The 72,089-nt window shown below is 40.9% G+C and overlaps 1 protein-coding gene across 1 annotated transcript; it reads left to right on the plus strand.

The window, feature by feature from the left end:
• Window positions 1-4,691: 4,691 nt before the first annotated feature.
• On the plus strand, window positions 4,692-60,495 carry cep126 (centrosomal protein 126). The gene is made up of 11 exons (XM_034168838.1): window positions 4,692-4,785; window positions 23,651-23,770; window positions 26,689-26,834; window positions 26,942-27,029; window positions 36,217-36,370; window positions 41,685-43,596; window positions 45,019-45,134; window positions 52,699-52,756; window positions 52,899-53,087; window positions 59,970-60,025; window positions 60,116-60,495. The coding sequence occupies exons 2-11, from the start codon at window positions 23,661-23,663 to the stop codon at window positions 60,197-60,199; spliced, it is 2,913 nt and encodes a 970-aa protein (XP_034024729.1). The 5' UTR covers window positions 4,692-4,785; window positions 23,651-23,660; the 3' UTR covers window positions 60,200-60,495.
• The last annotated feature ends 11,594 nt before the right edge of the window (window positions 60,496-72,089 follow it).

Raw genomic sequence — 72,089 nt, forward strand, 5'->3', positions numbered from 1 at the left:
TCATGACAGCTGTGCTGGAATAGTGTTCGCATTCTGCCTCCTAGTGTTCACTTTTTGAAAAACGTGTGCTATGACTGAAATGTTTGTTCAAATGAGCAAAAAATGTGTGCAGTCTTTTTCTAATAGTGTGCAACAGTTTTGGGAGCAGTGTGTAAGCCATGAAATGTGTCCAAAGGGGTGGTGGCCAAGTGGTTAATGCTCTTGGTTTCAGTTCAGAAGGTTCCGAGTTCAAATCCCACCCCTCCCACATTTCTCTATGTAATGTGAAGTTGCGTCAGGAAGGGCATCCGGCGTAAAACCTGTGCCAATTCAACATGCAGATCCACCTTGGATTTGCTGTGGCGACCCCGAGTGCAAACAAGGGAGCAGCCGAAGGGACTTACTTACAGAGTTCTGTTTTTTGAGAAATGTGTGCAGTCAGTTGGAGAGTGCATGTAGTTAATGGAATTTAGTGTCTTATAAATTGAGGAAAACTAATATAAGCGAGCTTGCTCTATGGTAGACGAAGGCACAAACCAGAAATGGCACAAAACAATCTGCCCAGTGGAGAAAAAGCCACAAACCGGACAACATTGTCGTAAAAAAACATAAAAAGCTGAAGAGATTTATATGTTCTCTTCAGGCAGTCATCTTTATAAATCTCATTGGAACGGCACCAAACAAAAGTTCCAGCATCATCACCTTGCCCAATGCAGATTCGAGATTCATCACTGAATATGACTTTCATCCAGTCATCCACAGTCCACAATTGCTTTTCCTTAGCCCATTGTAACCTTGTTTTTTTCTGTTTAGGTGTTAATGATGCCTTTCGTTTAGCTTTTCTGTATGTAAATCCCATTTCCTTTAGGCAGTTTCTTACAGTTTGGTCACAGACGTTGACTCCAGTTTCCTCCCATTCGTTCCTCATTTGTTTTGTTTTGGCGATTTTTGAGACATATTGCTTTAAATTTTCTGTCTTGACGCTTTGTCTTCCTTGGTCTACCAGTATGTTTGCCTTTAACAACCTTCCCATGTTGTTTGTATTTGGTCCAGAGTTTAGACAAAGCTGACTGTGAACAACCAACATCTTTTGCAACATTGCATGATGATTTACTCTCTTTTAAGAGTTTGATAATCCTCTCCTGTGTTCAATTGACATCTCTCATGTTGGAGCCGTGATTCATGTCAGTCCACTTGGTGCAACAGCTCTCCAAGTTGTGTTCACTCCTTTTTAGATGCAGACTAACGAGCAGATCTGATATGATGCAGGTGTTAGTTTTGGGGATGAAATTTACAGGGTGATTCCATAATTTTTTTCCTCAGAATTGAGTGATTCCATATTTTTTCCTCTGCTTGGTCTAAAAAAGTAACCGTTACTGACTGCCACAATCTTTTTTTCTTGATTTCTTATAGTGTTTCTTAAAGCCAGAAAGTTGCCATTTGAAATGACTTTAGTTTTGTGTCATGTCTGTGATCTGCTTTTTTTCTACAAAATTAAACAGCTGAATGAACATCCTCCGAGGCCGGTGATTCCATAATTTTTGCCAGGGGTTGTATTACAGTTTTTCTCAATTGCTAAAACACTAAACCCTATTGTCTGAACCAAATGCTCAGTTGCTTGAACCCACTGATTGAATCAGTCACTCTTTTGGCAAAACCATAAGCACTTTTCACCTGTTTAGACACAACTTCCAACACATTTTCAGTGTGATGCACCTGCGCTGCATAATGGTGAGCACAGGTGGCAAAGGTCAAACACAGTTAAAACACTGGTGTCAACGGTTGAACACAACAACTTAAAATTGGTCACACTTGTGGCCAATGATGTGAGGGAACATATATAAATCAGTTCAGAGAGCACTGGTTTGTGAGGCATGACAATGGATAGAAATCTGAGAGGAGGAGTTGGTGTGAGAGGTGGTCGAAGTGGTCAGCGAAGACAAAGAACAGTAATTTTGATGAACTGACCATGTTCTTGTCCACAGTATGAGCATGAGGGAGGCCGGACAAAGGGTCCAACCAAACATCCACCAGAATCCAAAGATTTAGAGAAAACAACAGATAGTTTTCTGACATTATAGTATGTAAATGTTGACAGGAATTGCTGTATGACTATACTATATACTGTACCACAGTATACTGTAAGTAAATACATGTTTCAGTACATCATTGTACCAATGTACTGTAATACTGTAATGGAGGGTTAGTCTAACTGTTTGTAGGCCAAGTATTCGATGCATATTTTTGTACTTTATTTTTACATAGGCTTACTGTATACACATGCTAAATACACATGATTTCTGTTAGTTCTTGTACTATGCAAGTGTTACGTGTAAATGCACAGGATTTCTGTTATTTGTACTTTTTTTTTTTTTTACTATGTACAAGTGTAAATGCACAGGTTTTTTTTTTCCAACATGCATTTAGCTACAGTGAACAATAACATTTATTTCTACAGCTTCATCCTGAACATTGTATTTTCTATTTTTCTATGTAGTGTTTCGAGACTGCTCATGAGTCTTTTTAATTTTGATTGACTCTGGACACGATTTGACAACATTGTTCAGTTTTGAGCACAGAGTGAACTGTTCTGAGGTGAAAGTTTGGTTTTGCAAGAAGAGTCTGGGGTTTTGTGAATGTGGCTTGAAAATTGGGTTTTGTGTTCACAGTTTAGCGAAAAGGAGAGCAGCTTTCTAGAAATTTGTCTTAGCAACTGAGAAAAACTATTTCTGGAAAACAAACTCAACAATGTGGTTTCTATTTACCCCACTCACACAAAGACGCATATGTGACTCTTCCGCCATCTGCTGGACAATATGGATACCGCCGCAAATGTCTGTCCCGTTGTCATGGAGTCGCGTCCTTGGTTACTGTCATGCCTGCAAGCTGAGTCATGATGTGTATTGTGAGGTCTGGATAGAACATTAATGAAGTAATGAAGTCCTGAATCAGCCATCTTGCCACTCAACTTGTCCAACGGAAGTGGTGTGGGAGTTAAATATCTGTAAAATAAAATGTTATACGAATGTTATTTTCACCTTCGAAAAACATTTAATACTTAACTGTCTGAGTAAACCCTGCTCTTAAATAACTACAATCTTTACAAATAATAGGTTGTACCAAGGACTTTAGAAGCTCAACCTTGCCAGGACACAAATATTACCCTAAAATGCACATTTCATTATTATTTCTCCAGGAACAAACACATTATAAACACATCCATTTTACAAACATATTTATTTTAAATCACATGACAGATGAAGTTTACAAATTCTGCCACATGAGCTTTTGTATGTATTTTATCTTTTTGTACTTTGACAAAACTTCACATTAATGTCAGTTACAGTCTATAAAGACGTGTGCTGTCGTACTATGTTGTGTATGGATCATGTATAATTTACTTGTACATGAGCAGGTTATAGATTCTGATCAAATTATATGAAGCGACTAATGTATAATATATCACAATCAGATTAAATAAATTTGAATTACATGAAACAATGTAAAATCTTGTCATAATTGAACAAGTACAGTCAAAAGCTTTTGTTAATGCAACTAAATTAGTCACAACAGAAATACAACATTCCTTAGTTATATCTACGCTATAGGCATTTGTAGATGTTAAAAGAATTGATGAACAGGACTGTCCTGGCCTAAGACACATTAAATAAACCTTTAGTGAGGCAAATCAAGTCAAATCACAGTCAGCTTTTTAATGCAACAAAATTATTTACATCAGGAATTTTTATGCATTTGAGGTTCCCTAGCTTTAATAAAGCAGTGATTTGCTTGATTTTAAAATTACACAAATAATGTAAAAAGCTGTGCATAATTTTCAAAATATTCAAAAGTTGTTAAACTAAGAGATAATTGATATGACATGAAGATTGTGTAAAATAATGTACAAAAAACCAACCATGACCAAATTCAGTTGTGTTTCACTGAGTTAATATGGAAGGAATAATAGATTGTTGAAATGAATATATGTGGAAAAATATTCAAAGATGATGTAATTATAAAATCTAAATTTGGTCTAGACCAAGCTTTTAGATGAATATTATATGAAAAAAGCAAGTTATTACTGCTGTGTCTGTATTTACAGCAAGTGAGTTTGAAAAGTTCAGTTTAAAGTTTATTCTTTTATTTTTAAGGAACTGATGCAAAAATGATGATGCTCAACCTGAGAGTTAACCTTTCAGTTAAGAATGGCAATATTTAATTTAAACACAACTACTGATGATGTTCTGGGATGTTTTGACATATGCATTGCAGAATGCAATGCTGTTTTAAAGTTATCAAAAGTAAAAATAAGATAAACTAACTAAAAATAAAGAACAACAATGATGATAATATCAATGAAATGTTTGTCTTAATAAAATGTAGCTTCTGTTTACTGTAAACCCAAGTACATTTGAATATTTAATGTTGAACTTGTTGGATCAAAGTCAACAGCCTAACATAAAATAACTATATCCGAAGCTCACTGACGTCCTTTATTTAATAAAAATCAGTAAAGATGACGCTTTCTACCGTCGAGATCAAGGGAGTGGCAACATGGCAGCCGGCGGCTTCACTTTCTGACCGATCCAGTCTTAGTAATATACAGATCAGTGACACAGACGTTGGCGACGAAGCTGCCGTTTAACGTCCCATTTGGCCAAAAGTGTTATTTCTGACCGCAAAATTTGCTGCGCTGGCTGTGGATTAACCTGTTTTATTTCATTTTCGCCCTTATTAAGGTTTGCTGTAACACGTAGGACGTGTGCGTGAGGAGCTGCAGTTTGTGTTACTTCTCCAGGACAACTCGTATCCTTCACCGTTTGTGTGGCAAAAACTTGTTAAAGAAACACCTGGTGATAGAGCTTATGTAAAGTGGCTGGGTGAGGTTCTGTGCTGGGAACAAAGGTGCAGAGTTGTGTAATAATGTTATTTGGAGAGGTACTTTATCCTTCTGCTGCACTATTCATTAGAGACAGGGCTCAAATTCACACGATATCAAACACTGCTGGGACACACAATCTGTGGCACAAAGACACTTTATTGTTGTTCATAAGGGTGACAAATAGCCCCCAGTGTCAATGCCCACACTCAGACTTACACTTTCTTTATTGTCACTCAGCAAAATTTCCTCACAACTGACCTAAAAATAAAAATACTGCAAACAGCAGTTCTATATACACATAAAACAATAATAAATAAAAGACAAATAAATTAATAAATAAAGTTAAATTTTAAAAAATTGCATATTGAGGGTATATTACACATCAATAGTTTATATTATATAACGGCTGAGTGGACCCTTGTCATTTGATTGGTGGCTTGTATGTCATTTGACATGGATTATTCATCCTATTTGCCATTGTGTCTTATTTACCATGCAATAGTGCTTTTTAGCGTGCAATTTTGATGCTATGCTAAATGTGCTATTGCACGCCCCGACCACCGTGCATGCTCACACTACCGGGGGTGGTGTTTAGCTAAACATGGCGGAGTTTGTTTTTCTGGTGAAAGACGATTTGAAGAAGCTAATTGACGCTGCTAACTCTTCTAACACACACACACACACACACAACCCCAATCCATCACGCTGTAAGCCATCTAGAGACATAAAGAGCTGTTAGGATGAAGAGGATGTAGTTAGGATGAAAAGCCAGCCAAATTTCTGACGTGACTTTTTGCTGGAATGAAGAAAGCAAATGGCAGTCGGTAGACAAAGTCAGTGGACGGCATCACTGATAACAGAACAATTTTGGACTCCTATTTAAAGTTTGTGATGGACTGCAGTTTGGTGGGGGATGGGGGGGACATGTCCCCCCCACCTTTTCCACCAGGGGGACAGAATATGGTATGTCCCCCCCCACCTTCTGACATATATGTGTGTACTTGAAACATGCTATGTCAGTCTTATGTGCAAACCATGTCAGAATAGTATCTTTGTTTCTGCAAGTTTGTATTTTTAGCAGCATTGACTTGTTTACAACACCTGTTTCTTGTTTGTCACATTCGGAATGTTCTGGGACTGCATTTGCACAGATTTGAAACCAAAAATAGTTGTGTCTAGGGACTAGTGTCTACATATAAGTATCAATGGACCATATGCTAATTTACTAAATTCTGAAAGTTAGAAAAGGAAATCAGAAAAGCTATCTGGGACCTCAGAAAGCCCATCTGCAATTACTGCTTGATCTCCAAAATCAGGTCTATGCAAGTGAAATTATGTTCAGTATGAGTGTTGTCATTAGTACCACTTCGAAAATTAAATTCATGATAAGTAATTTATCCTAAACTTATGATCTGTTGTTTTTTAAACTTATGCAAAAACAAATCTTGAGAAAAAAATACAGTATACGATAGTCAGTAATCATTATTAAGAGCCTGTTCTTTCATATTTATGAATACATTTACCACATTGCAGTTGTTTTTGAATGAATACTGAACCTATCATTCTTTTGAGTTCTACACGTGGTGATACCTTATTTACACCAGGATGTTATAAAATCAATGCTGGGCTATTCTAAGAATAAAGTACTTCCACAGTTTCAAATTGTATAAGTCAAATGGTGTCCACTTTATGGTCTTCTGAAAACATTAAAATTACTGTTCTGGATGCTCAGAATGCATCTGAGCTTATCTAGAAACCGTTGGCTTCTGGGGGCCTAAAGCAGCCCCCAGACCCCCGGCCTATGGGCTTCAGCCCTACGGGCCTTGCACTTTGTCCCCCCCAATTTCTAGTTCTAAATTGTGCCCTTGCAGCAACAAACACCAAAATGTAAGTCTCTTTTCTGTTGTTTATAATTAATAAAATATCAAATGACAAGCATCTATTTTCTCTGTTATGTAAAACAAATAATGAATGTTTTTCCATTCTTTCAATGGTACAATATTTCATGAGGTGAAAGCTGGAACGTACCATTCAACGAGGCGTACGTTCCAGCTTTCACCTCATGATGCTTTTCAGGTTTCAAATCCCGCAAAACCTCGGAGAGGTCGCTGCGCTGCGAGATCTCAGTAACATTGAGAACTGCATTGATACGCTCTGATCATGCTTCACTTTAAACCCGCTGCACACAGACAACACAATTAACATCGCAACATAAAACTATTTTTATATTGTACCTAAAACTCGTGAATATATTCTCTGGGTTTTTAGACGTTGTTATTGCATTTATTTTATGTAAACATGCGAGAATCACAGGGTGTCTCTCCGTTATTTTCAATGGGAGCTGCTGTGAGATACGCTCACTTCGTGATCATGTCGTTCTGGGGGAAAGTGAAGTTTGCTCTTTAACGTCTTGATTACTGTTCTTTGCAACACTGTTTGTCCTCTTTGTTCCAGACTAATATATATAATATGTCTGAAATTCAGTTTGCGCTTATTAAATTCCACGCAGATTAAACGTAGCAGACACGGATTTTTTGTTATAATTGTTTTAGCAAGTTTTCAGGGTATCATGCAGCAGTCTCTTATTAACGTGATGAAAAGCATAAAAAATGACATTTGTAGTATAATATTCATTTACAGTTGTCATTGTGTGGATTCTCTATGTTGTTTGACTGCAGCGACTCTCTGGCACGCAAGGGATTATGGGATACGTGAAAATCCGAATGAAATATTTGTACCACTGAACTCAAACATTCATTATTTGTATATTATATAACGCCCTGAATAGATCCTGGTCATTTCATTGGTGGTTTGTATGTCATGTGACATGGATTATTCATACCATTTGCCATCGTGTTCCATTTACTGTACAGTTTTGGTGCTATGTAGTGTGCAATTTTGGTACTATACATTTTCTGCTATTGCACACCACTCACACTAGCATGCTCACGCTAGCGGTGACAGTGCTAGCTTAAAAAACAAACATGGCAGGGATGTTTTGGTGACAAATTGCAAATTTAATGAGCTTATTATTATATTATTATCAATATGCTGTAAACTGTCTGGAGGCATTTGTGGTATTTTCTGGTACAATCTGTAGCTGAAGTACAAGTGTTGTCAGATGAAAAGCTCGACATATTCTGATGTAATTTTTTGTTGGACTGAGGAAAGCAGAAGGTAGTCTGCACACGAAGTAGTCAGTGCACGGTGTCAGATATGAGCTACATCGTCAGGGTTGTTTTTTGAACTATCTCAAAGTTGAATTTTGGACTGGATTTTAAAATGTTGTTTGGACTCTTTGGAACCTGCTAACCTCAAAGTACCACCGACACACGCCAAAATGTAAGTCCCTTTGCTCTTGTTTATAAATTAATAAAATATCAAATGACAAGAATCTGTTTTAGGTGTTATATAAAACAAATAATGAATGTGTTTTTTTTTTCATTTGTGTAATGGAAAGAATATTCTTACCATTGCACTTGTAAACATTCATTATTTGTATAGTACGTGTACACTAGTGTGTTAAGACCCGTGTAGAATGTTTGTGTGTGTACAGTGGGGAAAATAAGTATTTGATCCCGTCAGTTTTGCAGGTTTTCCCACCTACAAAGAATGGAGAGGTCTGTAATTTTAATTGTAGGTACACTTCAACTGTGAGAGAACAATCAAAAAAAAAAAAAAAATCCAGAAAATCACATTGTATTTTTTTTTAAAATAATTAATTAGCATTTTATTGCATAAAATAAGTATTTGACCCCCTACCAACCAGCAAGAATTCTGGCTCTCACAGACCTGTTAATTTTTCATTAAGAAGCCCTCTTATTCTGCACTCTTTACCTGTATTAATTGCACCTGTTTGAACTTGTTACCTGTATAAAAGACACCTGTTCACACACTCAATCAATCACACTCCAACCTGTCTACCATAGCCAAGACCAAAGAGCTGTCTAAGGACACCAGGGATAAAACTGTAGACCTGCACAAGGCTGGGATGGACTACAGGGCAACAGGCAAGCAGCTTGGTAGAAGACAAGAACTGTTATGATTATTTATTAGAAAGTGGAAGAAACACAAGATGACTGTCAATCTCCCTCGGTCTGGGATTCCATGCAAGATCTCACTTTGTCGGGCAAGGATGATTCTGAGAAAGCTCAGAACTACACAGGAGGACCTGGTCAATGACCTGAAGAGAGCTGGGACCACAGTCACAAAGATTACATTCGTAATACATGATGCTGTCATGGTTTAAAATCCTGCAAGGCAGCAAGGTCCCCCTGCTCAAGCCAGCACATGTCTAGGCCCGTTTGAAGTTCACGAGTGACCATCTGGATGATCCAGAGGAGGCATGGGAGAAGGTCATGTGGTCAGATGAGACCAGAATAGAGCTTTTTGGAATCAACTCCACTTACCATGTTTAGAGGATGAGAACAACCCCAAGAAAACCATCCTAACCGTGAAGCATGGGGGTGGAAACATCATACTCTGGGGGTGCTCTTCTGCAACGGGGACAGGATGACTGCACCGTATTGAAGGGAGGATGGATGGGGTCATGTATTGTGAGATTTTGGCAAACAACCTCCTTCCCTCAGTAAGAGCATTGAAGATGGGTTGTGGCTGGGTCTTCCAGCATGACCAATGACCCAAACACACAGCCAGGGCAACTAAGGAGGGCTCCATAAGAAGCATTTTAAGGACCTGGAGTGGCCTGACCAGTCTCCAGACCTGAACTCAGTAGAAAATCTTTGGAGGGAACTGAAACTCTAAACCTGAAAGATTTGGAGAAGATCTGTATGGAGGAGTGGACCAAAATCGCTGTTGCAATGTGTGAAAACTTGGTCAAGAACTACAGGAAAACATCTGACCTCTGTAATGGCAGGGCAAATGTTTCTGTACCAATTGTTAAGCTCTGTTTTTCTAGGGGGTCAAATACTTATTTTCTGCAATAAAATGCAAATTAATTATTTAAAAATCATACAATGTGATTTACTAGATTTTTTTTTTTTTTTTTTTTTAGATTCTGTCTCTCACAGTTGACGTGTACCTACGATAAAATTACAGACCTCTCCATTCTTTGTAGGTGGGAAAACCTGCAAAACCTTTTTTTTGCCAGCTTGCACTCAGCCGAGACGGACGCACTTTTCTCTTCTCCCTCCCTCCTTACCTTTCCTGCTTCTGTGGCGTGTTGTCTGTGAGGCTGCAGCTTTGCTCTTCTGGAAAATGACAAAAATGGATCTGTTAAAGTGGTCTCTGAATGCAATTGACACTATTTTTTCTACAAGACATTCGGGGGCGGAGGACCCAACCTGTCCTGCCGGGACGCATTTGATGGGTTACGTGATGGAATCGTGGAGGAGATGGCAGGTCATGTGCCTTTACATGCTTTCTGTGGAGGACGTCGAAGATGTGTACATATTCGGCTTGGTGGTGACCGGCTTTCTGATGTGTGGAGCGGGCACTATGCTGGTTTACCGGAAAATCAAGAAAGTGGAAGCAGCTTTGATTGGTCCTTCCAGGCTGCCCTACATGATTGATTCGATTGGGAAGGCAGTGGCTGCGCAGTGTTGGAAATCATCTCGAATAGAATTGCAGCCCTGGAAACCCACTCTGACCGTCTGTGAAGACCACATTCTACATTCAGATGCATTGAGAGCCACTCTGTTCTCAGAACTGTGGAATCTTTCAGGCGTCTGCTAATCTGGCTATTCATTTGGCTTCCCCAAATACAGCTGCACTTCAAGGTTGCTGTGATAGAACCTCCTCAGAAGATCAACACTTAAGCCTCGCTCCCTGGTCTTCCCCCCTCCCCTCAGCATCTCCAGCTCTGACGTTGACTGTGAGGACTGCTTAGGACTGCTCAGACTGCTCAGGGCTGCCCTCTCTCCCCTCCAGGATTGTCGGACAAGGCCGTTGACGGCGCCAAACAGGCTGCCTCCGGAGTGTTCTGATAAACTGGACCTTTTCAAATCTCGGTTGTCGTCCTGTGTCCTTGTTTTTGTCTGTGTGATTATTGTTTTTCTGTGCTGATGGGGATTTTTTTCCTCATTGCCATTGTGTAATGCAGCGGCTATGAGGTTTTTTTTTTCTCCTTTTCCCTCGTGTTTTGCTTTCATATATATGTTTTATGTACCGGGCCGGCCTATGTGTTGTGTGTTGTGTGTGTGTTGTTTGTTATGGGTCGGTGTTGGTTTGCTCAGCCCTGCTGTTGACCAAGACAGGGATGTACATCTGGAGCTGGTCCCCGGGCGCCTAATGGCGACTTCTGCTCCTACTGGCAGTTAGGATGGGTTAAATGCAGTAGACACATTTCATTGTGCAGGGAACATGTTCTGTGCATATGACAATAAAATTTCTTTGAATCCTTGAATCCTTGAAAACTGACAGGGATCAAATACTTATTTTCCGCACTGTATATGTAGATGGGGAGGGGGACTGCTGGGAGTTCAGCAGCCTGATGGTTTGGGGGAAGAAGCTGTTGCACACTCTGGTTGTTCTGCTTCAGGTATTGCGAAACAGTTTTCTAGAGGCAGTAGGTGGAACAGACCATGGTGATGGGTGAGTGGAGTCTCTGATGATGTTGTGTGCTCTGTCCAAGCAGTGTTTCTGAGCAATATCTCTGATTGACAGAAGTGGAGTCCCAATTATCTTCTCTGCTGTCCTTGCCACTCTCTGTATGGCTTTCCAGTCTGAGGCATTACAGGCACCTGACAAGAGGTGCAGCTGGTCATTATGCACTCTGTAGTGTCTCTGTAGAAGGTGGTGAGGATGGGAGGGAGCAGGTGTGCTCTCCTCAGCCTGTGCAGAGAGTGCTGAGCTCTCTTAGCGAGAGCCTCGATGTGAAGAGACCAGGACAGTGTTATGTGCATCCCCAGGAAGCAGGTGCTGCTGACGACCTCCAATGTGGAGATGTTGATGGCGAGTTGTGTGTGTGACTTGGCCGGCTCCTCCTCAAGCCAAAGATGATCTCCTTTGTTTTACTGACCTTCAGGGTCAGGTTGTTTGTGTTGCACCTGTCCACCAGTTGTTTCATCTCTCCTCTCTGTAGGCTAGGTCGTTGTTGTCACGGATGAGATCTAGTACTGTTGTATGATCCGCATACTTCACAGTGTGTTTAGTTGTGTCCTTGGTGCAGCAGTCGTGGGTCATCAAAGAAAACAGCAACACACTCAGGACGTGGCCTTGAGGGGAGCTGGTGCTCATGGAGATGACACACTCGGACAATTTGAAGTCTGTTCATGAGGACTTCAAGCAGCCAGTTACACAGAGGGGGTGTTGAAATATAGAGGGCCCAGTTTGCTTCCCAATTATGCTGTGGTATGATGGTATTAAAAGCTGAGTTAAAATCAGTTAACAGCATCTGCACATGGGTATTCTTCTCCTTTAGATACACTCAACAAAAATATAAACGCAACACTTTTGGTTTTGCTCCCATTTTGTATGAGATGAACTCAAAGATCTAAAACTTTTTCCACATACACAATATCACCATTTCCCTCAAATATTGTTCACAAACCAGTCTAAATCTGTGATAGTGAGCACTTCTCCTTTGCTGAGATAATCCATCCCACCTCACAGGTGTGCCATATCAAGATGCTGATTAGACACCATGATTAGTGCACAGGTGTGCCTTAGACTGCCCACAATAAAAGGCCACTCTGAAAGGTGCAGTTTTGTTTTATTGGGGGGGGGATACCAGTCAGTATCTGGTGTGACCACCATTTGCCTCATGCAGTGCAACACATCTCCCTCGCATAGAGTTGATCAGGTTGTCAATTGTGGCCTGTGGAATGTTGGTCCACTCTTCTTCAATGGCTGTGCGAAGTTGCTGGATATTGGCAGGAACTGGTACACGCTGTCGTATACGCCGGTCCAGAGCATCCCAAACATGCTCAATGGGTGACATGTCTGGTGAGTATGCCGGCCATGCAAGAACTGGGACATTTTCAGCTTCCAAGAATTGTGTACAGATCCTTGCAACATGGGGCCGTGCATTATCCTGCTGCAACATGAGGTGATGTTCTTGGATGTATGGCACAACAATGGGCCTCAGGATCTTGTCACGGTATCTCTGTGCATTCAAAATGCCATCAATAAAATGCACCTGTGTTCTTCGTCCATAACAGACGCCTGCCCATACCATAACCTCACCGCCACCATGGGCCACTCGATCCACAACATTGACATCAGAAAACCGCTCACCCACATGACGCCACACACGCTGTCTGCCATCTGCCCTGAACAGTGTGAACCGGGATTCATCCGTGAAGAGAACACCTCTCCAACGTGCCAAACGCCAGCGAATGTGAGCATTTGCCCACTCAAGTCGGTCACAATGACGAACTGGAGTCAGGTCGAGACCCCGATGAGGACGACGAGCATGCAGATGAGCTTCCTTGAGACGGTTTCTGACAGTTTGTGCAGAAATTCTTTGGTTATGCAAATCGATTGTTTCAGCAGCTGTCCGAGTGGCTGGTCTCAGACAATCTTGGAGGTGAACATGCTGGATGTGGAGGTCCTGGGCTGGTGTGGTTACACGTGGTCTGTGGTTGTGAGGCTGGTTGGATGTACTGCCAAATTCTCTGAAACGCCTTTGGAGACGGCCTATGGTAGAGAAATGAACATTCAATACACAAGCAACAGCTCTGGTTGACATTCCTGCTGTTAGCATGCCAATTGCACACTCCCTCAAATCTTGCGACATCTGTGGCATTGTGCTGTGTGATAAAACTGCACCCTTCAGAGTGGCCTTTTATTGTGGGCAGTCTAAGGCACACCTGTGCACTAATCATGGTGTCTAATCAGCATCTTGATATGGCACACCTGTGAGGTGGGATGGATTATCTCAGCAAAGGAGAAGTGCTCACTATCACAGATTAGACTGGTTTTTGAACAATATTTGAGGGAAATGGTGATATTGTGTATGTGGAAAAAGTTTTAGATCTTTGAGTTCATCTCATACAAAATGGGAGCAAAACCAAAAGTGTTGTGTTTATATTTTTGTTGAGTGTAGTTTGGGTGGTAGGCAAACTGGAATGGACCAAATGCAGTGGGCAGTTTGGAGACAATGTGGTCCTTTACTAGCCTTTCGAAGCACTTCGCCATGATAGGAGTGAGCGCTACATTCCTGTAATCATTAAGACTTGTGATTTGCTCATTTTTTTGGCACTGGTATGATGGAAGCAGACTTGAAACAGGATGGTACAGCCCAGCTCAGTGAGGTGTTCAAGATGTCAGCTGGTCAGAGCACTTCCTGAGGACCCATCCTGGTATGTTGTCAGGACCTGCTGCTTTCTGAATGTTCACTCTTCTCAGCGTCCTCCGGACATCACCTGTGTCAAGACTGAGACTCAGATTTTGAGGTGTTTCTTGCTGCACTGATGATTGCTTAGAATGGTCCATGTACTAAATTTAACAGTGGGACCATTGGCCCATTGATTATATATTGGTTATATACTCTTAAAACTAAGGTACTTCTAGTAGACATTTGAAAAAGAATAGAAGGGGATATTTTCTTAGAATTTGCAACTGAAGTTTATAATTGGTTACAACATTTTTGTGGTGGATTTCAGAAGACAGGTTTCAACACAGAGAGCTAGACAAGACCCTTAAAATGACACCAGAACCAACTCTCTAGGAGCTATAGTTTCTGAGTTATAGCTATTTGAATTCACGACTACACGCTAAATAGTCAAAAGTTTGTTAGCGCCTATCTCACTAATTAGGAGTCCGTTTGCAAAAATATTTGAGTTCTGGCTGTTTTTCATATGTCCCAATTACTCCACCAAGTTTCATGAAAATCCAAGATGTGTCGGCAGATTCTCTGTTGAATTGACACGGAATGACCCCATTGCAGGTCCTGCAGCGAGCAACGGGGGCCTGATTTGAACATTCAGAGTGTTTGGTTCCATCAAATATGGCAAGCATAAATATACCTAAATAAATACACACCTAAATAGATCCTTGTCATTTAATTGTTGGATTATTATATGTCACGTGCCATAGATTATTTGTCTTATTGTATAGAAAAATAGTCCATTGTATAATTGACATAATTTTTTGTGCAATTTGGCTTCATTTGCTGTTCATTGCGGTTCTATACGTTTCCCTCTATTGAATGAATCCAGTATCTTTTTGTAAAAAAAATGCGTGTGATACGAGGAAGCTATCTGTAGCACATGGACTTTGCCTTGACTATGATTCATTTAAGTGTCATATAAATCTACAATGGGTTATTCCATATGAACTCACCCAAACTGTCACTGACTTAGATTTGGCTTAAAAACTCGGTGGCTCTACATGTATAATGAACATGTGCAAAGTTTTAGGTGGAAAATCTTAAAGGGCATATGGCACTCCAATTAACACTATCTTAAAAAAAAAAAAAAAAAAAAAAAAATATATATATATATATATATATATATATATATATATATATATATATATATATATATATATATATATATATATATATACTAGGACTGCCATGACTAGTTGACAAGCCACGATTATGTCGACTGTTGAAACTGTCGACAACTAATTTAATAGCCGACGGTTGCTTTTAACCTTGAACCATTGAAGCAGTGCTTTCGATCCGCTGCTTTGTTGGGTCTTTGCTTCACTCTTCTTTAGAAGTGGCAACTCCGCTACTTAACCCCTCTTAAAGCCATTAAAATATGTCAATCGTGAGTCACTTTTGTGCAGATTAAAGTGACTAACTGGGACTCCTGTCTTGTTAGGAGAAAGAAACGTGAATTGTCCTCCGTTCTGTTGCTCCAAACGCTGTGCCACTGAGTCAAGTTAGAAGGATAAAGTCCACTCAGAATTTATAACTTCTAAACGAGTTGCGTTTAAATCAAATCACACCTCTTTCCAAACATTGTAATGCAAACAATAAACTGCAATTGATCAAAATGCTTTTTTTTCCTCCCAAAATGAGACGTACTGGCTGACGTGCAGCAGCCCAAGACTGTATGGCTGCAGACTTGCAGACTCCAGCAGCCAGGTGAGCTCAGCTCAGATGTATTGAGAGACAGACTTTTTTCAATCTTTGTCCAGAGATCAAGGATCCACCATGTAAAGTTTATTTACTGTATGTCCAGAGATCAAGGATCCACCATGTAGTTTGTTTATGTCCAGAGATCAAGGATCCACTGAGCAATTTCATAGTTTTTTACTTTAACTCAATAAAATGTTGTTGACATAGAAATGACCTGCAATTTATGGAGGAAATTGTGCACCTTACCTTTGTTTTGGAGGTTGACGATTGTATAAAGAAACTTGTTGAGGGACAGATTAATCCAAAAAAAGCCACTGTTCTGGTGGCAAATTGCATCAAATACATTTGGCAGACAAGTCTGTACATATGACCAACTTCACAACAAGGAGTCTCAAAACTACAAAGACACTCAAATGACCTGCAATTCATGAAGGGAAATTGTACGTACCATACCATTGGTTTGGAGGTTGATGATTGTCTAAAGAAAAATGGAGCTCATAGAGGGACAAATTAATCCAGAAAAAGCCATTGTTCCTGTGGCCAACTGCATTAAGACACCCACCAACATGACAGAGAACTTTAAATAGGTCATGCATACGTCAGTATCATTGCATGGCCACAGAGTTACGGCGTTGTAGAAGCATGAATCAGGCTTTAGGATTTTAAGGTACCCCTCCACAGCGAACTTAGAAAAACAGAGTTACTCGACCAAATGTAATCTTTTAATGCACATAATGTCCGGTGCTTAAAGCAGGCTTTTATTTTTTTCAGACAAAGTTTTGACTCAGCCATTAAATGAGGCAGGCCCTTTTTCAAGGTCAGGCATTTAATCAAGGACATACGTAAGCCTAATTGTTGCTGGGGATTCCCCATTGATCGTCCGGTGCCTCCTGACTAACTAACTAACTAACTAACTAATTTGTTACATTCATAACAGATTTTCTCCATTTTATACATATAGTGTATTTTGTCTGTTTTCTACATATCTTCTTCTTCTTCTGTGTCTTTCGGCTGTTCCCGTTAGGGGTCGCCACAGCAGATCAATCGTTTCCATCTCACCCTGTCCTCTGTATCTTCCTCTGTCACACCAACCTCCTGCATGTCCTCTCTCAGCACATCCATGAACCTCCTCTTTGGTCTCCCTCTTCTCCTCCTGCCTGGTGGCTCCATCCTCAGCATCCTTCTCCCTATATACCCTGGGTCCCTCTGCACATGTCCAAACCATCTCAATCTCGCCTCTCTGACTTTGTCTCCAAACCATCCCACCTGAGCTGTCCCTCTGATGTGTTCATTCCTAATCTTGTCCATTCTTGTCACTCCCAAAGAGAATCTCAACATCTTCAGCTCTGCCACCTCGAGCTCTGCCTCCTGTCTTTTTGTTAGTGCCACTGTCTCTAAACCATACAGCATAGCTGGTCTCACTACTGTTTTGTAAACTTTCCCCTTCACTTGCTGATATTCTTCGGTCACAAATCACTCCTGCCACCTTTCTCCACCCACTCCACCCTGCCTGCACTCTCTTCTTCACCTCTCTACCACACTCTCCATTACTTTGAACAGTTGACCCCAAATATTTAAACTCATCTACTTTCACCACTTCTACTCCTTGTAACTGCACTATTCCACTAGGCTCCCTCTCATTCACACACTTCTCCAGACTAGACTCAACTTGCTCTCTACTCTCACTACAGATCACAATGTCATCTGCAAACATCATAGTCCATGGGGACTCCTGTCTGAGCTCATCTGTCAACCTGTCCATCACCACTGCAAACAAGAAAGGACTCAGAGCTGATCCTTGGTGTAATCCCACCTCCACTTTGAATGAGTCTGTCATTCCGACTGCGCATCTCACCGCTGTCACACTATTCTTGTACATGTCCTGCACTACCCTAACATACTTCTCTGCCACTCCAGCCTTCCTCTTACAATGCCACAACTCTTCTCTTGGCACCCTATCATAAGCTTTTTCTAAGTCCACAAACACACAATGTAACTCTTTCTGGCCTTCTCTGTACTTTTCCAACAGTATTCTCAGAGCAAACATTGCATCTGTAGTGCTCTTTCTCGGCATGAAACCATATTGCTGCTCACAGATCTTCACCTGTTTCCTAAGCCTAGCTTCTACTACTCGTTCCCATAACTTCATGCTGTGGCTGATCAGCTTTATGCCTCTGTAGTTACTGCAGCTCTGCACATCACCCTTGTTCTTGAAAATAGGAACCAGCACACTTCGTCTCCACTCCTCAGGCATCCTCTCACTTTCCAAGATTTTATTAAACAATCTGGTTAGAAACTCTACTGCCATCTCTCCTAGACATTTCCATGCCTCCATTGGAATGTTATCTGGACCAACTGCCTTTCCACTCTTCATCCTCTTCATAGCAGCCCTCACTTCTTCCTTGCTAATCTCTTTTACTTCCTGATTTACTCTCACCACATCATCCAGCCTTTTCTCTCGCTCATTTTCTTTATTCATCAACTCTTCAAAATATTCCCTCCACCTTCTCAGCACACACTCCTCACTTGTCAGCACATTACCATGTGCATCTTTTACCACCCTAACCTGCTGCACATCCTTTCCAGCTCTGTACCTTTGTCTGGCCAATCGGTACAAGTCCTTTTCTCCTTCCTTACTATTCAACTTCTTGTACAGCTTGCAATATGCCTTTTCCTTGCTTTTGCCACTTCGCTTCTTGCCTTACGCCGCATCTCCTTGTACTCCTGTCTACTTTCTTCATCTCTCCGACTATCCCAAAACTTTTTTGCCAACCTCTTTCTCCTTATGCTTTCCTGGACCTCTTCATTCCACCACCAAGTCTCCTTGTCTTCCTTCCACTGTCCAGATGTCATACCCAGTACTGCCCTAGCTGTCTCCCTCACCACATCTGCAGTACTTTTCCAGTTGTCCAAAATTGCTTCCCCTCCAACTAGTGCTTCTCTCACCTGCTCGCTAAATTTCACACAACAGTCCTTCCTCCTTCAGCTTCCACCATCTGATCCTTTGTTGAGCTCTCACTCTCTTCTTCTTCTTTACCTCTAAAGTCATCCTACAAACAACCATCCTATGCTGTCTAGTGACACTCTCTCCTGCTACCACCTTACAGTCTGTGATTTCTTTTAGCTTGCATCTCCTATAAAGAATGTAGTCCACCTGTGTGCACCTTCCTCCACTCTTATATGTTACCCTGTGCTCCTCCCTTTTCTTAAAGTAGGTATTCACCACAGCCATTTCCATCCTTTTTGCAAAATCAACTACCATCTGTCCTTCCCCATTCCTATCCTTGATACCATATCTACCCATTACTTCCTCATCACCTCTGTTCCCTTCACCAACATGCCCATTGAAGTCTGCTCCTATCACCACTCTTTCATGCTTGGGCACACTCTCCACCACCTCATCTAACACACTCCAGAAATCTTCTTTCTCCTTCATCTCACAACCTACCTGTGGGGCATATGCACTGGTGATATTCATCATCACCCCTTCAATTTCCAGCTTCACACTCATCACCCTTTCAGACACTCGCTTAACCTCCAACACACCTTTAACATACTCTTCCTTTAAAATGACCCCAACACCATTTCTCTTCCTGTCCTCACCATGGTACAACAACTTGTACCCACCGCCGATGCTCCTGCTCTTACTTCCCTTCCACTTGGTCTCTTGCACACACAATATGTCTACCTTTCTCCTCTCCATCACATCAGCCAGCTCTCTCCCTTTACCAGTCATGCAACCAACATTCAAAGTCCCCACTCTCATTTCCACCCTTCTAGTTTTCTTCTTCTCCCGCTGTTCGTGGCAACGTTTTCCTCCTCTTCTTCGTCGTCTTCGCCCAGCAGTAGCCCAATTTCCACCGGCACCCTGTTGGGCAATAGCACCGGTGGCGGATGTTGTTAACCCGGGCCGCGACGGATCCAGTATGGGAATTTGATTCCGAGTCTGCATAGTTGGGTTGGCTTGTTTTACGCCGGATGCCCTTCCTGACGCAACCCTCCTCATTTATCCGGGCTTGGGACCAGCACTCAGAATGTACTGGCTGCACACCCCACGTGGCTGAGTCTGTTTTCTACATATAACAGATTTTTATTATAACGGACAAAATTCGCTGTTCCACCTAAATCCATTATATCTGTACATTCAGTTAAAGGCAAATTCAACAGTGAAACTGGGTCATATGAATGAAGCAGTTTAGATTTATTCATGATAAATATGTAGATTTGGTTGTTCTATATTTTAAACACATTGAGTTCATTAGTACCCTAATGTTATCAAAAGTCACCTACATTTGTACTTGTTTTATTTAAGCTTGACATATAAGCCTCACATTAGGTTTATTTGTTTGTTTACATGAGAAATATAATATGCAATTAAAATGCTTAAATCTTAATAATTGGCATTTTGAGTGTGGGTTTTGAACCTTTGATTTCATTCATTTTCTTTCATTTTTTTTCCTTTCTCACAAGCAAGGCATTTGAGGGTCTGAGTGCCTGTTTTGACCATGTCCTTGGCTCTTCCCTTGTAGAGTGGACGAGAACGAATTATCAAGTCATTAATTTGCTCTTTTTTTTTCAAAACACCATCAATAAACAAAATCAAAATATTGATTGATGAACAGTGTTTGTAATATTGGTATTGCCTACATTCTTCTGATTTCATGTTTTTTTTTTTTTTTTTTAACATTTTTAATCCTTGATAGTGTTTCTTTCTGAATTTAGGCATCCAGTGTATCACGTGTTGTTCAGTATTTTAGTTATGGCAGTTCTTTACCTTTGTTTTTTTTTTACATTTCTGGGTTTCCCCAGGTAACCCTGTGTTGAACATCACAATGCTATGAACTGTGGGCAGTATGCTTTGGCAAATTCTGGAGAAATGCTAACTAACTGAAGATCATAAAACCCTATATTTGGACTGACTTTGGGAAAAGTTCCAGTGACTGCAGGGAAAATACTCCTGATAGCTGGGAAATACTGCATGCCAGGATCCGTTCAGGAGCACAAAAGACCAACAGGCCAATTATTAGCTTGGACAGTGTCTGGGGTGGTAGCTTTTTAGCTTTCATAGGTTTGTTTCCCAGTAGCAATGTTCCTTGTTGACTTAGTGTGGAGTGTCCTGTGTGCCTGCATCCTTAGTAACACATTAGGGTCCCAAAGGGTTATGCTGGGCTGCTGAAGTTAGTGGGCGAGCTGAGATGGTTCTACTCTGGGTCCTGGTGCACTGCCAGTTGTTTTTAAAGATTACCTTTTTTACATTTCTGAGTTTCCCCAGGTAACCGCTCACTTAAAGTCACAGTGTTAGATGTGTGGGTAATTCCCTTGGGCAAATCCAGAAATCCCAATTTATGGAAAGTGGGCATAAAGTGTTCAAAACGTCTGCTTCATTGTACTTCATGATTTGAGAGTGGGACAGCCCTAAACCCTCAGACACTTATCGGGAACACGTTTAAAAGTCTGAGAGTCCATGAGGGTGAACATTGGGATTGGGCAATTAAGCCCTTTATGCTCACTTTCCAGAAGTTGGCATTTTTGCAGACTTTGTGAAAGGGAATTACCCATAGTTCACAGCATTGAGATGCAGGAAAAACCAAGAGTTTAAAATAGGTAAACTACCACTATAACAGGAAATGCAGATAGAAGACCTGTAACATAGGGCCTGACACTGGGTTGGAGAAAGTTTTGCGGGTGATTTACTCATCATTATCATCTTCATCCTCTTTGGCTGGGAGTAGGAGGCATGGTTCCTTGAAAGAGCCACTCCTTAGAGCAGGGGTGTCCAAAGCTCTATACTTATACATTGTGGGATGGGTCTTCAGGTATTTAAATTAAAGCCATATTACATTTGGAGATAATAAACAACCCTGTGTGTACTGGAATAAGTCATGAAGTGGGCTGTAGCTGAAGACAGGCAGAGGGACCTTCAAGCAGCACCTGAGGTTACATCATTTTTATGGCTAAAAATAGCTCTGCTGTGTTTTAACCAGCATAGGAGGGCTTTCCTCTTTTTAAAAGGATGTCACGTTATTTAAAATCCCAGTTAGCAACACAAAGTGGAAATAATGTTTCAAATGGTTATAAATTTTAAAATTTTATGAGGAGAGGATGCCCCCGGACCAGCCTGCAACATTTGTTGTGCGACTATGCCCCGCTAAGTTCCCCTATGCTGTGAAAAAATCCTGGTGAAAACCCTGGTAATGATTCATAATCTTATATATAATTTTTTAAAAGATAGTGTTGATTGGAGATAGATATGCCCTTTAAAAGACCAATCCAAACAATGCTGCAAATTCACAATTCTCTCCTACCTGACAATGATACGTTCCATGTACTTAATATATTATCCCAATATTTTTATTTACATAAAGGGACAGGACATGCAGCCCATCCTCCTATCACCCATCCTCATATGATACCACTACTGTGGAAAAGGTGAACTTAATATCAAAGATATTAGTATTTATTTATTTTTTTTTTTTTGAGTATAGCAAAACTAATCCTTTGTTGGGGGGAGGGTGGGTTCATACAGAAATTTGTAATATAATGTAATGATATGAACCACATAAGCAATGGTTGAATTGGGCTCATTGAGGATAAATACCATATTTTCTGGAGCATAAGTCATGGTTTTCGTTTCCTAGTTTGGGAGGATCTGCGACTTCAACTTTGGAAAACCATATTTTCCAGAGTACATGTTGCACTAATGTTTTTGGGAATCCTGTCATTATGCTAAATGCTCTTCTTTGCAAGCTAGATAATGGTAGATTAATTCTGTTGTGGATTGGAAACAATCTCAAAGTGCTGTGAGGCAGGAGTTAAGGGAAAACGGTTTCTGATAATAATAATGCCGGACAAAAATGTAATACTGCAAGTGATGGAGACCAGGAGGTGAAGACACTGGAGGATGGGCTGCAGGTTCAGGAAACCAGGTGGGCCAGTGGAACAGTGGTGGCTGTAGACTGTGTAAAAACAAACACAAAATTAAAATTCATTCATAAGCTAGAAAAACTACAGGTGAAGAACTTTTCAAGCATTATCACCGGAGGTTAGTATTACCACACTAGGGAACAGAATAATGTGGTGGTGTCCTTCTGTTCAGCGAAGCTTAAGTAGGCGCTGGTGATTTGATTCGGGCATGCCGCAGCCACAGGTGTTGGTGATGATTAGCTCCACTGGCAGGGATACACAGGAAGGAGAGGAGAAAAGCAAAGAGGAGCCAGACCAGTTCTCCAGACCACAACAAATCCAGCACTCTATTTCAGTGATTGTTCAGTGTAATGAGGTCGCTCTCATGTGTATGTTATGAAATTGATCCTAAATATATGTGATGCCTGCTTCATTACATCCACTGGTAGATAATGGGAGGTAATCAATTTTAAACAGCTACTGGAGTAATTAGATGTGTTTGTGAATGCTTCAATCAGCATAATGGTGACAAAGATGAAGAATCTTGCAAAAAACAGGACTATATTGTCAGCATAGAGGGTTATTTTATGAGAATAAGTGGATGTCTTTACTCCTGTATTATTATTGTTTTCATCAACATTGTCACTACAGACACGACCAGATATATAAGGCAGTACCTTGTACCTCAATGCTCAAAGGAGGCTGCCAAAATGCTGGGATCCATGGCTACAGCTATGGTATACCTGACTTAAGATACTGGGATTTTATTAAATTACATTGCATGTTAAACAAAGGTTGTAAATTGTGATACCTTGAAATTTTTTGTGTTCACACAAACTACATAGCTGCTCAGTGCCTTTGAAAACAGACGTCCTTAGCTTGTTCACTTCCAGAAATTTGAAAATGGGACCAGATGAACGCTTTGTCAATGAACGACAGCTTCTGGTCGAAACCCAGAGGATTGGGAGAGCCCGAGCTCGCAAGTTATTCCTGGAAAACAAGCAACGCAGAAAGTCAGTTTTACCATTAACAGGGCCGGTGCTGCGTCACTGTCCATGTACTTGTTAATATAACTGAAACTTTGAAGCAGTGTTCAACATCTTTTTGTTTGTTTGTGCATGCCACATGTCCATATTTAGGGGATGGGATTCTCATGTGTGCATGTATAGTGCATCTGAATCCCACCCTATGAAACTGTTGCACCTCCTTGCATTTATTAAGGGCCCCTTCACACATAACACGAAAGACGCAGAAACCGGAAGAAAATCTGCGAACCAAACATGAAATGGGGAACCACGAACCATTGTGCTCATGCACAAACACAAGTGCGATCAGCTGGAACGTGTTACACCACATTGCACCGCTGATGTGGAAAAAAATAAAATATAAACCAGCTGTATGATTAGTGAATATCACTTGGTTGATATAAATAATAAATAAAAGGGGATGCAAGACAGAGATTCAGGATTCGAACCTGCAATTTACAAAAGCTCTGATTAACAGACGGAAACTTTACCACTGTGCTACAATGTGCTAAAAAATACAGTGATATTGTATATGGCTTCACGGTAAGGTATATTAACACTTGTAAAAACAGTTTGAAAATGTTCCAATAAAGATGAGTTACTGTTAAAATAGTGAAATTGTGTATAGGCTCATGGTATAGCTGTACAATTCACAATGTAACCCTGTTGCTTTTTAAGTGAAATACTATCCATTCCACAGCATTTATTGTCCTATTTTATGGTCAGTTTCTGTTAAAACAACAACACAATTCTTTATGCCTTGACGGTATGACTGTTCAATTCACAGTATAAACCCTTTGCTTTTAAGGTGAATTTCTATCCATTCCACATAATTTATTACCCTATTTTATGGTTTATTCCTGCTAAAAACAACAGCACAATTGTGTGGCTCATCAGTATGACTGTTTAATTCACAGTTTATAACTGTTGCTTTTAAGGGGAATTCCCATCCATTTCACATCATTTATTACCTAATTTTAGGGTCAAGTCCTGTTAAAATCTGAAATAAGATTTACAATGAATTACCAGCACCTGTGGATGCCAGAATATCACTAGAATGCAGGCAAAAACATTACACTCATTACCAATATTAAACACAGTAGTCAGCGATTCAAGCGCTGAGCATAACTTTATGTGGTGTGGTCGTTTTAGACTATGAAATTGATAATTACAACTGTACTGATGTCATTCCCTTAATTCGCCCGTGCTGCAATCAGGTTTTGTCGTCTCCATTCGTTTGTCACAATACAATAAATGAAGAGGTACATTTTAAAAATAAAGAAATCTGACAAATTAGGCGTGTCTTATTAATTGAGCGAGCAAATATCCACATGTCAAGAATTATTGACATGTGAAAAGAGAATACAGTGGTCCCTTGCTATAACGCGGCCTCGCAGTCCCGCGAGTATTTAGTCCAATTTTGCATGCTATTAATTTTTTTTTACAGTGTTCTGTGTTCTGCGTGTCTGTTTATAAGAATCCTCTCGCCCAGACGAAGAAAGAGTGCCAACAACTAGGCCTACTCATAACTGTGTTTCTCACACGGAAACAGCACCTGCTGCAGCGAGATGTGAGTGGAAAAGGCGCAGCGTCAGGACACAGAGGCCCGATCTGTGACATACTGGTCAGTCACTATTAATAATTTCTTATGTGTCCAACCTCGTTCGTTGATCGTTATAATTAAATTTGTTAGTTCTAAATGCCATCATAATTATTTATAGGAAAACGTTCTATTTTTATTTCTCAAACAAATGTTTGGGCTTGAAAACAGTTTGGTTTTATTTTCCTACTAAGGTTTGAACTTTGAGAGTGTTTACACACGAGAGAAAAGTGAGAAAATGTTCATGCCTGATTGTGAAAGTGTATAATGTGGGTTCACAGGGGTTTTGCAGCTTTGAAACGTCTATAATAATTGTAAAAAATAACGCTGACTACGTTGCAGTTTCGCGTATTACGGGCTATTTTTTAGAACGTAACTCCCGCGATAAACGAGGGACCACTGTAACACTTTATTGATTATATATATATATATATATAATATACTTTTTCATTGCCGTCTTCCTGGCTTCCATGTCGTAAAACGAGGGTGTGTCTGAAGCGGAGTCTGAATATTTATGGGCGTGTTTATTATAATTACGGTCGTTTCCACCCGCCGCATTTATCAAGATCACGTCAGGCATACGCCAGAAATGGGCAGGTGCACACTGCTTGATACATGTCACGGCAACTTTGGTGTATTTCAAGTTTACGCCGTAAATTTACGCCACATGTGCGCAACATTGATACATGAGGCCCATTGTCTCTATTGACACCTGACAGTCCTCATCCATAAAAGTACGAATTTTCTCCACTAACTCCGGTGTTCTGACTTCCCTCCCCCTCCCACACATTTCATCGTCTCTCACAGACTCTTTGCCACCCTTAAACTTTTTGTGCCAACGAAACACCGATGCTCTGCCCATGCAATTTAATCCATAAGCAGTCTGAAGCAGTTCATAAGTCTGCGTAGCGTTCTTTCCGAGCTTAACACAAAATTTTATAGCGTATCGCTCTTCCAAAGTGTCCTCCCGTCCCTACTGCATTTTGCAAAAACGTCAGCTGTGACGAGCGTGATTTAATAGGGTCCGCTTAACGTCCACATACAGCCGTCTCTTTCAACCTGGAATACCAAAAATTGGTAGATTATCTCCTTAGACATATGGTAATGACATATCAAAATTACAAGAGTGTGGGATGATTATAACTGCCCCTACGAAAAAAGTCTCAAAACTTATTGAAGGCACCTCGTAAATCTACTTTTGGGTGCTGCATGTTTCATTCTCTTGCCTGGCCTTGGTTCAGTCAGTTACAGTAAGCTTTTGCCATACCATCATGGCTTTTTACAACTTTTTTATTTTGTGGATCAGGGCTCTGGAGGAAAGGCAAAAGCGATGGGATCTGATGGAGAAACAGCTGAGAGAGAACATACTGCAGCAACGCAGACAGCAAATAAAGGATGCCACCAATCGTTTCCAAAGAGCACATCTGCCTCCTTCTGAGAGGGAACAGCAAAGTCAGTAATGTATTTTTTGCTTGTCTAAGTTGAAAAACATTACAAAATAGTATCAGCATATTTCCTTTAAGTCTATGATCATAATGTTGTCATTCATCATGTTTTAGCTTTTAGAAGGAATGTCCCAAATATTGAAGATGCACTTATCCAAATACAAGGCATCACAAGCTCACACAAACAGGAGTTCTCCAGCAGGTAAAAACTATTTATGCAACTTTCATATACCCCAATCAGACTGTGACTCCACTGTGACCACTGACCTAATATGTCTTAACAGTAATATTTTTGCCATTTAAACAGCTGTGGCAAATCTAGGCATGGACTCCTCTGGACCTCTGAAGGTGTGCTGTGGTTTCTGGAACTACAACCCCAATTCCAATGAAAAACAGAATACAATGATTTGCAAATCATCTTCAACCTATATTCAATTGAATACACCACAAAGACAAGATATTTAATGTTCAAACAGATAAACTTTATTGTTTTTGTGCAAATATTTGGTCATTTTGAAATGGATACCTGCAACACATTTCAAAAAAGCTGGGACAGTAGTATGTTTACCACTGTGTTAGATCACTTTTCCTTCCAACAACACTCAATAAGCATATGAGAACTGAGGACACTAATTGTGCCATGATTGGGTATAAAAGGAGCATCCCCAAAAGGCTCAGCCATTCACAAGCAAAGATGGGGCGAGTATCATCAGTTTGTGAAAAACTGCATGAAAAAATAGTCCAGTAGTTTAAGAACAATGTTTCTCAATGTTAAATTGCATGGAATTTAGGGATTCCATCAACTACAGTCCATAATATAATCAGAAGATTCAGAGAATCTGCAGAACTTTCTACACATAAGCAGCAAGGCTGAAAACCAACATTGAATACCCGTGACCTTTGATCCCTCAGGCGGCACTTCATTAAAAACCAACATCATTGTGTAAAGGATCTTACCGTGTGGGCTCAGGAACACTTCAGAAAACCACTGTCAGTTAACACAGTTCATTGCTACATCTACAAGTGCAAGTTAAAACTCTACCATGCAAAGCAAAAGCCATACATCAACAACATCTAGAAACACCGCCGCCTTCTCTGGGCCTGAGCTCATTTGAAATGGACAGATGCAAAGTGGAAACATGTGCTATGGTGTGATGAGTCCACATTTCAAATTGTTTTTTTTTTTTTGGAAATCGTGAAGGTCGTGTCCTCCGGAAAAAAGAGGGAAAAGACCATCCAGATTGTTACCAGCACAAAGTTCAAAAGCCAGCATCTGTGATGGTATGGGGGTGTGTTAGTGCCCATGGCATGGGCTACTTACACGTCTGTGATGGCACCATCAATGCTGAAAGGTACATCCAGGTTTTGAAGCAACACATGCTGCCATCCAAGCAATGTCTTTTTCAGGGACGTCCCTGCTTATTTCAACAAGACAATGCCAAGAAACATTCTGCACATGTTACAACAGCGTGGCTTCGTAGTAAAAGAGTGTGGGTACTAGACTGGCCTGCCTGCAGTCTAGACCTGTCACCCATTGAAAATGTGTGGTGCATTATGAAGCGCAAAATACGACAACAGAGACCCCGGACTGTTGAACAACTGAAGTCATACATCTAGCAAGAATGGGAAAGAATTCCACCTACAAAGCTCCAAAAATTAGTGTCCTCAGTTCCCAAACGCTTATTGAGTGTTGTTAGAAGGAAAGGTGATGTAACACAGACATACCACTGTCCCAGCTTTTTTGAAACGTGTTGCAGGCATCCATTTCAAAATGAGCAAATATTTACACAAAAACAAAAACATTTATCAGTTTGAACATTAAATATCTTGTCTTTGTGGTGTATTCAATTGAATATAGGTTGAAGAGGATTTGCAAATCATTGTATTCTGTTTTTATTTACATTTTACACAATGTCCCAACTTCATTAGAATTGGGGTTGTAAGATCTCAGTAGCAGATCCTTTAATTCTTTTAAGCTGCAAGGTGGGGCTTCCATGAATTGGACTTGTTTGTCCTGCATATCTCACAGATGCTCTGGACCACTTGTCTAGCCATCACAATTTGGTCCTTGTCAAGTTACTTAAATCTTTATTTTCCTGATTGCAATATATCAACTTTGAGAACTAAATGTTAACTTGCTGTCTCACCCACTGACAGGTGCCATTGTAACAAGATAATACATTCACCTCACCTGTCAGTGGTCACAGTGTAATGGCTGATCAATGTATAACTTTTTTAGTTTAATATGTTGAATCAACAGAAAATTAATTTTGAATGAATGAGTTACTGGAAGTCAGTTGTCAAGCAAATACAAACATGAAATGTTTCATCTCATCACAGCTACTCAGCTGTGATGATTTGGGACTTTAAACATATTTACTGTAACTAAAACTTTTGAAAATAATGAAAACACTTCTAAGCATCTTATATTTACATTCAAGCATAACAGCAGATATGTATGTTTTGAGTTATGCTTCAAAATATTCAACAGAATCCAACCGTCTGATGTCAGCAGGTAGTTTTTGTCAAAAGAGGGAGGCATTATGTGCAAATTATCTCCAGTCTGTAGACTTCTTCAACTTACAAACATGGACACAGCATTCTGAGACTCCAGGGTATGTGTTGTATGTAAATTTCAAATTTCTCAAAATGGATACAATTTAGTTTTGACCGAAATCCAAGCATTATAATGTAGGTTTATTTTTATAACATGTTGCATTATTACAACTCATTTTAATGAAGAAAGCATATTTATGAGGGGACTTTCACAGCAAATATTGTCTTTTCCTTCTAACTGCAGGAGGAAGTGTGTGTGCGCATGCATGAGGTTTTGACATTACCTATGACCTGACCCATTTGCTTGATGGGTGTTTCCTGGGCATGCATGCTAATATCACGTCAGAGGCATTACTTGGTTTCAAAAACAGCATTTTTTTTAGTTTTAGAAGTATTTATTTCTTGCTAACTTTTACAACATATATGAGAAACACATTATATTTTTATAGAAATAAGCTCTTTCAGTGGTTTCCCCCCATCTTGGTTTATTTTGTTCGAGCACAGAAGCCAGCTGATATCACGCTGTCTTTCTGATTGGCAGTCGCCGTGTCCTTCCCAGCATCTTTTGGGCAAATTGGGGGAGGGCCCCACATGATCTATGACGTTGCTACCAAATGTAGGTCATGGCATCTGATTGCTTGAATTTCTCCCCTTCAGGGGTTGAAATTCTAAATTGTTTCCAGACAGCACAAATTTTGATTCCATTGGCAATATCGTATTATCAATCCCTTATTTAAATGTACATAAATTCAATAATAGTGGTACTAAAGAATTTTTTTATGACTTAACTCTTAAAAACCCAAAGGCCATACAGCTTTAATTAATACTGTAAGATGTGCAGACATATGCCCATTCAATGTTTGTCATCAATAAAATCGTAAAATCTACTCTCCCAATCACAGGGAGCAAGTGAAGACCAAGATGAGGTTATGTGATCAAATTTCCAAGTTTTAGTTAAATCTCTAGCAGCCATATTCTGGATCATTTGAAGAATTATTAAACTTTTATATGGTAACACAGAAAATAAGTTACTGAGGAGTAGAGCCTGACAATATATCGGATGCCTGATAATATCTGCTGATATGAGCCTTTCACAAACCCATTGGTGTTATTTTTGGCATTATGAAAACCATTACCAAATAATGCAGATAAACACTAGCTGTTGTAAATTGTGTTATTATGTTGTTTGTTCAGCAGAGGGTGATCTAGTGTCATTGTTTACAGTACTGTCAGGCATGGTTGATTCCCCCATCACAACTTGGTCATGTTAACCACAAGAGACAGAGGCAAAGCGACCAGCTGCCATTCACTTTCAGTCAGAGTGGGTGAGAAGAGACAACTGTTAGTCAGGGTCAGAATCACAAAAAGGGGCTTAAATAAAGATCTTCTGGCATTTTTGAGTAAAAGTTGGCAAACAACTTTTTCTAAATGTATTTTTTTGTGCTGAATCCATTTTTGCTTTTTGCCAAGCTGTATCTCCCACGTGGAACCCAGTAGGGGGCACTTTTTGTGCAAAATTGACATTTTTCCATTATTTTGAGTATAAAAACTGTACATCTTCAAAAGGTGAAATTACAGAAAGTTGCATATATCCCTTAGCTAGATTAGTACCAAATTTGGCTTTAATTGGATGAAAGGAACTCGCAAAAACAGACCTTGAGGTAATGTACAAATTACCAATTTCGATGATAAAATAAAGATTGTAGTCAAAATTAATGGTCTCTGTGACTTTACTGGCCTACTTGACTACTTGTCAGAATATATCCCACATTGTCATCTGGAATAAATAAGTCACTAGACTGTACAGCCCAGGTCAGAATCACCAAAATGTTTACAGGAGGCATGAAGAGCCTCTGGCATTTCTGAGTGGGCAAATAGACTTGGCAAAAGTTGGCAAGTGAACTTTTCTAAGGGTATTTTTTGTGCTGAATCCATTTTTGGTGTTTGCCAAGCTGTACCTCCTATGTACAAGTCAGTACAGGCCAAAATCTGGGACGACCAGGAAATTCAGGAAATTCCACATTTTACAGTTTTATATCATTTGTGACAACAATAATCAAGTGTACTTGGTTATTTTGTGTGGGAATTAAGATAGTGGATGTGACAATGATAACTGAAATTTAATTTCTTATTGTAATCATTAAAATAACTTATTTCATACCCATATTTCAAGCAGATGAATAGAATATCTAAAATTCCTGAGTCATTTATTTTGGAGCCACTAGCAGACTGTTGTCCTCAGATTGAAGTCTGTAAATAAAGTTCAGAGTTATACAAGAAATTTATTTTTTGAATTCAAAAGTAAATTACTTTCTCCCGTTTTTTCCACATATCATTCAAATATTGTTCATCAGAATTAAAGACAAATGTGGGTATTCACTTCCACCATTGAGAATGTCTTAAAACTTTGCAGGAAGTTGAAGAAGGTGTTTATAAGCCACATTATGAAAAGAATAGGGGGTCACTGCACTTTTTTAAAAATTAGACTTTTTCTATTTACATGTTAAATGAATGGGAAATTGTTAATATGTAGGTTTTTGACTACAAAAAGTGATATAAAAATAATTGTACCATTGATTTTTGGTCTGTATTTGTACAATACTAAGATTACATCTTATACTATAAAATAAAGTGAAAAAAGTGGGGGTCACCAGCAAAATGAAAATAGTCCCAGATTATTGTTTGGAATTGATCAGCTGCAGTTGTGCCTCAAGATGTATGACCGCACGATGTAAGTGTAAAAGGTCTCATCTGCGTTGCTCTGCAGCATGTAAGTGCAATTCAAGTGATGCAGAATGTAGCAGTTACTGAACTGAATAAGAACATTTTCCAGGGCATGATATAACATTGTGTTTAGTGTTGTGAAACTGTGGGTTTTAAATTGATTTTTATTTGGTGATAAGATCATATTTGAGAATCTTGCTCACCATTGTTTACAGTTTTAAGTTAATATGTTCAACCATTATCCTAGTTAAATTACATTATTATTCTTCATCATTTACATGTCCATGTGGATATACAACTAGTTTAAAGATTGTAATTTCATCTAACTAAATGTTTCTTTTGGTTTATTTATGCAAAATATTTTCTAAGAAAGATTGGTTGCATATATGGTATATATTGCTGCCTCCAGCATGATGTTAATGTTCTTTTGTGTATGTACAAAATAAAAGGTCAGTGTTCACAAGGAATGTTGTAGGCAGGGTTGGGAGGGTTACTTTAAAAATGTATTCCGACACAGTTACTAGTTACCTGTTGAAAAATGTAGTCAGTAACGTAATCCAAGTACCATAATATTAAAGTAATGTAATTTGATTACTTTCATTTATTTCTGGATTACTCCAATATCAAATATGCTAATACAGACAAAAGAAACTAAACATAAATAGTCTTGACCACATAGTACAGTTTATTAAGCAAAAATAAAACTGTTTCTTTTACATGGCATGCTCTGTTTGACTTCACATTATGAATTAGGAGCACCACAATATTGTTTTAAACACACCCAGTGTTCACCTGCTAAATTTTGAACAGAAAATGCCAAACAAATGAAGGATAATGAAAACTCAGGCGGTGTGTGGATGAATTTGTAATTAAAAGTGGCTTGCAGAACAATATACAAAACAAAAAAGTCTACTACTTGTTCAGTAAACATAAAATCATCTTACTTTAGTCTTTTACATGGCATTCGCACCATGTTTAACATATCAGTCTACTTATTGAACTTTCAAAATAAGAACAAAAGCATAATGAAAACCATTAGGTAAATACTGTCAGTAAGGAGGCGTGATCGCCATTTTAATTCCGGGCAAGTTAGTGATTTGCGTGCATAGAAGTTCAAGAAACAGGTGGAATATGCCAGAAAGCGGCGAATGTTGGCAAAGCCAGAAACGGAGGAACAAGGGAGACAATATTTCCTTCCATAAGTAAGTGGTTTTGGGTATTCTTGTCACTTTGTCCGTGATATTTGTATGATAAACAGCTGTATGTTTCCTGCCGTACCTGTGTCGCCTGATGACACGGACCATTAACTCTTCACTGATGTCTAGTTGATATTTTCCACTGCTAGACCAATGTCTAGTTAAAATACTTGTCGTTAGTGATTAAAATTGTTCGACAAGACTGGGGATTTTTTTAAAATTTGCACCTCAAAATAATGAGATTATAATGACTCGTGCTGTGCCGCTCACAGTCACACCCACACAGAGAGATGTGTACCCACACCACTGACTTCATGAATGAAACTCGGTCACTAAAGGATAATTGTGTAAAAATATAATATATTTATATGTATTGTAATGGTTTTAGGAGCTGCATTGAACAGAGCAGCTGCTGCAGGACGCCTCAGCTCAGCAGCTTGAACAGTGCAGATTCGTGTAACTTTCAACACTAGTATTTGGGAATGTGTGTGTGTCAGAGTAAGTTTAATACTTTCCTGACATAATTTAATGTAATTTAATTTTACTGGCTCGATATCAAGGTAAAAATGGCATTTTTAACACGTATTTTGCGAGCATTTTTCTGAGTGTGTTCAGTCGCAAATCTCCATTGAAAATGCATTAACATCCGGGTACTTCATCAATATTTTGCCCGGTTAGGAGGCGTCATGTCGCTGTCCATGAAGGGATGTTTTCGTTTCAAAGAAAAAATTTTATTATATACAGATAATATCATAACATGCATTAAAATTGTAATCCTGCGAACTAATCCCCATTTTTACTAAATATACCTGTCTGAATACGTCTTTTTTTCTGTAACTGTAGCGGAATACAGTTACCTTTTTTTGTATTCTAATTATGTAATGCCGTTACATGTATTCCGTTACTCCCCAAGCCTGGTTGTAGGATACTGTATGTCTGATGTGTTTTAATTATTATGTTTGTTTCCTGTACCCAATAAATATATTACAATATAAAGTTTTTTTTAGCCAGAACTGAGATATATTCTGTATAAATACAGTATTAGCCTATTAGGTAGCCATTCTGTTGAGATACACATAAGAATTACAGCTTGGCAAACTGCAAAAATTGATTTAGTGGAAAAATACCCTTAGGAAAGTCCACTTGCCAACTTTTGCTGAAAGTCTATTTGCTCACTCAGAAATGCCTGAAGCCCTTCATGCCTCCTGTACACATTTTGGTGATTCTGACCTGGGCTATACAGTCTAGTGACTTGTTTATTGTAGATGACAATGTGGGATATATTCTGACAAGTAGACATTAAGGGATGGCCAGTAAAGTCACCGAGACCATTAAGTTTGGCTACAATCTTTATTTTATCATGGAAATTTGTAATTTGTACATTACCTCAAGGTCTGTTTTTGAGAGTTCCTTTCATCCAATTAAAGCCAAATTTGGTACTAATCTAGCTAAGGGATATATGCAACTTTCTGCAATTTCACTTTTTGAGGATGTACAGGTTTTATACTTTTTTTATACTCAAAATAATCAAAAAACATCAATTTTTTTACAAAAAGCACCCCCTACTGGGTTCCACGGGGGAGGTACAGCTTGGCAAACAGCAAAAATGGATACAGCACAAAAATACATTTAGAAAAAGGTGTTTGCCAACTTTTACTCAAAAATGCCTGGGGGGTGTCACTTTATCTGAAAATCAACCTAGACTATGTTCGCTGTGCTGCCAGCGAGGCAGGACCAAAATAGACGAGAAGTCTGTTTTATACAGATGCTGCCTGTTGCCTTCCAGTCTGAGTGAAGAGACCATGACATACGTTGTTTGGTTGTTGGTTATATTTATAGTTAGGTATAATGAAGTTCCTGTTTAAACTTTAAAATAATAAGTGTCGATTGCATTTCTTTGTCACAAGGGTTTGATCATGAAATGATTTCAGAGCCCACTTGTAACCTGTCAGAAGAAATATCAGCATTATTTTGAACACAAATCATCACTTTTGCAGCCAGGTTTGCATAGGCAAGTTAGGGAATAAATACATGAACATTTCCAAATCACTTAATATATCCTGGACATCAATTACACCAACCAACAACGTACTCTACCTTTGACAACTCTGTCACAGGTAGAATATGTGTACTAAGGAGTTAATAGCCTGTAGCTGTGATTGCAGTAACTATATGTAGTGCAGCTTTTGGAGTACAGACATAAAGTTCATTGACAATGGGGGACCAGTGCACCGTTAGCAGACTGCTGCCCCATGTCACCCCACCCACAACTCAAAGATTTCTAATGGTGAAGGTGGTGTTGAGTGTAAATGTTCAGATGTACATGGGGTGATTGCGAAGTGTGTGGCAATGAAACTGTGATGCAGGTGGGGGCACAGGCACTGTCACTGTCTCCAGGAAGTACAACAACAACAAAAAAACAACAACCAAAGGCTATCTTGTGCTTTCATTGGATTTTATTTGGAATGACCATGTCATAAGATGTTGTGCTGTGTTAACTTTGTTCTGGAGAAGGTAAGCTTACAATATATACTCATACATTGCCATTTTGCTGAAAAATTGAATTGTTGTAAAATGGTACATTATTTGCAGAGCACAGGCTTACAAATAGTATTTACAGTATGTAGTTGAAATTGCATTGTTATCCATATTTACACAATCACACCAAATTCCGTCACCCATCGACAAAGGAATGATGTCGCAATCCCATCTGGTACCACCAACATTGTAACTACAGCTTGAACGAAATGCATAATTTCAACTCAAGGATAATATATGCTTCAGCACATTCTACATCTGTTTTTATCACACAAGATGGTTGTTACTATAATTTATGTGTGGACTTTAATCATGGTTGGAGGACTTGCACATCTCTTATATTTGACTTGGTTCTGCTCTGTCTTTCTCATTTAGAACCTTAATTTCTTCTCCTAAGTGTTCGGTTGTGCCAAAATACCCCTTCCACCAAACCCTTTCTACAGTGGAACGGGGGCTAACTTATCTGAAGTCAAACAGTCAAACTCAAAAGACTCAAGATGAACAACAACAACACAGTGGTGGTCTACAGGTATGCAGTTTGTGATGTTGCTGCTCCTTCACATAAAAGGAATCCTTACAATAAGCCAGTGATGCACAAGATCTACTTATGAGTTAGAGAGAGTATGTGTCTTCTGTCTGGATTTAAAGAGAGACAGAGATAAGTACAGCGGGTAAAATAACTATTTAAAACGTCATCATTTTTCTCAGTAAATATATTTATGTGCTATTGATTAAAAATTAACAATTAAAAACAATTACATTAAATTAAATTAAAAACAATTAAAAATTGTTTTTAATTTCATTGTCATGAACAGTATTTTTTCTGGTGTCATGTACAAGAATAATAATAAATTCTATTCTGTTCAATTCTATTGACATGAAGGTTTCACCAGATGTTGGTAACAACCCAAGCAATCCATACATATGAAGAAACCAAAACAAACAAGAGCAATTAGAGATTTCTGACATCCCCCAATCCGGATCCAGATCACCTGCAAAATTTAATGGAGTCTTCCGTGCCGTAATATCTATCTGTGGTGCAAATTTGGTGAGAATCTGTGAAGTAGTTTTGAAGTAATCCTTCAAAACCTATATAAAATGAAATTTTGATCCAGAAACCGGATTCGGATTTGAATTACCTCCAAAATTTAATGGAGTCTTCCATGGCCTAGGATGTATCCATGGTGAAAATATGGTCAGAATCTGTAAAGTAGTTTTGACATAATCCTTCAAAGCATATATAAAGTGAAATCTTTATCCAGAATCCGGATCCGGATCACCTCCAAAATATAATTGTGTCTTCCATGGCCTAATATGTATCCATGGTGAAAAATTGTTGAGAATCTGTGAAGTAGTTTTGACGTAATCCTTCCAAGCCTATATAATGTGAATCTTGATCCAGAATCTGGACCTGGATCACCTCCAAAATTCAGTGGAGTCTTCCATGCCCTAATATCTATCTGTGGTACAAATTTAATCAAAATCCATGCAGTAGTTTTGTTGTAATCCTGCTAACAGACAGACAAATAAACGCAGGTGATTTTATTATGTCCTTGGCGGACGTAATAAATGCAGAAATTAAGCTATGTGCAATAATGTAACACAGGAAAAAGTAATGAACACATGAAGAAAGTGAGGTGGAAAAAAGGCATGGAAAGCAAGACACCATCTGATATATGTCAGTAATTAGAAAGTAATCCTGCCCTTTGTCAGTGCAAATTAATAAAAAAAGTGTCTCATTACCAAGGTGTCATACAAGAAACATCTCATGATGGATAAAAGCAAGGAGCTCTTTCAAGATGTTTGCAACCTTATTGTTGCAAAACATACTGATAGCAGTGGTTACAGAAGGATTTCTAATGGCCAGGTGCTCCTCGCAAGATTACTGACACAGGAGTGAAAAAAATGATCAGAAGAGTTGTCCAAGAGCCAAGGACCACTTGTGAAGAGCAAGTGAACAATTGTTTCAAAGAAAACAATAAGTAATACACTTAACCACCATGTCCTGTATGCACACTCACCACGCAAGACTCCATTGCTGAAGAAAAAGCATATTGAAGTTTGTTGAAAAGTTTGCTGCACAGCATTTAGAGAAGCCTGTGAAAAACTGGGAGAATATAGTCTAGTCAGATGAGACAGCCTGGGTAGAGCCCAGTTTTCACATTTAATGCTGCGAGCTGTTCATGCAGCAGCTCCGAGTTGACAAAACAGTTGTCGTCATCTCTTGGTGTCTCAAAGTGCATTTTTACCCTGCTCTGGGCCTGTCGGGCCCGGGGTCCCGCGGCCTGTTGTGGGGGTGGGTGGTGGCAGACTGTCGGGGGGGCCTTCTGCTCTTCATGGCCCTGGGGTTGGGCCTCGCCTTTTGTCTGGGAGCCGGGCCCCACCCTAGTATGGCTCGGTGGTCCCTACCTTGTGCTTTGGATTCGGTTGTGATGGCTCCTTTGCCCCCCGTCCTTGCCGCCGCTCGCTGCCGCCCTCTGGGGCTGTGGCCCTGGTGGTGTGGTTCTGGGGCTCCCCCCTATTGGTGGGTCTGTGCCGGCGCCCTGTGCACTTCCCTTGGGTATGGGGCTGCTCCCCGTGCCTCCATGGGGATGGGTGGTGTTGGGGTGCATTTTGCTCCCCTGTTGGTTTGCTGTGCTGCCCGGTGGCTCTGGGGGCTGCCTTTCCTGGCCTCTGTGCCCTTCCACTGCCCCTTTTCTCCTGGTTTCCCCGGGGCCCTGCGTCCTGGACCCACGTCCGTTGGCGCTCGCGGCCGGCCGCGTGGCTTCTGACGTGCCGGAGTGGTCCATGTCATATGGTAAGGTTCTGTACTCTTGTCTTGGCCCAACACACCAGCCACAGTAGTGATCGGATATTTAGCTGTGATCGGGGTCTCTGTGTGTTGATGGTTGCGTGTTTTTGGCCATCACCACAATTTGGTTTTTGGGTGCTCTTAAGAGGATTAACACTATGGTGTTCTAGATTAGGGTATGGATGCTCACTAACTAGACAACAGACTGTTGCTGTCACTGTTTGTTCATGTGTGGTTGTTTGTCATGGTATGTTGTATGGTTGGGGCCCCGTCTCCTCGGTGTCTCACGTCACAGTTATTGTCTTCACCACTTGTCTCTAGTTCTTGTCTGTCTTTGTGTTGTTTTGGTGGTCTGCCCTTACTGATAGAAGTTGTCGGTTGGCTTTGAGTAGGATATTGTAGGCTGATCGGGAAGGGCGGATGGGGGTCACACACACATCACATTTACTCATGCACTACATACCTTCTGTCTTGCAAGAATAAATTGCATATATGGGTATTAATGTTCATAAATGATTCTGCTAGTGTGGCATTTACCATTACTATATATGCAGATGGGAAAAAAAAAAATCACATTTTTATACCTTTCTTTAAAACTCTGTGCCACTCTGTGAGTGTCCTCGCTGTGGTTAAACTAAAATCAGCTGAAGACTCATGATACGTTAACAACAAACAGTAACGCTTTTGCCCCCCAAACACTCCTCAAGTATCTTTCTGGCAGTGGCATGATGTTAAAAGAGCTGAAAAAAAAACTTCCTTCTGCATAAATACACATTATGCATTCTTTCTGCTCAGAGGCAAACTGGGCACAAATCCAGAGGGAAAGAGGGTGCTGGGGTGCTCCCTACAACACCCCTAGAGTAGAGGTACACTTTTAAAGACATTTTTTTCATATAACTACCTATGTTAATAATAATAATAATAATAATAATAATAATAATAATTTAAACAACTAAAATGTTAAAATATTTTACTAAAGTTCTGCACTACAGCCCCAATTCCATTGAAGTTGGGACATTGTGTAAAACAGAATACAATGATTTCTAAATCCTCTTCAACCTATATTCAATTGACTGCACCACAAAGACAAGATATTTAATGTTCAAACTGATAAATTTGATTGGTTTTGTGCAAATATGTGCTCATTTTGAAATGGATGCCTGCAATACGTTTCAGAAAAGCTGGGACAGTGGTATGTTTACCACTGTGTTACATCACCTTTCCTTCTCACAACACTCAATAAGCATTTGGGAACTGAGCACACTAATTGTTGAAGCTTTGTAGGTGGAATTCTTTCCCATTCTTGCTTGATGTACGACTTCAGTTGTTCAACAGTCCAGGGTCTCCGTTGTTGTATGCTTCACCATTTTCAATGGGCGACAGGTCTGGTCTGCAGGCAGGCCATTCTAGTACCCACACTTTTTTTACTATGACGCCACGCTATTGTAACACGTGCAGAATGTGGCTGGGCATTATCTTGCTAAAATAAGCAGAGACGTCCCTGGAAAAAACGTTGCTTGGATGGCAGCATGTGTTGCTCCAAAACCTGGATGTACCTTTCAGCATTGATGGTGCCATCACAGATGTGTGATTTTGAACTTTGCTCTGGTAACAATCTGGATGGTCTTGTTCTTCTTTTATCCAGAGAAAATGACGTCCATGATTTCCAAAAACAATTTGAAGTCTGGACTCATCAGACCACAGCATTCTTTTTCACTTTGTGTCTGTCCATTTCAAATGAGCTTGAGCCCAGAGATGGCTGCAGCATTTCTAGATGTTGTTGATGTATGGCTTTTGCTTTGCATGGTAGAGTTTTAACTTGCACTTGTAGATGTAGGGACGAACTGTGTTAACTGACAATGGTTTTCTGAAGTGTTCCTGAGCCCATGCAGTAAGATCCTTTACACAGTGATGCTGGATTTCATGTAGTGCCGCCTGAGGGATCGAAGGTCATGGGCATTCAGTGTTGGTTTTCAGCCTTGCCGCTTATGTGTAGAAAGTTCTCCAGATTCTCTGAATCTTCTGTTTATATTATGGACTGTAGATGATGGAATCCCTAAATTCCTTGCAGTTGAACATTGAGAAACATTGTTCTTAAACCTAGACTGTTTTTTCATGCAGTTGTTCACAAAGTGGTGATCCTTTCCCCATCTTTGCTTGTGAATGGCTGAGACTTTTGGGGATGCTCCTTTTATACCCAATCATGACACTCACAGTTGGTGTCCTCAGTTCCAAATGCTTATTGAGTGTTGTTAGAAGGAAATGTGATGTAACACAGTGGTAATCATACCACTGTCCCAGCTTTTTTGAAATGTGCTGCAGGCATCCGTTTCAAAATGAGTAAATATTTGCACAAAAACAATAAAGTTTATCAGTTTGAACATTAAATATATTGCCTATGTGGTGTATTCAATTTAATATAGGTTAAAGAGGATTTGCAAATCATTGTATTCTGTTTTTATTTACATTTTACACAACGTCCCAACTTCTTTGGAATTGGGGTTGTAAGTTTAATTGATGAGCCAATGTATGTTTAGCCTTTGTAATGTAGGTAGATCATTTTGACTTTGCCGTTTTAAAAGTAACTCACAGCTGAAAAAGTGTGGGCACCCCTGCTGTGAAAGGTCAAGGTAATGCCCATGCTTTACCTGGCTTTGGTAGATATATGGTTATTTTAGAGATGTGGGGATGGACTAGTTGTCTGCCTGGGTGGTTGCCAACCAGGACCTCAAATGGTTTTACGGTGTTGTGGATGAAGCAAAGCATGGTACCAACCAGAGCACGACTTGATTTGATTTTGAAATGTGACTGGCAAAATCTTATAGTTTTAGGGTTACTATGTTGTTGAAATAAAATGCTAAAAGTGTCAATCCAATATATACATTTCACCAGATGAAATGTCGCCCTTTAAAAAATAAATAAAAATGCCTTGTTCTTCAGTCAGTATTAATTTTTTTTTTGTTTTCTCCTTTGTCATGTTATTTTAGGTTTGTGCTGAAGAAGTTATATGAAAAATATTCTGCTTATTGTCTCTTTTTTCCCATATGTGAAGGAACACAATACTTCTGTTGGCTGTAATTCTGAAAGCATTTCAAGTAAAGACAGTTTGGACAGTGAAGAACCCAACATCAACAGGATTCCAATCAACACATCCAATCATAATCAACAGGATTCCAGTCCACCATTCTTCCTTCACTCAAATAAGCCCCACCCAAACCAGAAAAACCAAAGTGATTTGGGTCCACCATCTTCTTTGTCAGTGATGATGCTTCTTGCAGATAACTTGTCCCCAAAAAGAACACATCATGAATCTAAGCACAGTCCAGAAGTGACTGACGGACTCAACAACGCAATACACAAATTTACCAAAGCGTCTTTGAGATTCACATCTGAGATACAACCTTCTCTGGAGAGCTGCAATTTCTTGGCACTTTATGATATTGAAGCAAACCCAAAGCACTGTGGGGAAGAAGCCAAAGGCAACAGTCCCAGTGATAATGTCACAGTCATTGCAATTAAAACTGCTTCCAGCAGCACAGCGCATGAATCATCTCCTAAACAAGAGGCACTGTTGGATTTCAGAAAACAGATGTTCCAAGATGATGTGCAATTTAAACATCAAACACCAACAGAAATCATGTTGTCTCAAAAAAGTGGCAACTACAAAGATATTTTGTTTGGGGCTCCCCCAGACCCACATATTTTTTTGAGTGACACCTCAGTTGTCAGTTTGTCACAAAAGCAAACTCTTCATTTCTCAAGAAAAGAGGAGCCAAGTGCTTACATAAACAACCTCAATAAGGTACTGAATACAGAAATGAAAAATGAGAAGTCCATTATTTCAGCATCACAGCAACATACGTGCATGTCAAACATTCAGCCAGACCATCCAAAAAGCGTGAAGTGTCCTGAAGAGAAGGAACAAAGAGTAGAGACATCTCATAAAGAATTCAAAGTATGTAAAGTAAACTTCATTAAAGGAATCCTCAAAAAGCAATCAAAATGTCTGTCACAGGATACCACATCAGTTTATGGTTTTGGACATTTAACATTTTCAAAACATCTTGCTTTAGCACTTAGAGATAGTATTGAATTGACCCGGGGTAAAACCAAACAGGTAGAGAGCAATAACACTGTCAAAAAGAAGTTACGCTGGTTTGATGAGATACATTTGGAGAAACAGGACAAAGAACAAAGTATTAATGTTATGAAACAGAAGAAAGACAAGTCTTCAAGTCTGTGTTGCTCACAGAGCAGTCCAGATGACCATCAGCTAATCTCTACCACAGTCACAGGGGCTTCCAAGCCTGGACCAGGCATGGCCTATCAAGCATCTGCTGACTATCACTTCACAAAGCAAGCATGGGCAGATGCTGGGGTTCAAGTCAGCTTGCCTCAAGATGTGGTCAACGTACCAAAGAGTTGCACCAGGGCTGGTGGTCCCAAGGTCCCTTGGAGAGAGCGTAATGCCAGAGTTGGAGTGCCGTCTCGGAAGGGCACAGTTATACGACCTCAGTCTGTCATTGAGGTTAATCAAATTGCGAAGACCCATGGTAAGATCATGGCACCTCGTCCACCTCCCAGGATAGAAATAATAAAAGAAAAGATGCCGAGCATCGCCAAGACTCCATCTGGTATGGATCATACCAGTGTCAATCACAACCAGGCTCCACCTACACAGATGCCACATAAGGACAATACAAAACTCTTTTTCTCACCCAATACATATTTTCAAGCAAATGATAATGCTGTGCATACAGTGGTGGAACCCTCATACTGTTGTCCTGTGAGAGAGAAAAGCACCCATGGCACATCTAGTTCAGGTCACCAGGAAGCTCAGCACTGCAGTGGAAGAGGAGAAGTGGCATACAGTAAAAAAGGTCTGTGTTTAGAGTGCACTCCTACAGATGAGGAGATCTCAGAGCTCTGGCATGGTGTCCGCAGTGCCTTAGCCAACAAAGAGGGTAACGTATACTGTGGGTTACAACACCGTTTTTCTTCCAGTACTAACTGTACTTCTAATTTTTGTATCTGCAGAAATGTGCAATTTACAATCGCATGCAATTTTCTTTTAAGATTAGTTTTCTTATTGTGAAGTGAAATAAAATGATTTGTAGGTTCAATAAATTTTTACCAGGAGTGTATCTTGGCCTAACTTAGAAGTCATTAAATTTTGGTAATGATCTGGAGCACAATCCAGATCCAGTATTTTTTTTAAGGATTCTTTATCAATGCAGGATAGGGCCAATTTCAAGATTTTTGCATCTAACTTCATGAAGACAGGTCACAAAGGCTGAACAAAAATTTTTTGCTGAAAAGTTAATTCTGCAGACTTTCGAGCCACCGTCCACCATCTTTGTACTCCTCATAGAAGCTGTGTGATGATGTGAGAAATGTGAGTGTCCAATCAGAATTGGTTCACCGTCATATAGTTTTCCAAAATCCAATTGTAGGGCAGATTCACCTCACGTGACACGTTACTATTTTATTATAGTTTGCTGTGTGTTTTGAATAAACGTGTGTGGAAAATTGTTTCCGCTTTACTTTTTCCTTTCTTATTTCTAATTGTAAACCTTTATTACATTTATAAAACAGAACTATAGCATATATATTTTGAAAGTACAGGTTGTCCTGAAAAAAAAAGAGACATAAAAGTTGATTGTGGGATGCAGGGAGAGCTGTTAACAGAAATAATAAAACATTTATGCCAGGCGAGTGAACTGTCCAAAAATGCCCTCGGACCACAGAGGCTTAACCACTGAATCTGAAACATGATGGTAGATGTGTGAAACAACGTGGAATAAGACTCTTTGCCAAAGGGTATTCCATGTGACGTCAGTGACCCTATGGCCTTGGCAGAGGTTTGCGCTCTTCGAGTGCCTCTAGCTTGTTCTTTGTAATTGCAGTAAAATCTTGCAACAGCAGAGGAGATAGCTCAGTGGATAAGAAGCTGATCTGCCAATATATAGACCTGGCTTTGAATCTTGTTCATGCTACTTGTCTGTGTTCCTGGAAAAGACTCTTAATGTGCATTGCCTCTTTCCACCCAGCTGTAAATAGGTACTGGCCTTGGCTGGGAAAGTAACTGGCATCCAATTCAGGGGAGTGGTCAGCTCTAATCTGTTTCACTTTGCCGGATCTGGAGAGCACAGGCACCAACAGGCCCCGTGGGCTGTATAGGATGTACTATTTCTGAGACTGTGCAGTGTGCACATTTAAGAACATTATTTATTATGATTAGCAGTAGTATTACTCCTATTTTAATTAGTTTATGTTTATTTTTCATAATGTATCATAGGGTTTTAGACTTTCAGTGGATTTGTTAGTATAATTATCATGACTTTTTTCTTTTTAATCTTTTCAACAAATTCCTCTCATTTCAACAGAGCTCGTTTTTAGAAAACAGGTTCAACAGAGCAGGCCAACTGAAGGGAAAATCTCTGTGGCTCAGCACCAACAGCAGTCTGGTTCAGGCAGCAAACGTTTCCTACAGCCCTCCGAGGTACGTATATGCAGCTACTTAAACCCCCTTTAGGGCCCCTTCATACATAACACAAAGTTGGGCGAAAGAAGCAAAGGTGCACGGCTGCAGGCTGGCTGGTATGCTTTGTGGGTCCATCTGGAGCCGTTACAAAGTTGCCTATTTATTCTATTCACACTGGGCCTCATGTATCAATGTTGCGTACGGCGATATTTGAGCGTATATGGGGTGTACGCCAAAACGGCTGCGCTACTTGGCATTTATCAATGTGGTCGTTGGCGTACGCTGCGCTGAAAATATACACCAGGTCGAGAGGTGGCGTAAATTATACACCAAAATGAACCAGCGCTGGAATCCACATAAAAATGAAGATGATCAACATGATAAACAGTGCCATTATACAAATCAATGCATATGTTACATAAATAACACTTTCCTGATTATACTACATAATAATCAATACAAATCCCACCTTTACGGGATTGTTATGGAGCACGATCTGTGGCCACAGTGTTACTGCAAAGAAAGCGCTGCTCGCCTTTTTCTCCAGACTTCGAGCCTGGAGCCAGAGCAGCGCTGAGCTTAACTTCATGTGGTGTGACCGCTGTAGACTATGAAATTGATAATAACAACTGTAGTTTCGTCATTCCCTTAATTCGCCCGTGCTGCAACCAGGTTTTGTCGTCTCCATTCGGTTGTCACAATAAAATAAATACAGAAATACATTTAAAAAATAAAGACATCTGACAGATTAGGCGTGTCTTATTAATTGAGCGAGCAAATATCCACATGTCAAGAATTATTGACATGTGAAAAGAGAATACAGTGGTCCCTCGCTATAACGCGGTTCACCTGTCGTGGCCTCGGAGTCTCACGGAATATTTAGTCCAATTTTGCATGCCTTTTTTTTTTACAGTGTTCTGTGTTTATAAGAATCTTGTTGCCCAGAAGAGAAAAGAGCGCCAACAACTACTCATAACTGTGTTTGTCACACGGAAACAAACACCTGCTGCAGCGAGATGTGAGTGGGAAAAGGCGCAGCGCCAGGACGCACAGGCCCGATCTGTGAAATACTGGTCAGTCACTATTAATAATTTCTTATGTGTCCGAGCTTGTTCGTTGATCGTTAAAATTAATTTGTTAGTTCTAAATGCCATCATAATTATTTATAGGAAAATGTTCTATTTTTATTTCTCAAACAAATGTTTTGGCCTGAAAACAGTTTGGTATTATTTTCCTACTAAGGTTTGAACTTTGAGAGTGTTTACACATGAGAGAAAAGTGAGAAAATGTTCATGCCTGATTGAGAAAGTGTATAAACTGTGTAGTGAGGGGTTTTACAGCTTTGAAACATCTATAATAATTGTAAAAAATAACGCTGACTACGTCGCGGTTTCGCGTATTACGGGCTATTTTTTAGAACGTAACTCCAGTGATTAATGAGGGACCACTGTAACACTTTATTGATTATATACTACAAAACGATACGACAGCCGCTTTTGACGCTCTATTGGCACGCGTCGTGATTGGTGGAGTTCTTTTTCATTGCCGTCTCCCGGCTTCTATGTCGTAAAATGAGGGTGTGTTTAAAGCAGAGTCTGAATATTTATGGGCATGTTTATTATAATTACGATCGTTTCCACCCGCCGCATTTATCAAGATCACGTCAGGCGTACGCCAGAAATGGGCAGGTGCGCACTGCTTGATACATGTCACGGCGACTTTGGTGTATTTCAAGTTTACGCTGTAAATGTAAGCCACAAGTGCGCAACATTGATACATGAGGCCCACTGTGATGGCTTGGTAATACAGTTGCAACATCAGTCCTTCATGTGTGTTACTGTGATATGATCACTGGGTTGGTTGCTCTTGGGTTACATAATGTATGTGAATTATGATGACAATCATAACTGTAAAACCACATGCAGCTGCGCAGCACCCTACCCCACTCCGAGTCAAAGGCTCTGCGTGGTGAGCCACTTATGCCCATAATGAGCTTGATATCACAGACCCACTGTCAGTCCACAATTTCAATTTTTCAATTTATTTTCATTTATATAGCGCCAAATCACAACAGAGTTGCCTCAAAGCGCTTCACACAGGTAAGGTCTAACCTTACCAACCCCCAGAGCAACAGTGATACTGTACAGTGGTACTCCCTCTGAGGAAGAAACCTCAAGCAGACCAGACTCAAAGAGGTGACCACCTCATGTGTCAGAGGATATATCTGCATTATCATGTTATCATGGCTGTAAGACCCCATCCAGATGGCCGCACTGTGAGTCAGCGCTCCACGGGGATGTGCTGACCCACAGCGCTTGTGACCAAGGTGCAACATCTAGAATGAGCATGATATCACACATCCATTGTCAGTCCACCTCATGTGTCAGAGGATGTATCTGTATTATCATGACAAGATGGCACCGCGTACAGCTGCCTCAGTGTTTTGGTGCACATTTCTATTTGTTTTTGTGTGTTACTCTTGTGTTATGCAACAGTTCTCTCACCCACACAGAGCTCTTGAAGATCAGGGGAATAATGCCATTGGATTTATTTTCCGTTTTTCTCGAGCCTTCAGTGGTTTTATTGGGCATTTTGGCCAAAGGTGTCCTCACCTTGGCCCTCACAGTGAAACGCAGCAGGAGGGGAAGACAAGCCAGAGCACTTGTTCATTTGCTCCTCTGCGGCTACTACACACCACTACCAGGAATATTCCTCTCCAACCTGCACTCTCTGCAAAATAAAATGGATGAATTCCAGCTACTGGTGGGAAAAAGTAGAGTTTTCACCACATCTGCTGTCTTGTGCTTCATGGAGACGTGGCTGTGTTGAGCAATTCCAGACTCTGTGCTGCAGCTGACAGGCTTCCAACTTTTCAGAGAGGACTGAGACGCAGCACTCACCAGCAAAACAAAGGGTTGTGGAATATGTTTCTGCGTCAACAGTGGCTGGTGTAACGACGTAACAGTGATCCAACATCACTGCTCTCCTGATTTGTAAACTTTTTTATTAACTACAAACCATTCTACTCACCCTGTGAGTTCAGCTTTTTCATCCTGGCTGGTGTTTACATCCCACCACCGGCTAAAGGGCAATGGGCACAACACACGCTCACCAAGCAGATGCTGTGTGTGGAACGGACAAACTCGGACTCTTTAATTATTGTCCTGGATGACTTTAACAAAGGTAATCTCTCCCTCGAACTTCCCAAATACAGACAGGTCATCAAATGTCCAGCCAGAGAGGACAGAATTCTGGATCACTGTTACACAACTAACAATGCTACAGGCAGAAATTAAAACTCTGCAAATCTGTAGTGAGGACATTTAAACTGTGGAGGCTCTACAGGCATGTTTAGAAAATAACGGACTGGGATGTGTTCAACACTGCCAGCAACAGTCTGGATGAGTATACAGATGCTGTTACTTCATATATCAGCTTCTGTGAGGACTGCTGCATTCCATCACAAACCACGATGAGGTATAACAATGACAAACCCTGGTTCAGTCCTAAACTCAGACAGTAGAGGTGGATCACTGACTTCCTTTCCAACAGAAGGCAGCATGTGAAGCTTGGGGGGGCACATCTCCAACACATGGTCTATCAGTACCAGATCCCCCCAAGGCTGCGTTCTTTCTCCTCTACTCTTCTCCCTTTACACCAACAGCTATACCTCTTGCCACCAGTCTATGAAGCTCCTGAAGTTTGCTGACGATACAACTCTCATTGGACTCATCTCTGATGGGGACGAGTCTTCTTACAGATGGGAGATCGATCATCTGGTGTCCTGGTGCAAGCAAAACAATCTGGAGCTCATTGCCCTCAAGACAGTGGAGATGGTTGTTGACTTCAGAAAGAACCCAGTCCGGCCAACCCCATCCATCACCCTGTGTGACTCCCCAGTAGCCACTGTAGAGTCCTTCTGCTACCTGTGGATCACCATCACCCAGGACCTCAATTGGGAGCTGAACGTCAGCTCTCTCACCAAGAGAGCACAACAAAGGATGTACTTTCTGCGGCAGCTAAGGAAGTTCAACCTGCCAAAAACAATAATGGTGAACTTCTACACTGCCATCATTGAGTCCATCATCTCCTCCTCCATCACCGTCTGGTGTGCTGCTGCCACTGCTAAGGACAGGAGCAGACTGCAGCATATCATCCACGCAGCAGAGAAGGTAATTGACTGCAGTCTACCATCCCTTCAGGACCTGTGCACCTCCAGAGCCCTGATGCAAGCAAGGAAGATCGTGGCCGATCCCTCACACCCAGGACACAAACACTTTGTTACCCTCCCCTCTGGCAGATGGCTTAGGTCCATCAGTTTCTTATCGTCCGCAGCTAGACTTATAAATAATACCAGAGACCCCATTTACCCTGCACCTCCACTCCCACAAAACACAGACTGATCATCCCAAACTCTTCATCTGCATGCCTGCACAGCCCCATTCCACAATATCTTTGACAGTAAACTTAGTTTTGCCCATTTTGTCGATTTGACTCCTTTGGGGAGGACAGTCAAGACATTCGGCCAGGAGTTGATGTGCTCAAACAGTACAGCCCCTCGAACACAGGCCGAATGCTACAACTGCAGTCAGATTTCGGAACGACTGCAACTTGACAGCTGTTTGCACAACACAAATGTACAGTGCATGTGCTCTGGTGCACAAATGTGTAGACTGCTAGCTCAGTAAGGGCATGCAATTGTAAGGGCTAGCTCACACGGCATACGGCAATGGCTGAATGAAGGAAAAAAATCCCAAAGTCACAAATTGTCAAGAAAAAGTGGACGAATGAACCTTCACTTCTCCCATCACTGAAAATCCTGCGAGCCCAGAGTGTATAAAAGGACAAAACAAAACCGAAACTAACAAAAGAAAAATGAAGCGAATGGTGACCTTGATGCTTTAAACAAAATCAAAACAAAACATTCATGATGACATGACTTGACAGCGGGTATCAGACCGAGCACCAGCCTGTGATAATTTCTGCAGCCAACATGCGCTCTGCACAGCACCTGCAGGTGCGAGTTCTGGTTGTCTTGACAACAGGTTTATCTTCACAAAAACAACGTGTGCGCACACGCATGTTCGCATGCTATCTGTGGCTGGAATGTTCCAGCCACAGATGGCATGCGAACGTGCGCACAGCCGTTTGTAGCACACAGCCATTTGTGTGTGTGCACAACCTGTTCACCCACAGACGGCATGCGAACATGTGCACAGCCATCTGTGGCGCACAGCCGTTTGTGTGTGTGCACAACCTGTTCACCCACAGACGGCATGCGAACATGTGCACAGCCATCTGTGGCGCACAGCCGTTTGTGTGTGTGCGCACAGCCTCTCCAGCCACAGAGGGCTGGAACGTGCGTAAATAGTTACAGTCGTTGATAAAACCTTCTTGCAGCTATGATTTCTGTATGACAACGTTGCTTTTCATCCCACACACAGACGAGTCATGTTCAGGTCGTCGGATATTTTGTTATTGAGCCATTCAGATATCGTCATTGTTTGTGCAAGAAGTTGGACTTGGGAGGTTGGACAAAGTTGGACGACAGTCAAACAGAACGCTGGCGGTACGTGAACTATGCAAACGATGAGAAACCGTCAAAACAGAAAGCAAAACGGATTATGGATGAATTGAAGTTGTCGTAGGGATTCATTCACATTTTTCAACAGTTTCAAAATTCTGATGAAGCGCCAACTACAGCAACGAAGCTGGACGACAGTTAAACGTTGTCTCTGAAAGTCAACGTATGTCCAGATTTCTTGTTTTGTTTTGGCTTCGGTGTCCTTTGTTAGTGCCGTGTGACCGGGGCAGTTCGAATTTGCATGACTGTCCTTCGAATCCTCATTCGTACGGCATTCAGGGTCATTCGTGCTGTAGTGTGACGGGGGTATAACAGAGTGCACTCAGGAATGCGCCTTTCAAATGCACAAAATAGTATGTATTGTTCATTTAGTGTGTTTGCCTTTCTGAATATGCAGTTTGGATTTGTCCACATTAGTGTGCAAAATTGTAGGAGTGAACATGTAAATAGTTGAGGTTTGCCCATGCACCATGATTCATTAAGGCCAAAAGCAAATTTAAGGGGTACTGACAGCCTCTGTATTTTTGAGACTCTGAAACCTTGGTGTTAATTTATTGCACTTGGTAGGCTGCTGTTTCAGCAGCACAGATACCACTGCCTCCTTGTACACAGAATAAAAAAATAAAAACTAAATCATTAATTGTAAACATCAGACATATTTAAAGATGTCAGCAGATTACTTTCTGTTTATTTCTTTAAGAACAAGTGTATCCATACATAACAGGTGGAAAGACTACATTTTGGTGAAACTCATGAAAGCTACAGTCGTTTATTTGTCACACTGTGACACAAAAATAATTACACTTATAGACACTCATCTCTTGATCTATGTAGGATGATGCACACACCGCTGTGCGCACAAGACAGCACTGCCTCGTCCATCACAGCCTCTGTGCTGTATGTGCAGCATGCACAGCTGCCTCTATGAGACGATGCAGACATGTCTGTATACACTGCATGTGCATGCCATATGCCACATGCTACGGTTACACGGGCTGCAAATGACAGTGACACTCAGTTGGCTTTGTTGCTTGATGGGCATTTCTGCCATTTTTGATCATTTTGTTCGAGTGAACCAGCTGGCATTACTATGCCTATTCACTTTGATTGAATCGCCATGTTGCATCCCACAGTATTTGCATAAAATTGACATGAGGTCTATTTTGGCCATGCCTAGCTGGAGGCAGAGTGACCATTGCCGCTTGCCACTGTAAAATGCTCACTATAGTTCAATGAATGGCAAGTCCTTACTTTGCCTCTGTCACTTGTAGCTAATGTGACCACAGCTTTCTGTGATCACAGCTGATTCTTATGTCGGTGTCGTAGACCAAACGGTTCGCCCCAAAAAAGTGGTCTGCCCTGCCGCCACTGCGTATGAGTCATTTCGGAGCTCAGCCGCTCATCTGAGACAGTCTCTTCACCCAAAGCGAACAAATGAATTGATGGTATTATTAACCATCTGATGACAAAGTAAAACCTCTTAAATCATTCTAAAGTCAATTTTATGCAGAAACTAGGCCGTTTTAAGCAGAAATGAGGTGGTACGCTGTGACACTTTTAAATGACCGACGTACAGTGAACGCATCAGCCAGCAGCTCGTGTAGCCGCAGTGCTTTGATCGCTTCCTCCATCTTTTATGATGAAACAATGCTGAATTTATGTGGAAATGATTGTTGTACAAAAGCTTCAGATATCTGTAGCTGAGATAGATGATGACTGGTGTGCAGTTTGAAGCAGAAACGACACATGCAATGGCTAATGACACATGCACAGTGAAGGCAGGGTGGACTGATTTTTTTTTAGGGGGGACCGTCCGGTCGGCGAGACCAGCAGAACACAGCAAAATTAGTCACCAGTTTGCTTAAATATAGTGGAAAAGGCAGATCAACAGATTCAAGTTTGAAAGTCTACATTTTGTGCTCATACTCATTACTAAACGTTAATGTTTTCAAATATTTATGGAACTTTTGTTTTGTTTTTGTATCTTCAACAAAACAGACCACAAATCCAGTTAAACCGTCTTCCAGTTCTCATGAGATGACCTTTCCACAGGAAGGTACTGTACATTCACCACCTCAAGACTACTAAATGTTGGAAAGGTTTTGTGGAGTAATGTAAAAGTAATGGCGCACAGGCAACACAAACATAAAAGGAAGGTGAAGAAGGTTGAGAATTAAAACCTTTGGTGTGATTCACAGGTTTGGATGGGGCAACCTACCTGGCAGATGGTTCTGTTGAGCACCAACAAAAACAGGGTGTGGTAGTGGTCCAGATGCAGAGAACTGGCATGATGCAAAAGCCCAACCAACAGCAGGGAATAACTGCCATTTCAGTGGAAGAGCAGAAAATCCTCCATTCTCTGGAGAGGCTTGACCACAAGTTGCACTGTGAGTACTTTTAAGACCACACTTGATCAGTTTGCCAGGTGAAGCCCTCTGGGGTCCACAGATGAGCCGGTACGTCTGGAGCCGGTACGTCAGCATATTTCAGTTCATAAATCTGCAACAGAACATCTCAGGCTTCATTCAACCATTTTTTGAAACGCCAACATCTCAGTTGTACCCTCCATCTTCCCTCTAGATCGGTGCATGCCAGTTGTGGTCTTTGGGACCCAAAGTACTCCATATTTTCCATTTGGCCCTGAACGAATCAGAGCAGCTCAAGTCAGTCAGGTGTGTTCCATTGCTCTATCACCTGACTGACCACACCTCTGCTCTGATTCGTTCAGGGACAAATGGAAAATGTGCAGTGCTTTGGGTCCAGAGGACAATGATTGGGAAATACTGCTCAAGATGATCCTTTCACTCACAGCTAATCCTTGAGGCTTGAGAAAAATCAGAATTCTCACTGACACACACCAGTAAATGTTCAGAAAATGAAAATAAACTAAACAAACCATCCTAATGTTGTGGTTTGGTTTTTACTCTTCTAGCAAAGAAAATCATCAGGATAATGCACACATGGAGGAATGTTTTTTGTTTTCAGGATCAACACGACAATTTTCAATTTTCACTGACATTTTTGCAATATGCGTGACAGAGTTTTCATCGCTGAAAGATTTTATTCAAACAATAAGAAATTATTTGAAGACCAGATATCCAGCTGATACTGTTAAGGGATTTTACTTTACAAATATGCACTTTTTACATGTACCTGTGTCCAGTGGGTGGCACTGCTGCACGTGAAAAAAAGTATATTTACAAAACATTTTAAGAATTTTGAACAACAATTTTCGTATTTTCAGGTTTATAGCAAAGGTATGTATTTTAACCAGCATTATTGTCAAATATACAGTTTTGGTCTGAAACACTCACCATGGGCACGAATGTCATGGTAATTTCGGGTTTTTAATGATGTCTTTGAACTGTTTTTTTGCCAGGGTGGAATGACTGCACAGCATACATCATTGATGACTTTAAAAAACAAGAATTAGGTGCACAAGTCTGAATTTATTTTGGAGCTTCTGTAATTCACACAGGCTCAAAATTTTATATATATATATATATATATATATATGGGTAGGCTGAAAAGTTCTAAGGCTCCCCATGAAGGAGTAATGCAATAAATGCATTATAGTGAGCCTTAGAACTTTTCAGCCTACTCTCATATGTGTGTGTGTGTGTGTGTGTGTGTGTGTGTGTGTGTGTGTGTGTGTGTGTGTGTGTGTGTGTGTGTGTGTGTGTGTGTGTGTGTGTGTGTGTGTGTGTAAGAGCTGGGCAACAATTAAAAATTTAATCGCCATTAATTGCATTGTTATACGCAAAGTACAAAAATGTATTCAAAAGTAGCACAATTTTATTTTGAAAATTCTGCCATGCAAATGTTATGGGACTTAACACTTAACAGCAGCATTTTGTTTATGCATTTGCAATTAGCAGGGTTCTCAGCAGGATTTTTTTTCATAATGGGATGGAAAAATCACCTTAAAAAGCTGGGGGTTTGGGGATGCTTAGGTCCTCCCCTGAGGCTTTTGCATTATGGGCTTCTTTGTTAGTCTAAATAAATATACTAAAATTTGAAGTCCAGATGGAAGAAGAGAACATCTCTACATTTCAAAATGAGAGGAAAGTGTTTCCAAAAGCACCACCAATTTGAGGTTGAAGTTTCAACTGGCTAAATGTGCTGAGAGTTCAGCTCACCTGTCATCTCTGCAAACTCACACCTGCTGCTACGCTTATAAATAAAACAAAGGTTCTTTAAACAGTAACTATTTTATTATTTGAAAAAAACCCTTTTCTTGATTTTAACATTAAATGAATTATTAAACATGTCCATGAAGTAATTACTCTGTCCTGTTTACATTAAAAGCAATCACATAGTCAATGAGGGCGTGATTTAATGTTGAAATGACTTAAAAAATATTTAATCATGATAAATCCTAATGAACAAACACACTGCAGTCATTGTTACATCATCTCCTATTGTGTTGATAATAAATATTTTTTTACGGTGTCTTTTTTTTCATGGTTGAAATGCAGATATGAATGAATGAATCTACCAGGCTTAAAAATGGACACACTTTTCATGCTGTTTTGTCTAAAAATAAATGTCCAATGTCCAATGTTTTACTTAAATTATAACTATTAACTATTTTAAGTTATTTAATGTAAGAAAAAAAAACATAAGGATTTTCTTGAATAAACTGCTGGGTATAAATTAGCAGTTCTGATGCTCCTGACACACATCAACACTATTCTGTCTTTTGGCCTGATGCCTTGTTTCTTTTGGCTTTAAAGTAAGGCTGTAACAAAGATTATTAAACCAAAAAACAACAACAAAAAAAATGGCTTTCATTCACACAGTTTGGTACTCAAAATGCAGGCAATAGTGTTTCAGAGGGTTATAAATTTAAAAATCTCTCCCTGTCCTGCAGCGCACAGCACACGGTTTGCTGCAAGAACTTTAGTGGCTATTATAGCAGAACTTTAACGGCTGAAGGAGAACTTTTTCCTCAGCACTCGGCGTGCGGTTTGCTGCAAGAAGTTTAGCTGCTGTAGGAGAACTTTAGCGGCTGTAGGACAACATTTCCCCCAGCGCTCGGCACGGGGTTTGCTGCAAGGAGAACTTTAGCAGCTGTAGGAGAACTTTCCCCCAGCGCTCAGCACCTGGTTTGCTGCAAGGAGAACTATAGCGGCTGTAAGAGCACTTTGCCCCAGGGCTTGGTGAAGCAGGAGAACTTTAGCAGCTTCGATTCTGTCAAAAAAAAAAAAAAAATATATATATATACACACACACACACACACACACATATACAGTGGTGGGCACAGTTCTGTTAATCTGCTAACCACTAATTAGCAAAGCTAACTATTTTTTGCTGATTAGCTTTTCAGCTAACTTTGAAAACCATCAGCAGACCACTTCACTTCTGCTGACTTTTAGACTGCTAACATCTTTTTGTGGGCATAGTGAATAAAGATTAACAGTTAAAAACATTTGTAAAGCCTAAAATCATACATTTTAGTTCTTGTCTGTTACATGTTTTGTAGCAGACGGATATCTATGAGAGATAGAGCTGAATCCTCTGCCAGCAGAGGAGACCTGGCTACCAGAGAGAAAGGAAGAGAAGAAAAAAAAGATAATTTATTTTCACAGCCATACAATCTTGCAGACGTGTCATAGAAGACATCCAAAGCAAGGCACGTTTGACTTATGGTTAAAATTTTAAACAAACTATTTCTGGACAGGTTATCAAAATTAATGTCACCTCTGTCATTTTTACAAAGTGAAAATATCAGCTATATGTTTTAGTTTTAAAGTAATACACTAATTCTGAAGGTTTGAGCATTTACAGACACACATGTATTGATATGTATTAATATGGACGTGGTCTGTCCAAAAAGTATCTGACCTTTTTATTTTTTTCAAAACCATATGGATTCGAATCGTGTGCTTGAGCCAACCTTGAACCTTCATGCGCATGCATGATTTTTTTCACGCCCGTCGGTTGCATCATTCGCCTGTGAGCAGGCTTTGTGTGAGCACTGGTCCTCCCCTCTCGTTGGATTTTCATTGCGAGGTGGAACGATTTGGAGCTTTGCTGCATCAAATTTTTCCAGAAACTGTGAGAGACAGCCAGGTGGAAACCATTCGGAAGATTCAGACAGCTTTCGGTGACGATCCTATGGGCATCACACAGATTAAGGAGTGTTACAACCGGTTTAAAGACGGCGCACAATGGCGGAGGGTGCGCCGCGCTTTGAGCGGCCATCGACAGGCTGAAACGACCAGATCATTTCCAAAGTGAACGCTGTGTTGATCTGGGACGTCGTCTGACTACCAGAGAAATTGCAGAAGAGGTGGACATCAGCACTTTTTCGGCACATTCCACTGTTACAGGAGATTTTGTAATGAAAGACGTGCAGAAGTTGGAAGTCTCACAGGACATGTTGTGACATGTCCAGCTCTTACACAATTCCTCGGATACTCACTCAACTGAAAAGCCACCGAAAGCCGTTTGAATCTTCCGAATGGTTTCTACCTGGCTGTCTCTCACAATTTCTGGAAAAATTTGATTCAGCGCTGCTCCAATCGTTCAGACATTTTCCTCAAAATGAAAATCCAACGAGGGGGGAGGACCAGTGCTCACTCAAAGCCTACTCACAGGTGAATGACGCAACCGACAGGCGTGAAAAAACTCACGCATGCACACGAAGGTTCAAGGTTGGCTAATGCAAGCACACGTGATTCAAATCCATAAGGTTTTTGAAAAAAATAAAAAGGTCTGATACTTTTTGGACAGACCTCGTATGTGGCATACATTCATCATGTGCAGTGGATGTGAACAGTGCAATCAAACCAAAAGTACCATGTGCCACTGCAGGTCAATGCATTGCACAGCACACGCCACCGCAGGTCTGAATAGGCTGTTATATCCATAACAGATTTTATAGTACAGATACATTTCCATTCCTCCCCATGGGCCACATAAATATTGTGAAATATAATGCCCATCTTATCTATGACACCATAGGCAGGTGTGCTCCACTGCTGTCTCATGCCCATTAATGCGTCAGAGGCTCGGAGCTGAACTTATCTCACCGCTGTAATATACATATTATTACTTGATCACCATCTAACTCTGTAGGAGGTATGACATGGAACTGTTTCTCCAGGCCTTGACAACATTATTAGACATGAATTTCACCTCCAGCATGGCCCCAGGGTGTTTCACAGCGCAGGGTGGACAGGAGCCAGGGACCACAGCCTGTGGTGAAAACACTCTCACCTGGCTACTGAGTGCTGGAAATAACCACGGCATAAAAAAATCCCATTTGACATGTCACGTACCGATAATCCAACCAGACATTGTGGTGTACAGAGTTGCGTTGTGCTGCTTATGCTGAAGTGAGCAAAAAAAAAAGAAAAGAAATTAAAGTTCGCTGAAAAGGCTTGGTTTGATGACTGGTGTGCGCATGGGAAAGCGTGGCGCACTGCCAGCAAACTTGAGCAGCAAAATGTGTCTGGTGGCTGAAAGCAGCATGAACGTGCGCCCAGCTCGCAAGCGTAGCGGCTCATTCAGCCATTACGAACACACACAGCTGAGTGATCATTTCATCAACTGTTCTATGTACGCACACACATGCACATGCGTTCTACTGCTGTGAGGTCAGTGAGCGCAGGGAAAGGGAGGACGAGTGAAGATGTGATTGCATGTAAGTGAGTGACTGCACCAATGCCAGCTTTTGGGGTGAGTCTGGTCCATACATTGGTTGTACTCCGATGTCCAGTACTGGCAGGGCCTGTGCAAAGGGAGGACAGAGTGCTGGCTCCCACTCCAGTTCTGTGTTTGCCATCCAGCCGTTGGGATATTGGGCTGTCTTCAGCACTTTTTCTGGCCATCTGACAGCAGTCTGTGTCGCCTAACTGTTGTCTAAATACACTTTGGATGCGATTGTGCAGATGTGGACAAGGCAGTCTGGATGGGATCCGCCCACAGTCTACATGCCTCTTTCCGTCCCCACTGCATCTGGATTATGTCCATTTTTGCCGTGTCAGCCTTGTTCCTGCGCATTCTTACTATGTGTGACGGGGGTCTTAGCAAGCTGCACCATAGCCATATGCTTTTAGTAGCCATCAACAAGCTTCTGGCATAATTGTGACTGGATATTTGACCACTCTTCTTGACAGAATTATTGTTCAATTAAATTGGTTGGTTTCCTAAAATGGATACAGCTTTTAAGTGTAGTCCACAAATTTTCAATGGAGTTGGGAATGTCTGTCCAGATGCTTAATGTTAACGTTGTAATGTTAGCCTGCTTTATCCAACCCACAGTCAGTTTTGATGTGTTTTGGGGATCAGTGTCCTGCTGGATCACTCAGTTGCAAAGTTTCAACCGCCCTACTGTCGATTATAGGTGCCATTGAAAAATTTTGAAGTAGTCCTCCTTCATTATTCCATCCACTTTGTGCAATGCACCAGTACCACTGGCTGAAAAACAGCCCCAGAGTATGACAGTACTACCACCAGGATCAAGATTTCACTATTTATTTCTTTGTCTGTCTGTCTGTCTATTAGCAGGATTACGTCAAAACTACTGCACAGATTTTGACCAAATTTTCACTACAGATAGATATTAGGCCACGGAAGACTCCATTAAATTTTAGAGGTGATGTGGATCCAGATCTGGATTCTGGATCAAGATTTCACTTTATAGGCTTTTTAGGATTACGTCAAAACTACTGCACGGATTTTGAATTAAATTTTCACGACAGAGAGATAATAGGCCATGGAAGACTCCATTAAATTTTGGAGGTGGTCCGGATCCAGATTCTGGATCAAGATTTAACTTTATTTAGGTTTTGAAGGATTATGTCGCAATTACTTCATAGATTCTCACCAAATTTATAGTAGGGCGACAGATAGTAGAGCATGGACAACTCCACTGAATTTTGGAGGTGTTCCAGATCCAGATTGGCGGACGTCTCGGTGTGCTCTTGTTTGTTTTTAAATTCTTTAATGGTATATTCTACCCTAGCAAAAGAACAGTTCAAATACATCATTAAAAGCCCAAACTTGTCATGATATTCATGCCCATGATGGGTGTATATATGTAAACCTCCAGCATCACTGTATCTCTCATATTCACAAAGCTGAGATTGTTGTAAACATTTTTATATGCAAACCTTGGCATTATATGGCATAGATGTACCTTTAAAAGGGAAATACTGAAAATATGGTAAAATGGCCTGGATCTGCCAGTGAATCCCTGGACCCCAGAGGGTTACAGAAAGCACCAATGGGCCACTTATTGATGTTGTGTGTGCTGTAGGTGTGTGGGAACACGTTGAGGATAACACTGGTAACAGTGACTATTGTGCACCCTCTGTAAGTATGATTTCATTTAGGAAGTTATTGATTGCCTTCATTTATGAAGTCACTTTTTATTTTACAGTGAGCTTTTCCCACTCTTTACAGATGAGGGAAGGAAAGGTTATGAACCCTTACAAGGACTGTGGTGCCTCAGCTAACAGCCAGAGTCAAAATCAGAGGACATTCTGACGTGTTCTGCAGTATGCTGTAGCTGTATGCGTATGTAGCTATGTCAGTAAGGTTCAAAGCAATGTGATGACCACATTTGTACAGAATGGAAGAAACGTCTGATGGCAATGATTAAAACTAACAGGTGTTTTTGGATGTAAACTCAAGTTGCACAAAGAACCTTTGACCACGTTTTGCTGAGTCCTATCAAAGTACAAAGCTTTATATTTCAGAGCAGAACCTTCTAACAAAATTAGGTAAAATTGGTTAACTATTTTTCGATTTTTCACATTTGCTTCCATCTAGAGTTTGTATGAACATCTTTGACAATTAAGACAAAGGACATCAGGAAAAAGCATTTTCACACCACTATGTGACAGTGTGGCGTAATGTCAGATGATCCTGTGTCAGTACAAATATGTTGTCTTCTGTGATTCTCACCTTACAACAGATGTAATGAGCTTTTACAAAAGGCAGTTTTTTTTACTCAACAACTGACAGACCAGGACAGAGGTGCAACTCCAATGTGTAATGTACATTACCAGACATATCAGTTGGTTAGAAAACATAACACAAAAGATAAAAAAATACATAAATGCAAATGGTTATAATACAAAACACAATGAAAGAAAATCCATTCTTGTTATATTTTCATGAGCATTTTATATTGTGAAAGAGATTTTCATGTATATAATGTGGACATATACTTTCTGTATAATGTATTTTTAATATGCATGTTATTGTAAGATTAATGTAAAATGTACTCAAGGTTGGGCGGTGAATAAAGCTGTGTAAAGCATGAAGGTCTGTAATTAAAATATCCTCACCTCTCAGTACAGAACACTGCATGCCCTGCAAATATCATACAGTAGCGACACTTATAAATGGCCATACTTGCATAGTACATACCTTGGAAATTTTTTTCTGGTCTGGAAGTGACTTGTCCTTTCTTCTAAGAGTAGAGATGACTTTAGTGAAAATAATGAACTCTTGCGGTCTGTGAGATGTCAGCAACACCTAAACAATCATGTGGTCAGATGAGACCAAAATAGAGCTTTTTGGTATCAACTCCACTCACCATACTTGGAGGATGAGAACAACCCCAAGAGCACTGTCCCAGCCGTGAAGTATGGGGGTGGAAACATCAATTTTGTGGGTGCTTTTCTGTAAAGGGAACAAGACGACTGCACCATATTGAGGGGAGGATGGATGGGGTCATGTATCGTGAGATTTTGACAAGCAACCTCATTCCCTCAGTAGGAGCATTGAAGATCATGTACAACCCCTGGCAAAAATTATGGAATCACCAGCCTCGGAGGATGTTCATTCAGTTGTTTAATTTTGTAGAAAAAAAAGCAGATCACAGACATGACACAAAACTAAAGTCATTTCAAATGGCAACTTTCTGGCTTTAAGAAACACTATAAGAAATCAAGAAAAAAAGATTGTGACAGTCAGTAACGGTTACTTTTTTAGACCAAGCAGAGGAAAAAAATATGGAATCACTCAATTCTGAGGAATAAATTATGGAATCACCCTGTAAATTTTCATCCCCCAAATTAACACCTGCATCAAATCAGATCTGCTCGTTGACATTGACCCTATGCCATGACATTGACACTATGTGTCTTTTTGCAAGGAATGTTTTCACAGTTTTTGCTCTATGGCAAGATGCATTATCATCTTGAAAAATGATTTAATCATCCCCAAACATCCTTTCAGTTGTCCAAAATATCAACGTAAACTTGTGCATTTATTGATGATGTAATGGCAGCCATCTCCCCAGTGCCTTTACCGGACATGCAGCCTCATATCATCAATGACTGTGGAAATTTACATGTTCTCTTCAGGCAGTCATCTTTATAAATCTCATTGGAACGGCACCAAACAAAAGTTCCAGCATCATCACCTTGCCCAATGCAGATTCGAGATTCATCACTGAATATGACTTTCATCCAGTCATCCACAGTCCTCGATTGCTTTTCCTTAGCCCATTGTAACCTTGTTTTTTTTCTGTTTAGGTGTTAATGATGGCTTTTGTTTAGCTTTTCTGTATGTAAATCCCATTTCCTTTAGGCGGTTTCTTACAGCTCGGTCACAGACGTTGACTCCAGTTTCCTCCCATTCGTTCCTCATTTGTTTTGTTGTGCATTTTTCGATTTTTGAGACATATTGCTTTAAGTTTTCTGTCTTGACGCTTTGATGTCTTCCTTGGTTTACCAGTATGTTTGCCTTTAACAACCTTCCCATGTTGTTTGTATTTGGTCCAGAGTTTAGACACAGCTGACTGTGAACAACCAACATCTTTTGCAACATTGCGTGATGATTTACCCTCTTTTAAGAGTTTGATAATCCTCTCCTTTGTTTCAATTGACATCTCTCGTGTTGGAGCCATGATTCATGTCAGTCCACTTGGTGCAACAGCTCTCCAAGGTGTGATCACTCCTTTTTAGATGCAGACTAACGAGCAGATCTGATATGATGCAGGTGTTAGTTTTGGGGATGAAAATTTACAGGGTGATTCCATAATTTTTTCCTCAGAATTGAGTGATTCCATATTTTTTTTTCCTCTGCTTGGTCTAAAAAAGTAACCGTTACTGACTGCCACAATCTTTTTTTCTTGATTTCTTATAGTGTTTCTTAAAGCCAGAAAGTTGCCATTTGAAATGACTTTAGTTTTGTGTCATGTCTGTGATCTGCTTTTTTTCTACAAAATTAAACAACTGAATGAACATCCTGCGAGGCCGGTGATTCCATAATTTTTGCCAGGGGTTGTATAAAAATGGTTAATGAATGTTGGGAGAGGGAATCTTGTCCTTTATGTAGAATTGTAGTGGACCTTGACATTTTAGATTTAATATAATTAATGTGTTTTCCAGCTTCATCAATAAAAACACCAAGAAATTTTGTATCAGTTACAATTTTGATACCGTGTAATAATAAATTTCTGCTTAAGTTCCTGGACTTTTTCCCAAATATGATACACTTAGTTTTGCCAAAATGGGGTGATAATTTGTTTGAATCTAGCCATTGTTTCAATTTCTGTAATTTATTCTCCATCATATCCAGGAGCTGTCCAAAATGATCCCCACTACAATATCATCAACAAATAAAATACAAGTTACGGACTTGAAAACCAAACATATATCATTAATATACAAAAGAAACACCAATGGCCCAAGGGCTGAACCCTGGGGCACCCCACAAGTAATCTTCAAGAATTCAGAATTTGTCCCACCAATATGAACACACTGATACCTATGTGTAAGTAGGTCGTTATCCAATCATGGGCCAATCCTCTGATACCATACTTATGTAATTTGTCCAATAGCAAAGTATGGTCTATAGTATCAAATGTTTTCTGTAAAAAAAAAAAAAGAAAAGAAAAAAAAAACCTCAACAGTCCATGCAGTTTCACAGCAGGAAGCTTTGGATTAACCATGTTAGGTGGGGGTTGAAACAGGACCTGCATGTCCTTCAGGTTGATGTGAAGACAAAGCTTGGTGGAGGCTTCATTGAAAGTTTCAAGGATTTTCTGAAGACCTTATCCTATTAAGGATAACATGCTGCTGTTGTCAGCATATTCCTTCGCTCTCAGTTGGCTCAGGTTAAAGAGCTTTTCATCCTTTCTTTACACAGTGGCACCTTGTCCTTGATTAGGTGGAGGATTGTTACCATGAAGATGATGAAGAGTGTAGTGGTGATGATGCAGCCCTGCCTTATTCCTGATTTAACACTGAAGACTTCAGTTTTTGTACAACCCCAATTCCAATGAAGTTGGGACGTTGTGTAAAATGTAAATATAAGCAGATTACAATGATTTGCAAATCCTCTTCAACTTATATTCAATTGAATACACCACAAAGACAAGATGTTTAATGTTCAAACTGATGAACTTTATTGTTTTTGTGCAAATATTTGCTCATTTTGAAATGGATGCTGCAACATGTTTCAGAAAAGCTAAGACAGTGGTATGTTTACCATGTTTACCAACTGAATAAGCGTTTGGGAACACTGGTTTGAGGACACTAATTGTTGAGTACTTTGGAGGTGGAATTCTTTCCCATTCTTGCTTGATGTACAACTTCAGTTGTTCAACAGTACGGGGTCTCCGTTGTTTTATTTTGCACTTCAAAATGCGCCACACATTTTCACAATGAGCAACAGGTCTGGACTGCAGGCAGGCCAGTCTAGTACCTGCACTCTTTTACTACGAAGCCATGCTGTTGTAACACATTCAGAATGTGGCTTGGCATTGTCTTGCTGAAATCATCAGGGACGTCCCCAAAAAAGACGTTGCTGGGATGGCAGCATGTGTTGCTCCAAAACCTGGATGTACCTTTCAGCATTGATGGTGCCATCACAGATGTGTATGTTGCCAATGCCATGGGCACTAACACACCCCCATACCATCACAGATGCTGGCTTTTGAACTTTGCGCTGATAACAATCTGGATGGTCTTTTCCCTCTTTTGTCCGGAGGACACAACGTCCATGATTTACAAAAAACAATTTGAAACATGGACTCATGAGACCACAGCACACTTTTCTACTTTGCATCTGTCCGTTTCAAATGAGCTCGGGCCCAGAGAAGGCGGCGGTATTTCTGGATGTTGTTGATGTATGGCTTTCGCTTTGCATGTAGAGTTTTAACTTGGACTTGTAGATGTAGTGACAAACTGTGTTAACTGATAATGGTTTTCTGAAGTGTTCCTGAGCCCACGTGGTAAGATCCTTTACGCAGTGATGTCAATTTTTAATGCAGTGCCACGTGAGGCATCAAAGGTCATGGGCATTCAGTGTTGGTTTTCGGCCTTGCTGCTTACGTGTAGAAAGTTTTCCAGATTCTCTGAATCTTATTATATTATGGACTGTAGATTATCCATCCATCCATCCATTTTCTTCCGCTTTATCCGGAGTCAGGTCGCGGGGTAGCAGCTCAAGCAAAGCCGCCCAGACCTCCCGATCCACACACACCTCCCCCACCTCCTCCGGGGGAACCCCAAGGCGTTCCCAAGCCAGCCGAGAGATGTAGTCCCTCCACCGTGTCCTGGGTCCCGGGGCCTCCTCCCAGTGGGACGTGCCCGGAACACCTCTCCAGCAAGGCTTCCAGGGGGCATCCGGAAAAGATGCCCGAGCCACCTCAACTGACTCCTTTCGACGTGGAGGAACAGCGGCCCGGCCGGCTCCTCCCCGGCCGGGCTCAGCCCGAAAGAGCGACGTGGGCCCGCCCTCCTGTGGGTTCACCACCTGCAGAGGGGGCCATGGGGGTCGGGTGCAGAGAGGATTGGGTGGCAGTCGAGGGCGGGTGGCCCGGCGGCCCGGTCCATGCTCACAGCCCCTGGCTGTTGGGACGTGGAATGTCACTGTAGATTATGGAATCCCTAAATTCCTTGCAATTGCACGTTGAGAAACATTTTTCTTAAACTGTTGGACTATTTTTTCACACAGTTGTTCACAAAGTAGTGATCCTCCCCCCATCTTTGCTTGTGAATGGCTGAGCCCTTTGGGGATGCTCCTTTTATACCAAATCATGACACTCACCTGTTTCCAGTTAGGTGTTCTTTGAGCATTCATCAACTTTCCCAGTGTTTTGTTGTTCCGTCTCAACTTTTTTGAAACGTGTTGCTGGCATCCATTTCAAAATGAGCAAATATTTGCTCAGGATCTTCCACAGAAGTGGGTGTGACACACTTCAATGCCTTTGTCAAATCAGTGAAGGCAAGGTACAATGTTTGGTGTTGCTCTCAACATTTTTCTTCCAATTGGAGGACAGTGAAGTTCATGTCTCTTGTCCCTCTTGATGTTTGAAAGCCACTCTGAGTTTCAGGAAGGGTATATTCTGCTCGTAGTCTCAGACAGTTGTAAGTAATCCAAGCAAGAAGACAGTTGTAAGTAATCCAAGCAAGAACCTTTTCTGTGATAAACAGCAAGGAGATTCTGTGACGATTTCCATAGTCAGACTTTTCTCCTTTCCTCTTGTAGATGGTGACTATCATTGACTCTTTCAAGTCAGCTGGCATTTCTTCTTGAGTCGAGATTTTGATGATGAGTTGGTGCAGTTGATATTAGAGAAAGGGACTAGACCTCAACAGGAATGTTGTCTTCACTGGGTGCTTTGTTGTTTTTCATGCCATGAAGGGCAATAAGAGTTTCATCAAGAGTTGGGGTTCAGCTTTGTTCTTCAACAGTTTCTTGTCTTGGCAAATGGCTGAGCACTTCCTCCTCAAGCACTGTAAAAACTCTGCTTTTGTTTCTTTGTTTGGTCTTTGAGGTTGACTATGTTGAACCTTTTGACAGTTTTGTCTAGGCCTCTACTTGGAGCGAATGTTCAGCTGAATCCTTGAGCAGATCAGACAGTGATCTACCCACCAGTTATCTGCACCAGTAATCGCCTTGGTGGACTGGGCATCTTTCTGGTTGCACTTTTGCAGTATCTAGGCCTCCACTTGTGGTGAATGTTCGTTCAGCTGAATCCTTGAGCAGATCAGATAGTGATGTAGCCACCAGTCATCTGCACCAATTGTTGCCTTGGGGGACTGGATATCTTTCTGGTTCCACTTTTGGATGACCGTGGAGTTGAGCAGGTACCAGTGCTTTTTTCACCCTGTCTGCATAGATAGTGATAGTAAATACAAAACTGGCAGAACCATTTATATACATATATACACATATATGCAGTTTGTTCTTGCAAGACAGATAGAATGTAATGCATGAGTGAATGTGGTGTGCGTGTGGGACCTTCACCTGCCCATCCTGATCAGCCTATAACATTTTATTTAAAGCTAACAGCTAACTTCTGTCAAGAATGGCAACATGACGACAGACAAGAACAAAAGACAAGTGGTGACAGCATTAACTGTGAAGTGATTAAAAATTTGAGACACCAAAGAGGCAGAAATCCAACAATACAAAATACCAGGACAAACAACCACACATGAGCAAGCAGTGAGAGCAACAGTTTGTTGTCTTTTTAGTGAGCATCCATACCCTATTCTTGGACACCAGAGTCTTGATCCCCTTGGGAACACCCAAAACTGAATTGTGGTGATGGCCACAAACACCTAACCATCCACACACAGAGAGCCAGATCACAGCTAAATATCCGATCACTACTGTGGCTGGTGTGTTGGGCCAAGACAAAAGTACAGAACATTACCATATGACGTGGAAGACTCCGGCATGCTAGGAGCCACATGAGTGATTGCATGCAACTCGATGGAAAGGGGTCCAACAAGCAGGGCCCCAGGAGAAACAAGGAGAAGGAGGACAGTAGAATGAGCCAGGAAGGGCACCCACCAGGACCACAGGGGCAGCCTGACGAACCGCCAGAAGACCGGCCAGGCAGAGCCAGAACGCACCCCCCACAATGCACCCCACCCCCTCACGGAGGCACAGGAAACAACCTCACACACAAGGGGAAGCATACAGGACACCAGCAAGGCCTACAAAAAGGGGCTCCCCACAACCGCATGACACGGCTCCACGACCCCCCAAGGGAGGAGCAAGCAGCAGCGGGGATGAGGGGCCAAGGAGCCACAGAGGGACCACCGAGCCAACAAGGGTGAGATCCGGCCCCCAGACAAGGGGTGGGACCAAAACCTTCGAGCCAGGAAACATGCGAGACTCCCCCTACACCCGAGACTCCCAACACAACCAGCAGGACCACCCATGTCCAGGTACCAGTGTTTTGAGTGAGAGCATTGCCAGGAGACTTTGAATGTTTCTTTTTGCTTGTAGATGATGTTAGTGACGATGAGATCATGCTTGGCACTTCATGAGAAGCAGGGTGCCATTGACATTGCACTTGCCCACTCAACTTGTCCCAATGGTTCTGTTCCACAGCTAGTGGTCTGTTCTAACTCAGGCATTGAAGTTGGAGAGCAGGATGATTCAGATGCTGGGATAGCAGATAGAATGGAATCCAGCTTTGCATTGAATCCACCCAAGAGGAGAAGGAAACCTTCAAATGTTGGAGCATAAGCACTAGTGATGGTGGCATGGTGTTCACTCACAAGATGGAGATGGAGTGTCATCAGTTGTTCACCGACACCCACCAGGATTTCAGTCAGTTTTGGAAGGAGAGAGTTCTTTACAGCAAAACCGACACCATGGATGGATTTGTCATTTCTCCTCAGTAAACTCCTTCCAGAAGAAAGTATAGCTCTCCGTGCTCCTCCTTTAGCTGGCCTTCTCCTACCTTTCTTGTTTCATTCAAGGCCACAATGTCAAAGTCGCAGATGCAGTGACCGAAACACTCTCCTGTTTCTTCCAAAGGTTTGATGATCATACATCTGCTGCTCCCATACTGCTCCGAGCTGCTCTGAGGTAAGGGCTTACAGATTCTTAATCCTGCCCCTGTCACTCTCTGCCAGTCTTGTTTCACTAGCGCTCCCTTAACTGTCTCATCTTCAAGGGTCATGTTAGGTCTTGTTTACCATAGTGGAAACAGGTCGCATAGGGCTCAACCATATTTCACCCCAACAGGTAGGCAATCCCCTACTTGATTGTTTGCCCAGGTGTCACGGCGGGGACAAGGGATTTGATTTTGACCCCATATGTTTTTGTGTGCGTGTGTGTGTGTGTGTGTGTGTATACATTCAACTGTGAGAGACACAATCTAAAATAAATAAATACTTTCAGAAAATAACATTGTATGATTTTTAAACAATTAATTTGCATTTTATTGCATGAAATAAGTATTTGCTACAATAGAAAAACAGACCTTAATATTTGGTACAGAAACCTTTGCAATTACAGAGGACAGACGTTTCCTGTAGTTCTTGACCAGGTTTGCACACACACTGCATGCAGCAAGGATTTTGGTCCACTCCGCCAGTCAGATCTTCTTCAGATCTTACAAGTTTTGAGTTTCAGCTCCCTCCAAAGATTTTCTATTGAGTTCAGCTCTGGAGACTGGCTAGACCACTCCAGGACCTTGAAATACTTCTTACGGAGCCACTCCTTAGTTGCCCTGGCTGCGTGTTTTGGGTCATTGTCATGTTGGAACACCCAGCCACAACCCTTCTTCAATTCTCTTAAAGAGGGAAGGAGGTTGTTTGCCAAAATCTCATGATACATGATCCCATCCATCCTCCCTTCAATACGGTGCAGTTCTTCTGTCCCCTTTGAAGAAAAGCACCCCCAAAACCTTCAAAATTGTGCAATACTTTAAAACTAAAACATATAGCTGATATTTTCACTTTGTAAAAGGAGAGAGGTGACATTATTTCAATAACTTGCCCGGAATTAGTTTGTTTAAACTTTAACGATAAGTCAAAACTGTCCATGTGTTCATGACTCTTGTGATAGCCTGCAACTCTGTATGGTGCGAAAATAAATGATATTTTTTCCTTCCTCTTTTCTTTCTCTCTGGTAGTTCTCTTCTATTTGCAGAGGATTAAGTGCTGCCTCTTATAGCTGTCTGTCTGCTACAAAACGTAACAGGCAGATGCTAAAATCGATGATTTCAGACTCTACAAATGTTTTTAACTGTTAAGCTTTACTCACTTTATCACCAAAAAATGTTAGCGGACTGAAAGTTATCAAAACTAAATTTATCGGAAGATAATTGGTCCACTGATGGTATTCAAAGTTATCTGAAAAGCTAATCCGATAATGAAAACATTAGCTTCGATAATTAGCAGTTAGCCAATTAGTGGAACTGTGTCCACCACTGGAATCATCCTTACCCCACAAGGTGAGATCTTGCATGGAGCCTCAGGCAGAGGAAGAATGACTGTCATCTTGTGATTCTTGAATTTTCTAATAATTATGCCAACAGTTGTTGCCTTCTCACCAAGCTGATTGCTTATTTCCCTGTAGCCCATCCCAGTCTTGTGCAGGTCTACAGTTTTGTCCCTGGTGTACTTAGACAGCTTTTTGGTCTTGGCCATGGTGGATAGATTGGAGTGTGATTGACTGAGTGTGGATAGGTATGTTTTATACAGGTAATGGGTTCAAACAGGTGCAATTAATACAGGTAAAGAGAGTGCAGAATAGGAGGGCTTCTTAAAGAAAAAGTAACAGGCTCAGTCACATCTTGATGCAACTTGCCACAGGAACAGTAACTTTTTCTGGATTAATTTGTCCCTCAATGAGTTTTTTATACAATCATCAACCTCCAAACTAAAGGTAAGGTGCACAATTTCCTTCATGCCCTGCAGGTGATTTAAGCATCTTTTTCCAGCTCTGTGTTGTGAAGTTGGTCATATTTGTGGACTTTTCTGCCAAAGGTATTTGAGCCATGATTGAAATGAAATCAGCATGCAAAAACTTTTAAAGTATGATGGGAGAGGAAAAAGTGAAACCAAAAAAGTGACAAATCACAGGCCTTTGTGGTCTCCAATTTAGCAGGTGCGCTGGTTTGCAGCCGTGCAGAGGGGCTGTGATTTGCCACACCCAGGGATACGAGGTCTGTCAATAAAGTATAGGTCCTTTTTATTTTTTCAAAAACTATATGGATTTCATTCATATGTTTTTACGTCAGACATGCTTGAACCCTCGTGCGCATGCGTGAGTTTTTCCACGCCTGTCGGTGACGTCATTCGCCTGTGAGCACTCCTTGTGGGAGGAGTCGTCCAGCCCCTCGTCGGAATTCCTTTGTCTGAGAAGTTGCTGAGAGACTGGCGCTTTGTTTGATCAAAATTTTTTCAAAACCTGTGAGGCACATCGAAGTGGACACGGTTCGAAAAATTAAGCTGGTTTTCGGTGAAAATTTTAACGGCTGATGAGAGAGACGTGCAGACGGATTGCAGCGTCGGCTCGCAGCCGCTGCGATGCTCCGCCACAGGAAAAACACCTCTGTTGGAAGCTTTAAGGACAAGTTGGAACATGTCCAGCTGTTAAACAATTTCTCATATACTCACTCCACTGAAAGCCATCAAAAGCCGCCTGGATTTTACAAATGGTTATCAACATGGAGGTGTTTTTCCTGTGCCGCCACACCACGCCGGCTGCGTCCCGACGTGCGGACCTGTCCGTACGTCTTTCATTAAAAAAATCTCCTTTAACAGTGGAATATCCAGATAAAATACTGAAACCGACTTCTTCTGAAACTTCGCTGTTCTCTCACGACGTCCGTCAATAGAGCCTGAAATGTGGAGGTTTTCAGCTTGAAACAGGCTGACGACGGCGCCTGGGAGCGCTGTGCGACGTCTCGCACCGTGGGAAGTCCTTAAAGCGACAGTATCACCTCAAAATCTCTCATCAGTCGTTAAAATTTTCACCGAAAACCAGCTTAATTTTTCGAACCGTGTCCACTTCGATGTGCCTTACAGGTTTAGAAAAAATTTTGATCAAACAAAGCGCCAGTCTCTCAGCAACTTCTCAGACAAAGGAATTCCGACGAGGAGCTGGACAACTCCTCCCACAAGGAGTGCTCACAGGCGAATGACATCACCGACAGGCGTGGAAAAACTCACGCATGCACACGAGGGTTCAAGCATGTCTGACGTAAAAACATATGAATGAAATCCATATAGTTTTTGAAAAAAAATAAAAAGGACCTATACTTTATTGACAGCCCTCGTATGTGGGTCATTCCATATCAATTCAACAAGGGCCTCATGCACTTTGTCTCAGATTTTCTTCAAATTTTAATCAAATATTCCCAGACTGGTCAGAACAACAAATCTGAAGTTTGAGGCCTGTAGGCCAAGTAGTTTCTGAGATATGGCCAATTTAGTGTGCATGGTGTCTGTTGTTTTTTTAGGCAAACATTATGGCTGTCATTTCTGGAGCCATGTTCAAGGTAGAATATCTCAGCAAATAATGGACTTAGAGGCCTGACATTTTCTGTGGCAGTCATCATGGACACCCAGACTTGGACTATAGTCAAACAACAGACATTGACACTAAACTGTGAAGTTTATGTATGCTCAGACTATGGAAAATATTGCATTGACTATTG

This window comes from Thalassophryne amazonica, chromosome 4, assembly GCF_902500255.1.
Source record: "Thalassophryne amazonica chromosome 4, fThaAma1.1, whole genome shotgun sequence".
Classification (NCBI taxonomy): Eukaryota; Metazoa; Chordata; class Actinopteri; order Batrachoidiformes; family Batrachoididae; genus Thalassophryne; species Thalassophryne amazonica.

Coding starts and splice junctions, on each gene's coding strand:
- cep126 (XM_034168838.1), top strand. CDS start 23,661: ATGGGACCAGATGAACGCTTTGTCAATGAACGACAGCTTCTGGTCGAA. Junction 23,771..26,688: donor GAAAACAAGCAACGCAGAAA/GTCAGTTTTACC, acceptor TTTGTGGATCAG/GGCTCTGGAGGAAAGGCAAA. Junction 26,835..26,941: donor TTCTGAGAGGGAACAGCAAA/GTCAGTAATGTA, acceptor ATCATGTTTTAG/CTTTTAGAAGGAATGTCCCA.